General features: G+C 38.3%; 2 protein-coding genes across 3 annotated transcripts in view; one reads left to right on the top strand and one right to left on the bottom strand.

Moving 5' to 3' along the window:
* Window positions 1-15,759, bottom strand: part of LOC108279578 (putative leucine-rich repeat-containing protein DDB_G0290503) — a 16,352-nt gene extending 593 nt beyond the window's left edge. The window contains exons 1-20 of the mRNA XM_053688483.1: window positions 15,481-15,759; window positions 15,061-15,170; window positions 14,609-14,758; window positions 13,892-13,951; window positions 12,250-12,333; window positions 11,995-12,054; window positions 8,735-8,818; window positions 8,374-8,544; window positions 8,029-8,112; window positions 7,756-7,815; window positions 7,411-7,581; window positions 6,169-6,318; window positions 5,456-5,515; window positions 4,332-4,415; window positions 3,971-4,141; window positions 3,626-3,709; window positions 3,353-3,412; window positions 3,008-3,178; window positions 2,686-2,778; window positions 1,917-2,064 (exon numbers count right to left, since the gene is read on the bottom strand). Of these exons, the coding sequence (XP_053544458.1) occupies window positions 1,930-2,064; window positions 2,686-2,778; window positions 3,008-3,178; window positions 3,353-3,412; window positions 3,626-3,709; window positions 3,971-4,141; window positions 4,332-4,415; window positions 5,456-5,515; window positions 6,169-6,318; window positions 7,411-7,581; window positions 7,756-7,815; window positions 8,029-8,112; window positions 8,374-8,544; window positions 8,735-8,818; window positions 11,995-12,054; window positions 12,250-12,333; window positions 13,892-13,951; window positions 14,609-14,758; window positions 15,061-15,170; window positions 15,481-15,640 (2,202 nt within the window). The 5' untranslated portion in view covers window positions 15,641-15,759 and the 3' untranslated portion in view covers window positions 1,917-1,929. The remainder of the gene's footprint in view (window positions 1-1,916; window positions 2,065-2,685; window positions 2,779-3,007; window positions 3,179-3,352; window positions 3,413-3,625; window positions 3,710-3,970; window positions 4,142-4,331; window positions 4,416-5,455; window positions 5,516-6,168; window positions 6,319-7,410; window positions 7,582-7,755; window positions 7,816-8,028; window positions 8,113-8,373; window positions 8,545-8,734; window positions 8,819-11,994; window positions 12,055-12,249; window positions 12,334-13,891; window positions 13,952-14,608; window positions 14,759-15,060; window positions 15,171-15,480) is intronic.
* Window positions 15,760-34,774: 19,015 nt separating this feature from the next.
* cntn1b (contactin 1b) lies at window positions 34,775-68,364 on the top strand. Of its 2 annotated transcripts, none has more exons than XM_017493837.3 (24): window positions 34,775-35,132; window positions 43,911-43,990; window positions 44,147-44,188; window positions 44,344-44,470; window positions 44,979-45,160; window positions 48,305-48,400; window positions 48,675-48,881; window positions 49,015-49,114; window positions 49,564-49,745; window positions 54,473-54,597; window positions 54,804-54,921; window positions 55,034-55,184; window positions 55,834-55,961; window positions 57,601-57,773; window positions 59,931-60,054; window positions 62,358-62,525; window positions 62,845-62,994; window positions 63,127-63,197; window positions 63,310-63,541; window positions 64,402-64,514; window positions 65,049-65,238; window positions 65,479-65,594; window positions 66,253-66,409; window positions 66,680-68,364. In XM_017493837.3, exons 1-24 carry the CDS (start codon window positions 34,981-34,983, stop codon window positions 66,760-66,762), a joined length of 3,267 nt encoding a protein of 1,088 aa, XP_017349326.1. In that variant the 5' UTR covers window positions 34,775-34,980; the 3' UTR covers window positions 66,763-68,364. The 2 variants fall into 2 exon arrangements, with proteins under 2 accessions (XP_017349326.1, XP_017349328.1); XM_017493839.3 differs by lacking the exon at window positions 34,775-35,132 and adding an exon at window positions 41,444-41,723.
* The last annotated feature ends 3,725 nt before the right edge of the window (window positions 68,365-72,089 follow it).

Below are 72,089 nucleotides of genomic sequence, written 5' to 3'. Positions count from 1 at the left end.
TTTAGTGACAGACCACTGCATTGTTCTGAATTAGACAGGGGGGCTGAGGGATGTGCTGTCCCGAGGGGAGCATGTATGGCCAGTGCTATACATCAGCTGGAAATACTTATACTATGCTATACATATACATATAGATGCTATACATCTCACTGCAGGAGCAATTATTTATTTATTGTTCTTTTAATGCCATGCCAGCATCAGTGGCTATTTTCATGCCAAGATCAAAGCAGATCAAAGATCAAAGCAGGACATTACAATAATTCTTACAGCATTACAAGAATAAAATCTTACAGCATTTCAGTAGTGTCAACAACAGCAGCTATATGAGGTCCTTCACTTTAATATTCAAAATGAACTCCAGGATTTTTCCTGGTGAGACATTTTGGAAAACTTCTAAATGTGTTTTCTGAGTAAAAGCTTTGTCTAGTATTCTTAAGAGCAGGACAGTCCATTAGTATATGTTTAACAGTCATTCTTTTTGACAGGAATCACATGTTGGAGGTTCTTCAGTATGTGTAAGTCTTGAGCATCCAATATGGCATCTTGCATATATGGTCTGATCATTCAAAGGGGAAATTAAGGAATTGTCTTTAATTTATAACAGGGCTGATTTCGTGTAGTTTGTTATGAATGCACAAGTCCCATTCCATTTGCCACTTTTTTGAGATGTGCAAGTTTTATTATTCCTTTAAGATCTGATAGAGGGATTCGACTGTAATTCTCAATTTGAGGGCTCCCTTAGCAATGTCTGCTTGTTCACTGCCAGAGAGCCTCATCCAGCAAAAAAAGGATGTTGAAATTTTGTCTCTGTAAAGAATCCACTTTAGCTAGGATGCTGGCAAGTATGTTCAGTCTATAAGGATTTGAGTGTTGGAGGGAAGATTTTGAGTCTGTACAAATTAAAATCTGCCGTTTTTGTGTGCTCTCTGGACAGGGACTCTCTATGGACTCTAGGGACAGGAGCAAAGCATAGGCCTCAGCTGTGAAAATTGAGCTTTGTCCAGGAATTTGAATACCGTGTCACTGTTGTCCAAACGCTACTGCTGCAGACACACTATTGTCCCTCCTAGATCTGTCTGTATGTAGGGTTTATGAAGTGGGAGACAGCATCTTATGTATAAGAACTGTTGTTTATATTCATTTGGGTGGGTCACTGTCTTCTTTTGTTGGGTCAGATTCATTATAATGTTTGGTTCCTTGATATTCCAACTTGGTACAGGGTATGTATGTGTCTGTGCTAGGATGGCCAAGTTAATATCCCTGTTCTCTAGATGGGGTTTTATGCGAATCCCGAAAGGAGTAATGTATGTAGATCTGGCTTCATACAGTCGTAGATTTTGAGGGTGGAAAATTGGAGAATGAGCTGGATAATTTTGGTCTGTCTTTAGCTTGACTGCATAGTGTAGGTCCAGTTTCAGTAGCGCACAGCATGTGTATGGACATGGGTGTGTGAATTTTGGACGTTTACAATATTTTTTGTTAGTTTACTAGGATGCCATAGAGAAATGCATGGAGATGAAAAATCACCAAAATAAATATAACTCTGCTCTCTCTAATGTCTGTCTCCCAAGACCTCAATCTCCTCACGCCAAACAGGGTGCAAGTGGCTCTGATGTCTCAATTGATTTTCAAAGATATTTTATGTATTTTGCACTGTGAACATGGCCTTTTTAAGGAGGTTTGTGGGTGTCACCAAATGCAAGTCAGCGGTGGTGTCCACGCGTCTGGTAATTTAAGTGCGTCTGCCATTCATCAACATATGCAAGAAAATCAGCGTGTATGAAACTTTTGTAAATCCGGCATAAATATTTTGCTTGGTTAGGCTTATAGAAACATTTACACGCAACTTTAAAGATTGATAGATGAGGCTCATTATTTCTAAAGGAAATGCTTAATTCAAAAATTTTCTTACTAACCTGCTTTTTCGTACTATGTTTGCTCCAGCAGCTGCACTGAGCCTCCCATTGTGTGTAGTTGGTTCATCAGGAATGATTTTTCTTTCTCTAGCTGAGCAATAGATTCCATTGACTGCTCATATTTCTTCTCTGCTTCAGCCAGAGTGACCTGAAATATCAACAACCAAAAGACTGTCAGCTTTATTTACTTCTATATACACATTCAGAAACATCTGAGGTCTCAACTCATCACTGAAATGGTTTGTGGACTAAGGACAAAATGTTCCCAAAAAGAAGAATTAGTATACACACACACACACACACACACACACACACACACACACACATACACACATACACACACACACACACACACACACATACACACACACACACACACAAACATATACAATCACACACATACACACACACACATACACACATAAAAAAATACAGTGTTCCACATGGTTACATGTATTAATGAGTTCTTTGAACTGTACCATCATTCACAGTTTAATACATGTTTATCTTTAATTCTCTGTTCTTTTTACCATCATCCTGCACTTTTTTCTTGTCAGTTGATGGGAATGTAGCTTTAGGGTACTTACTTAAAGCTATTCGCTTGGATTGTCTCACCTTATTGAGTTAAGCTTCAGGCAAATAAAGACATTTAGAAGTGGTATAGATGTAATGTATTAAGTTTTGCTACTATTTAGTGTTCTGGGTCACAATAGATTTTTGGTCCACATACACTTCACAGTAGCAGTCGAGGCCACAAGACCAAGCTTACCTTTTGTAACTCCTCATTATGATTTAACAACTTCTTCAACTCATCATTCTGTGACAGCAGCATACGGTAAATCTCCTGCTCTTGTTCACACTCCTAAAACACAGCCATAGAGCAGAAGAGGTTCAACCTTGAGTGTTTAATCTTCACTGCTACAATGAGCAACTAACATTCAATAAAAAAAATATCAAGTTAAATTAAAAACACAATTTTTTATCTTGTTCAAGTACATACAGCCTGTGGTGTATGTACCATCATGCAGCATGAACATCATAGGTCCTCACATTATTTCTAAAGGAAATGTTTAGAACTTTTTTTTACTTACCACTGTTATCATGTCACACTTCCTGTATGTCTGAGAGAGCTCGACCTTGAGCTGCTGCACTGAGCCTTGCAGCGTGTTCACCTGGTACATCAGGTCAGAGTTCTTATTCTCTAGCTGAGCATTACACTCCATCGCCTGCTTGTATTTCTCCACAGCTTCAGCCAGAGAGACCTGGAAATTCATCAACCAAAGCTTCTTAGCTTTATTTACACCTACCCACATGTTCAGACACTTTTGATGACTTGATTCATCACTTGTCAGAACAGCTTAAACTGTTTTGTGGACAAAGGACAAAACATACACATGAAACAGACAAAGGACGAAACATAGATGACAGAAACTTACCTTCATTTGATTACACTCTGACCTCAGGATATTGTGAGCGTTCCTCTCTCGCTCACGCTCCTACAACACAGAGATGCAGCAGCAGAGGTTTAAACTTTGGGCTGCTTCACATTAATGAAAAAGGAGGAACTTCAATATAGAGTGAATTTTGGTCAAGTAGAAATTGAGGACTTGGAATCACATGAACGTAAGTGTTTATTTGTTATGCATCTTAAATAAAAGTTGCCATAGCAGTAGTATTGGATTCATGGGTTATTAATAGTAAAAGCTTACCATTAGAGACTCATCATGCCATTTTAACTCCTCTTCGTACTGTGACTTTAGGATGTTGTAAGCCTCCTTCATTCGCTCATGATCCTAAACAACAGGCGTCGAAAAAAATTCATACACATCTAGCCTTTTTTCCCCAAATTGAAAATGTGTATTAAACAATACACTTCATTCAAATAGCATAGTTCTCTGTTTTTTTTTTTTTTTTTTTTAAACTTTGCATGGAAATTTAATATAAAATAATAATAATAATAATATTAATAACAACAACTCATCATGAAGCAGAATATCATGAGTCCTCACATTATTTTTAAAGTAACCGCTCAATGCAGTGATTTTCACACTAACCTGCTTTATTGCACCACAAGTCATGTCTGCATCATATAGCATTTCCTCCAGTTTCCCCACTTTGCGTCCCAGTTTGTGTACACGGTACATCAGTTCCGACTTCTCTTTCTCCAGCTGAGCGTTGAACTCAAACACCTGCTCACATTTCCTCTCAGCTACAGCCAGAGAAACCTTAAAGTTCAACAATGAAAGAATGTTGGCTTTATTTACTTCTGCATACACATTCAGACACTTCTGAGAACTCGACTCAGCAGAACAGATTAAATGTTTTGTGGAGAATGAAAAAAAAGTGTCCCCCAAAATAATGAACACACAGACACTTCACAGTAGCAGTTGTGGTTATATGAGAAGAAGGCCGGACCTTTAGTGACTCTTTGGTGTGTGTTAAAATCATCTCATGTTGTGACTTCAGGACACTGTGGGCTTCCTGCTGTCCCTCACACTCCTAAAACACAGCCAAAACACACGGCATGTTTACAGATGTGGCCATTAAAAATGCACGTCAAAGATAACGGAAACCTACAATTTCATGTGGTATCACACACAGGAAATACATGAACAGTAGGGGGCAGTCATGTTTCATTTGAATAAACAAGGCTTGCTAGTAGATACAGTAGTTCTGCCTGGACATTTACTGTATCTACATTGTTTTACCAACCAAACTGTGCTGTTTATTGTACTGAAGCCCGTGATCTGCTTGTGCTTGGTCAACGTATCTGTGAACCTCTCTCAGAACCGTTTTGCAACAAGCAGCAGAGCACATTAAAGGTTGTCGAGCCTGAAAAAATGGAGTGTGTGTTGTCGGTTAGATTTAAGAAATCAAATCGTATGATACTGTAGCAGATTCAGTGTTATTGTCAAATATCAAACTGTTACTTGAAGAACAGTAATCATATTGTATCATATGAAAGCCTGAGGTTTAGACCCCTGAACACATCACATAATGCCATTAGCAGAACTTGGAAAAAATATTATCTGAAATATTATCTGAATGAAGAATCTCATTTTAATAATCTATTAAATAGAAGAATAATCAACATGCAAACTTTGGATTGGATTACATGTAAAGTTCATGTAAATAAAAAACTATCCAGTTTAAAATACAAATAAACGGTTCACTGGGAGTCTAAAATCGAACGAATTCAGTCAGACTGGTGAAAATCTTGGCATGTGAACATAGCAAATGAAACATAAGTGTCTCTCTCGCAGTAATTTCAGCACAGCACAGTTCCTTTTTAGTGTTACAGTACACTATATTCATTATAATTATTATTTTTATCTCTCGAACAACATCCTTGTTCATCCTGATTATTTGTCAGTTTACAGCAGTGGTGACGGTGCCAGTGCAACTCAGGCAAGCCAAAATCGTATCACTCGTCAGTACAGTTTATAAAGTTTTTTGGACAAAGAACAAAATGTCCCCAAAATGCGACAAAAAAGAATGAACACAGACACACACACACACACACACTTAGAAAAACTTACCTTCATATTATTACACTGCGACGTCAGGACACTGTGAGCCTCCTCTTCCCGCTTACACTCCTAAAACACAACCATGTAGAAAATAAAAAGATTCAGACAATGTCCACTCCTCCAGTGGGCCACTTCCATATCTTCACTGGTTAAAAATACTGTATGTATTAAACAGATTTTGTGTAGGACTGTAAGATTTGGAGATGAATTTTCTTATTTTTCTAAGTCACCTTTGCTGCTTGAGCCCTAATAAAAACAGGGAGTCTTAGCTATGGCCATGATAATCTGGCTTGGAGAGCACGTTATTGCACAGCCTGCTACACAACGCCAGCGAAATTTTATTTCAATCATCTCAACGTGACAACTAATAATCTTAAAAGACTGCTAAAATCACACAGTGTAAAATCAGTTTAACGTCAACATCTGTTTGTTTGTGCTGCAAGAAGCACACACTTGTTTCGACACCTGTTGTTGCAGGATTGATTTAAAATACAGTTCCCGACTACAACAAGATAAATGTGTACATTTACCAGTGGTGTAACCAAGAATGAACTCACCTACAGTGTACAGTCAATTCATCCTGCTGGTTTATATGGGAAGACAAGCTTACCTTCAGTATCTCCTCATTGTTTTTAAACATTACTTCATCTTATTATTCATCATATTGCTTGTTACTCATATTATTAAAAAAAAAAAAGTACTGTGAGGCTTTTCTTTCTCACCTTGTTTTTTCTCTCGCACTCTCTGTGTGCCTCACAGAGCAGTTCCTCCAGCTCCCTCAATCTGTCCTCCAGGTTGGACCTCTTGCTGTCTACCGGAGCACTGGACACCTCCACCTTCTGATTCTTCTCCTCAGCCTCACTCAGAGACTCCTGAAAGCACACCATCCAAATGTTGTTGGCTTTGTTTACTTTATTTACTTTGTCAGTTTACATAAGCGGCGACGGTGCCAGTGCATCTCAGCCAAGCCAAAATCGTATCACTCGTCAGTACAATTTATAAAGTTCTACAGCACCTGGATGTCCATCATGTGTATGTGCAGGTCGAGTGTTTATATCAACAAAGTGACCTGTGACCTGAGTGACGGGTGTCTTTTGCCCCGGTACTAAAGGCATGTTCACCCCAGAAACGACCTCTTGTTATCTTCTCTTGTTGGTAAGCAGGTTTCAGGAGTGCAGGCACTGCTGGTAGTTTTGTAACCCGAAGTAGGGTTGGAGGTACGAACTTCCGTCCTCCAAAGACTGCGGTTAGCCTTTTTTGTGATTATTTAACTTCAGATAGTACACGATCCAGCAAGAGGTAAGTGACTCAACTATCAAAGCTGTGTAGGAGTGGGCACGCTCTAATTCGGCAATCGGCAGTTTACAGTCCGTGATAAGTTTGGTGTTTCTCACCTTAACGCTGATACAAAGCTAAAATATTTGAGGTCGGGTTGGAATACCATCCCACAATTTTCTGTTTATATGTATCGTGGAGTTATTCTCCACAATTTTTGGTTGTTTCATTTTTTGAAAGCGCGCTGTCGGTAAGCAATGCACCTCGATTGGGCTTCAATTAATTGTTTTTCATCCCCATGATTTAGTTAGAATTTATTTAATTATTGGCTATAGTGTGAGTGTGGTCGCTCTTAACTGCACCATATTGCATCGCAGTGCATAGTTATCATAGAGGGATCATTCCCCAATATTGTTAGTGTTTAATTCTCATAATTGACTCGTTGTGGTAGGAAAGGCTACACAACGCCCCTGATTGGGGTTGATTGAAACAGGTGATTGTTTTTTGTCCCCATGATGAGCAACTACCATTCAATAAAAAAAAAAAAAAAAAATCAAGTTAAATTAAAAACACAATTTTTTATCTTGTTCAAGTACATACAGCCTGTGGTGTAACTCATCATGCAGCATGAACATCACAGGTCCTCACATTATTTCTAAAGGAAATGTTTAGGACTTTTTTTTACTTACCACTGTTATCATGTCACACTTCCTGTATGTCTGAGAGAGCTCGACCTTGAGCTGCTGCACTGAGCCTTGCAGCGTGTTCACCTGGTACATCAGGTCAGAGTTCTTATTCTCTAGCTGAGCATTACACTCCATCGCCTGCTTGTATTTCTCCACAGCTTCAGCCAGAGAGACCTGGAAATTCATCAACCAAAGCTTCTTAGCTTTATTTACACCTACCCACATGTTCAGACACTTTTGATGACTTGATTCATCACTTGTCAGAACAGCTTAAACTGTTTTGTGGACAAAGGACAAAACATACACATGAAACAGACAAAGGACGAAACATAGATGACAGAAACTTACCTTCATTTGATTACACTCTGACCTCAGGATATTGTGAGCGTTCCTCTCTCGCTCACGCTCCTACAACACAGAGATGCAGCAGCAGAGGTTTAAACTTTGGGCTGCTTCACATTAATGAAAAAGGAGGAACTTCAATGTAGAGTGAATTTTGGTCAAGTAGAAATTGAGGACTTGGAATCACATGAACGTAAGTGTTTATTTGTTATGCATCTTAAATAAAAGTTGTCATAGCAGTAGTATTGGATTCATGGGTTATTAATAGTAAAAGCTTACCATTAGAGACTCATCATGCCATTTTAACTCCTCTTCGTACTGTGACTTTAGGATGTTGTAAGCCTCCTTCATTCGCTCATGATCCTAAACAACAGGCGTCGAAAAAATTCATACACATCTAGCCTTTTTTCCCCAAATTGAAAATGTGTATTAAACAATACACTTCATTCAAATAGCATAGTTCTCTGCTTTTTAAAAATTTTTTTTTAAAACTTTGTATAGAAATTTAATATAAAATAATAATAATAATAATATTAATAACAACAACTCATCATGAAGCAGAATATCATGAGTCCTCACATTATTTTTAAAGTAACCGCTCAATGCAGTGATTTTCGCACTAACCTGCTTTATTGCACCACAAGTCATGTCTGCATCATATAGCATTTCCTCCAGTTTCCCCACTTTGCGTCCCAGTTTGTGTACACGGTACATCAGTTCCGACTTCTCTTTCTCCAGCTGAGCGTTGAACTCAAACACCTGCTCACATTTCCTCTCAGCTACAGCCAGAGAAACCTTAAAGTTCAACAATGAAAGAATGTTGGCTTTATTTACTTCTGCATACACATTCAGACACTTCTGAGAACTCGACTCAGCAGAACAGATTAAATGTTTTGTGGAGAATGAAAAAAAAGTGTCCCCCAAAATAATGAACACACAGACACTTCACAGTAGCAGTTGTGGTTATATGAGAAGAAAGACGGACCTTTAGTGACTCTTTGGTGTGTGTTAAAATCATCTCATGTTGTGACTTCAGGACACTGTGGGCTTCCTGCTGTCCCTCACACTCCTAAAACACAGCCAAAACACACGGCATGTTTACAGATGTGGCCATTAAAAATGCACGTCAAAGATAACGGGATCCTACCATTTCATGTGGTATCACGCACAGGAAATACATGAACAGTAGGGGGCAGTCATGTTTCATTTGAATAAACAAGGCTTGCTAGTAGATACAGTAGTTCTGCCTGGACACTTACTGTATATACATTATTTTACCAACCAAACTGTGCTGTTTATTGTACTGAAGCCCGTGATCTGCTTGTGCTTGGTCAACGTATCTGTGAACCTCTCTCAGAACTGTTTTGCAACAAGCAGCAGAGCACATTAAAGGTTGTCGAGCCTGAAAAAATGGAGTGTGTGTGGTCGGTTAGATTTAAGAAATCAAATCGTATGATACTGTAGCACAGGGGTGTCAATCACATTTTAGGTCGCGGGCCGAACAGGATAAACATTTATTGAACAGACTAAAACTTAACGTTTTTTTGAACATAAATATGAATCGAAACAGACAGGATACAATATTATTCCAAAATAAATAAACTTTAAATAACTTAAAAAATACTGCTCTCCATAAAAATATCTACTGTCAAAATTATACAAATTCAAAATATGAACATGCTGCAAAAAACCCTGAAAATATAAATAAAAATTGTGCTTTTAAGTAAAAGTTAAAATAATAACAAATCAAAACATTTCATTTTCTTTGCACTTATGCCATTTTGTCAGAGCTGGATGCTTGGCATCTTTTCTTGGCAACAAGTTCGTTTATGTTTGGGGTAAGGTTCTGTGTTGTGGAGATTCACAGCATGGACTGCAGGTGTTCATCAGTGAAACGACTCCTGTGTGATGTTTTGTTAGTCTTCATCACAGAGAACAGCTTCTCACACAGATATGTGCTACCAAACATGCACAAGGTTCGAGCCGCATGTAGACGGAGCTGGGGCATTGCATCAGGAATGAAGCGAGTGAGCTGTGCGGGCACCACAGTGTCGTACTCTGTCTTTAGTGTCCCATTACACTGCAGCTCTACCAGTTCCATCTAAATCTGTACAGGTGCAGTTTCCACGTCAACGGCAAATGGGTTGTGAAGCAGCTCGAAATTACTTTTCTGTGCTTCAAAGTCACCAAAGCGTCGTGCGAACTCAGTGCGAAGTGCGCTCAGCTTATCAGCAAAGTGTGCATTTGGGAACACCGTGGTGCTGACTTGGTTCAACATTACTTGGCAACAGGGAAAGTGAGACAAATTGCATTGGCGCATTTGTGTCTCCCATAAGCGCAGCTTCACTTGAAATGCCTTCACTGCATCATACATATCAGTGATCATGCGGTCCCGTCCCTGGAGCTGAAGGTTTAAGACGCTGAGATGACTAGTTATGTCAGCCAGAAACGCGAACTCACATTTCCACTTTTCATCCCCCAGAAGTGTGGAGTCTTTTCCTTTACTGTCCAAGAACTGACAGATTTCCTTGCCCAACTCAAAAACTCTATTGAGAACTTTTCCCCGACTTAGCCACCACACCTCTGTGTGATAAGGCAAATCGCCAAACTCAGAATCTATTTCCCTCATAAAAGACTGAAATTGGCCGTGATTTAACCCTTTGGCTCTGATCAAGTTTACGGCTTGCATTACAGTGCTCATTACATGCTCCATTTTTAGGACTTTACCGCAAAGCGATTCCTGGTGTATGATACAATGATATGCTGTCAACTCACCAGTACAGTTCTCCTCCTGCATTTTTAACCGCATCCTTCCCACTAGTCCACTTTTTTCACCGCACATCGCTGGTGCTCCATCTGTTGTAAGTCCAACAAGTCTGTCCCAAGGCAGTTTCATATCGGTGACACTTTGACATATGTTTTCAAAAATGTCTTTTCCTGTCGTTGTCCCGTGCATTGATTTAATGTCCAATATTTCCTCTGTAACGCACAAACTGGAGTCCACTCCATGAATGAAGATGGCCAGCTGTGCAGTATCAGTCATGTCAGTACTTTCATCCACAACAAGGGAGTAAGCAACAAAGTCTTTGCCTCTTTCAATCAACTGTGTTTTCAAGTCAGTGGCCATCTCACAAACCCGATCAGCAACCGTATTTCTGCTAAGGCTTACATTTGCAAACACCTGCTTTTTGTCTGGACACAAGACGTCACGCACTTTCATCATGCAGCTCTTCAGAAACTCTCCCTCGGTACATGGCCGGGCTGATTTGGCTATCTCCTCTGCCACAATAAAACTTGCTTTCACAGCAGCTTCACTTTGTGATTTTTGCCTTGGTGGAAAACGTCTGCTGTGATGTCAAATTCTTCTTCAACTCTTCGACCTTCTGTAGCTTCTGCTCTGCATTCAGGTTTTTCAACTTGTCCTGATGTTTTGTCTCATAGTGCCGTTTTACATCATATTCCTTAATTACAGCCACATTAGCTCCACAAAGAAGACACACAAGTTTACCGGCAATGTCAGTAAACATGTACCCAGCCTCCCACCGGTTTTGAAAGGCTCTGTTTTCAGAATCAACTTTTCCCTTGGCCATTGTTAGGGGCTAGCTTAACTTGAAATTAGGGTTTTATACATCAACAGACGCTTGATCGATCTGGACAGTTATTTATTTAAATGAACTTTACATGTAATCCAATCCAAAGTTTGCATGTTGATTGTTCTTCTATTTAATAGATTATTAAAATGAGATTCTTCATTCAGATAATATTTCAGATAATATTTTTCCAAGTTCTGCTAATGGCATTATGTGATGTGTACAGGGGTCTAAACCCCAGGCTTTCATATGATACAATATGATTTCTGTTCTTCAAGCAACAATTTGATATTCAGTCAGACTGGTGAAAATCTTGGCATGTGAACATAGCAAATGAAACATAAGTGTCTCTCTCGCAGTAATTTCAGCACAGCACAGTTCCTTTTTAGTGTTACAGTACACTATATTCATTATAATTATTATTTTTATCTCTCGAACAACATCCTTGTTCATCCTGCTGTAATCCAGTGCAACTTAGCCAAGTCGAAATCGTATCACTCGTCAGTACAGTTTATAAAGTTTTGTGGACAAAGAACAAAACGTCCCCAAAATGTGACAAAAAAGAATGAACACACACACACACAAACACACACACAAACACACACACAAACACACACACAAACACACACACACACACACACATAGAAAATCTTACCTTCATATTATTACACTGCGACATCAGGACACTGTGAGCCTCCTCTTCCCGCTTACACTCCTAAAACACAACCAGAGGTTTAAACTTTGGGCTGCTTCACATTAATGAAAAAGGAGGAACTTCAATATAGAGTGAATTTTGGTCAAGTAGAAATTGAGGACTTGGAATCACATGAACGTAAGTGTTTATTTGTTATGCTTCTTAAATAAAAGTTGCCATAGCAGTAGTATTAGGTTATTAATAGTAAAAGCTTACCATTAGAGACTCATCATGCCATTTTAACTCCTCTTCATACTGTGACTTTAGGATGTTGTAAGCCTCCCTCATTCGCTCATGATCCTAAAACACAGACGTTGAAAAAATTCATACACATCTAGACGCTCCAGCCCATGAGGGAGGTGTCTGTCATTACCGTCTTGCGCTAAGGAGACACCCCTAGAGTGTGACCCAAGGCTAGAAACCGGGGACACTCAAATTCTCAGAGCATGCAGGCATCGCCGCGTGACACTGATTATTCTCAGAGGTTTCGTCCTTGGACAAAACCCCCAACTTCTCAGCCACCACTAAACGGTCTCCTGTGCAATAGACCCATAAGTGCCAATAGTCTCCCAAGATCCAGCTTTATCTTGCTCAGTGTTGATAGGATTGACCCTATGCATGTTGGCGATAAAAACACCCTCATCATAGTAGAATCTTTATAACCCCTAGAAAAGTTGTCTACTACACTGGGGAAAGCATACTTTTCTGAGGTTCAACCTGAACCCCAAGCTCTTCATGTGGGTGAGAACAACATCTCGATGTTGAACTGCCAGTTCCCTGGATCGTGCTAGAATTAACCAGTCGTCCAGGTAGTTTAGTACACGGATGCCCTGGAGTCACAACGGAGCCAGAGTGACATCCATGAATTTTGTGAAGGTGTGAGGGGATAAAGCTAGCGATATTTCTATATGGAAATATGCACCTTTTAGATCTATCGCCACAAACCAGTCCTCGAACTGAATCTGTGGAACGATAACTTTGGGCATCAGCATCTTGAACCTGTATGTCTGAAGAGTACAGTTCCGATGATGCAGGTCTAAAATTGGCCGCATACTCCTATTTTTTGGGGACCAGGAAATAACGGCTGTAAAAACCTCCATCCCTCATGGAACGGGGTACATGTTCTATGGCCCCTTTGTCCAAGAGGGATCTTACTTCCTGTGCTAATGTTGGGCTCTGCTCTGTGGTGACTACTGTGGTGAGCACACCTCTGAACCGGGGGGGGTCGAGCTATAAACTGGACCCGGTAACCCTTTTCTACGGTAGACAGAATCCATAGAGACACATTTGGCAGTAGTTTTCACACTGGAAATTCATTCCAGAAATTTCATTCCAGATGGACTTTAGTGATGTTAACTATTCCACATTCTATTGGAGGGAAAGCATAAAATTTTCGTTGCCCTGTGACAGCTCGCTGACCAGAGAACACTGAAAATTTGGGACCGCCTTGGCTAGGGGAGGCCTTACAGTAGCACTGGGGGCTAACTGCCCTAACAACCTCATGTCCCCTGATACGTCCCTCCACGGCCCCTCAGGACCGCTCTTCTTTGCCTGCTTGGCTTTTATGACCATTCTCAGATCAGGCCTAGTAGCAGGCCGCGACTGTGGCCGCCCGGTTCCGCTGGCTATCTCTCGAACAACATCCTTGTTCATCCTGCTTATTTGTCAGATTACAGCAGCGGTGACGGTGCCAGTGCAACTCACGGTGACGTGCAGCGGTGACGGTGCCAGGCAAGCCGACATCGTATCACTCGTATCACTCGTCAGTACAGTTTATAAAGTTTTGTGGACAAAGAAAACGTCCCCAAAATGTGACAAAAAAGAATGAACACACACAAACACAATTAGAAAAACTTACCTTCATATTATTACACTGTGACGTCAGGACACTGTAAGCCTCCTGTTCCCTCTTACACTCCTAAAACACAACCATGTAGAAAATAAAAAGATTCAGACAATGTCCACTCCTCCAGTGGGCCACTTCCATATCTTCACTGGTTAAAAATACTGTATGTATTAAACAGATTTTGTGCAGGACTGTAAAATTTGGAGATGAATTTTCTTATTTTTCTGTTACCTTTGCTGCTTGAGCCCTAATAAAAACAGTGAGTCTTAGCTATGGCCATGATAATCTGGCTTGGAGAGCACGTTATTGCACAGCCTGCTACACAACACCAGCGAAATTTTATTTCAATCATCTCAACGTGACAACTAATAATCTTAAAAGACTGCTAAAATCACACAGTGTAAAATCAGTTTAACGTCAACATCTGTTTGTTTGTGCTGCAAGAAGCACACACTTGTTTCGACACCTGTTGTTGCAGGATTGATTTAAAATACAGTTCCCGACTACAACAAGATAAATGTGTACATTTACCAGTGGTGTAGCCAAGAATGAACTCACCTACAGTGTACAGTCAATTCATCCTGCTGGTTTATATGGGAAGACAAGCTTACCTTCAGTATCTCCTCATTGTTTTTAAACATTACTTCATCTTATTATTCATCATATTGCTTGTTACTCATATTATTTAAAAAAAAGAGTACTGTTTAATGTGAGGCTTTTCTTTCTCACCTTGTTTTTTCTCTCACACTCTCTGTGTGCCTCACAGAGCAGTTCCTCCAGCTCCCTCAATCTGTCCTCCAGGTTGGACCTCTTGCTGTCTACCGGAGCACTGGACACCTCCACCTTCTGATTCTTCTCCTCAGCCTCACTCAGAGACTCCTGAAAGCACACCATCCAAATGTTGTTTGGCTTTATTTACTTAAGTAATGTTACGGAAACTAATTTTCTGCAGTGTTGTGAAAATATTAGTTTTTGGAGTGTTGTAGCCACTTTTCTGGAGTGCTGTAGACACATAAACATTTATAAACCCTAATCCAGGACAATGACTTACAGCTGAGCTACTGTATCTATCTAGCTAATACCTAGCTCCTGCTGGAGTCACCAAAGTGTCCATAGATTGTTTTACTCAGAGTGATGAGATATAGACGTGCAGATGGATGTGATTGTAGTTTGGTGATTACCTGAGGGACATCGCTGTCATTCTGTGTGACACTGACTCCATCCACATCAGACATCAAGCCTGGATCCAGCAAAGAAACATCTACTGCAGAGAGCTGGGTCTGTACTGGGTCTAAATACAAACCAGAACCAAAACATCACCCTGCAGTCAGCAGTCTCTATTTCACACACACACTCCTTACTTCTGCTACACTTTTCATTTCACACCATCACAAGTTTCTCGCTCTGATCCTGCTGGAGCTCTTTTTTTTTCTTTTTTTTTTACACAGAAAATCAAACTTTGGTGAAACGTACTCGGCTCATTAAGGACTGAAAAAACTCTTCTAAAGTCAAACATGGGTTATGTAAAAACGGAGAGAACTAAACTGGAGAGAGGGAGAGGGAGAGAGGGAGAGGGAGAGAGGGAGAGAGATATGGTTTACCCTCGGTGAGAGTTGTGTCTGCACACTCCGCTGTTCTCTCCCCATCGCCAAACTTCTTAAAATAATAATATATTCCTGCGACCGTGACTGCCGCATACAGCAGGGGGCGCAGTCGTCGACCTGCTGTCGGAGAGCGAGCTAATATCATTAAACGCTGCATTGTAGCACTGAACTCTGTTAATCAGCCTGTCAATTAGAAAGTTCAGGTCAACACTTTCACTGTCACTCAACTCTGTGAATCTATTTCGGATCTTCACCTTTATTTATTTATTTATTTATAGCGGCTTCTTATGTTACCATGGTGACAGCGTCACTCACTCAGTGTTCCAAGTTTCGTGTCGTCATCCATTCTTCAGAACTGGAATGTGTTGAAATGTCCAGCAGACACCTTCACCATGGAAATGATGGAAATCTGGAAATTAAATTATGGAAATCTGCTATAAACCCAGACTTCATTATTCTGCTCTAGTACTGTCTCTATCTGACTATTGTGAGTAATATATCTAACACATAAATCACATCCAGAGTTACTGATTTAAAATTATGAACTTATTCACATAACATAGGCTAAGTAAAGAACCCGTTTGATATTATTGTTGCAAGAAATAAATTACAATAAGAGCATATTTTATTTCCCTAACAAAAAACAAACAAAAAATAAAACCAACAGTATAATCAGATCCTAACAAATCTAAATATATTTGTGTATAATCATATAATGTTCCCTAAATGCACATGAAAACAAAACCTGAGAATTATTTTTTATTTTTTATTAATAACTGAATAATACACAGTGGGTATGTAAATTATTTACCTACACTGTACGACTGAACAGTAAATGTTTGATAAAGAAAATGGTTTGTAATCACTCAAATTTTTTAAAAAGTTCATTTTCTGCGTCATGTGTACAATGTGTGTTTTTTAGTTTACAGAGCTCAACCACTTTAATTTATTGATGTCATGGCACTCAAATAGTTGAACAGTAATCCCGGCTGACATCACGCACGTGCGTGTGTGCTCCTTCTTCACCAGGTTTGTGGACAAGTTCTGCATGTTTCTGCTCGCCTCGGATCAGATATCTGGAGAAAAGTTTGCTTTGTACAATTTGGTTATATTTGAAGTTATTGCATAACATTAGGCATTTGTTCCTCTCGGAAATTGTGAGGACATTTAAAGTGAAACGCGCTGTGACATGCAGCTCTTTTCTGAAGCTGTTATATTGGTTTTCTCTTTGGACTAATCTGCTGGGTTATCTGTTTAATTAGCACCATATTTCACTGTTGTGTTACATTATTTTCTGCATCCAATGTATTTAGTGTCTTAACAGTTAATGTCTTTTATGAATTTATGAATTTGAAAACCCAATGTGATTAGAGCCAAATTTGTCTACCTCACTAAATGAATAGTTGAAGCTAAAGTGTATTATTATTATTATTATTATTATTTTTTTTTTTATTTTTTTTTTTCTTCACAAAAACTCAGTTTGCCTTGTTGCATTAGTTGTGCATACATTATAAAGGTTTTCGGGTAACTTACATTTTTATGACCTCAAAATGATGGACTGTGACTCATATTTAATTGGCATGCGTGTTTGGGCATGATGCAATATCGTTGTGCCACGTGTTGTACGGTTTTTGTAAACTCCTTAATCTATAAAATGTAGGCTTGTAATCTTTGTGGAAAATATATCTGTCAGTCCCATATCTATCCATAGTAACCTCCCAAGCAGAGTATGTGTTAGTAGAAAAACAAAGATTAAAACAAACAGCTTTTCTCATGTTATTTTGTTCTAAACCTGGGAGTATAGCAGTAGCCTTGTGTTTATATTTTTTTTAAGTGATTTTGTTGCTATCCCTTTTCTGCCACAGAGGCAAAATGCAGTAATTAGTCTGTTTTAAATAATTTGCTGACTGAATAAATCCAACCTGAATAAATACAATCCAAAGTTTGTGTTTTTCAGCTGATGTTTCTGTGTTACTCCTCACCTTTGAACATTTCAAATAGCAACTGTTCAATATAAAGAAATAAATATTGACACGTTTTAAAGATCCCTAAAGCAAAATTGTTTAAGGTGGGTTTGTATTACGGGGTCAGAGAGGGCACCATATATTTCATAATGCCTGTTAAGTTAGGTAAATGGTTAGTGTCAAATTGGTATGTTAATGGTCAACAATTAAATTTAATAGACATGTATTGCATATAGTGACTAAAATGTGAATGAATACCGAGTGCGCAACACACACTATCTATCTATCTAGCTATATATATATATATATCTAGCTATATATATATATATATATATATATAAAATATATAAAATTTTATATATATATATATATAAAATCTTGGGGCGCACGGTGGCTTAGTGGTTAGCACGTTCGCCTCCAGAGTCCAGGGCTCGATTCCTGCCAGGGCCATGTGTGTGCGGAGTTTGCATGTTCTCCCCGTGCTGCGGGGGTTTCCTCCGGGTGCTCCGGTTTCCTCCCCCAGTGCAACGACATGTATGGTAGGCTGATTGGCGTGTCTAAAGTGTCCATAGTGTATGATTGAGTGTGTATGTGATTGTGCCCTGCAATGGACTGGCACCCTGTCCAGGGTGTATCCCGCCTTGTGCCCGATGCTTCCTGGGATAGGCTCTGGGTTCCCCCGTCCTCCTGAAGAAGGAGTAAGCGTAAGGATGGATATATAAAATTTTAAATCAATTTTAAATCAATGACTTGGAAGTGTAAACCTTGTGCTGCTTGAACATTATCATTTGCATCATGACAGTGTTTCCTCAGTCAGTCCATTGCCATGTCTCTATGATGACTGTGTCTGCACATTTCAGTCAGTAAATGCTTTGACAATTCACTTAACATGGTTACATACTCAGACAGTTGTGCATAGTGGACATCAGATTGACTGTGTATCATTCATCTGTTTAACGATCAAACTCTTCCCAGTCATTTAAGGACACATGTAAAACAGCATGAGATGGTGGGTTGTCCCTTTAAAAATTGTCACTACTGTACTAATGTATATTCCTTGTTCAATGCCCACAAAAGTAGAAATGATGTCTAGTATTTTAAGAGCGAGATCATCTTCACAAAAAGTGACAGACCCCCAATGCAGAGTCAAGTTGAATCTGATGAGGCTGGTTCCTCTCAGAATCCTTTTGAGCTAGATACTCCTGACTGTAATCCTCTTGAGTCTAGGTATGACACTGGTGAATTGCAAGTTTAGTTGAGAAAGAACTTGGCTTCTTTGTTCTTGAAAATGCACAGTGTTCTTCATGTATCTGAGATGGGTATACAAGACATACTCGACAATTTGGTACTGCTATTGTCTCTTGTGAGAGACTCAGTCATCATGGTTCTGCGAGAGCATGATCAGTCCATCAGTGATGACCTCCTTAATTAATTAGTGGAAGCTTTCATGAAAAGTAATGTCTTTGTCAGTGCTACTGCAGATGGTGCAGAGCTGTCCGCTGCTAAGCGGAGGAAAACCTTAGTGAAATAATAACCCTCTGGTAATTCCAGTGCAATGTATTGTGGATTCCAGTACACACACAGTAGTGTAATACTACGGATGCTTCAAACAATGTTTAACAATAGTAATGTTCTTGATAAAATTCAAGAAGCCAAACCATCACCACCTGGAATGTACATGTCCCATGAAGGTGGAACATGTTTTTAAAAAATCAGTTATTGTCAGCAGCAGGTGAGATGAAATTTCACTGATTGTATATGTGGATGACATACAGCTAGATAGATCCACAAGCTTTGTGCAGTATATTGCTTGCTTGCTAATGTATTGCTCCAGCTTACACATCACACTGCTAGTTCTGCTAAGCAAAGTACCTGACTTGCAGAAAAGTGGTTAGGAATGTGTTCTGTCACCTTTGTTGAAAGACTTGCACACTCTTGAGCAGGATGGCATTTTCATTGAAACTCTTGGTCATTGTATCGGGGCACTGTGTTGTGTGTGGCGGCAGATAATTTGGCTGCTCATGGTCTTGCAGGCTTTGTGCAGTCTTTCTGAGGACACTATGTCTGCAGATTCTGTTGCTGCACTACAGCCCAAATACAGGACAGTGAATTGTCTGAAGGAGAGTTTAGCATGAGAACAAAGGCCTGCCATGATCTTCATGTGCAAAATGTTTTGCACTGAGAAAATATAACCCATTTCGGTGTTGGGGTGAATGTGCTCTCAGCAAGGCATTGCAGCATTTTCATCCTATTACTGGTTTCCCGCCTGATATACTGCATGATCTGTTTGAGGGTATTGTGCCTGTTTAGTTGGCCTTGTGCATCCATGAAATGAGTCGACTGAAGTATTTCACTCTTGAATATCTAAACATAAAGATTTGCACATTTCCATATCAGAACTCTGATAGGCTTGATAAACCACAACTAATTCCAAAGAATTTTGCAGCCAAAGTAAGCATTGGTGGGAATGGCCATGAAAATTCCACTTTGCTGAGTTTACTACCACTTAGGTAGGAAGTAAAGTCCCTGAAGGAGATGAAGCATGGGCAGTATTGATGGACCTTTAAAGAAATTGTACAGCTAGTGTTGTCTCCGTCTCTCACAGAGGAATCCATCCAGTACGTGCAGACCAAAATAAGTGATCACAGACAGGGTCTTAAAGCAGTGTTTCCAGACTTTAAACTCCGACCCCATCATTATATTGAACATTCATCCAGAACCGACAAAGCGTTCTGGGCCTCTGGTTCACCTATGGACCATGAGGTTTGAGGGAAAACATCGCTTTTTCAAAAGGGTTATACAGGACACACAGAATTTCAAGAACGTCTTGAAAACTCTTGCTACCAGGCATCAGCACATGATGGCGTATCACCTCAATGTGCCATTATTTTTCAGACCCCACATATAAGCCTCAAGTGTCACCTCTACCTCTGTCCAAGTTGCTGCTATGTCTCAAGTGGCAAAAGACTTTTTAGAAACCAAGACAGATAGCTAAAACATGTACACTACATCAAAAGTCTCCATAAATGGCACAGAGTATGCACATGGAATGTTTGTTGTTGCAGCCCAGGGAGGAGGTCTTCCAAAATTCAGCAAGATTGAACATGTACTGCTTGTAAACAACTCTGCTTCCTTTCTTTGCAGCAACTACGAGTGCTGGTACAGTGAGCATTTAAGGTCATTTGAGCTAACATCATCAGACAACTTCTGTGTGCATTAGCTGTCAGAACTAAATGACAGTCAGTCTCACAGCATACACTATTGATGGACATTAGCTGTTAACACAGAAAAGATATATTTTGATCATAGAATTGGAGGATTAAAATGTGTTTAGAAATGGGGACCTACTATAGTGCTTAAAGTTTGTAAACCCTTTAGAATTTTTTATATTTCTGCATAAATATGACCTAAAACATCATCAGAGTCCTAAAAGTAGATAAAGAGAACCCAATTAAACAAATGAGACAAAAATATTATACTTGGTCATTTATTTGAGGAAAATGATGCAATATTACATATCTGTGAGTGGCAAAAGTATGTGAACCTTTGCTTTCAGTATCTGGTGTGACCTCCTTGTGCAGCAATAACTGGAATTAAACGTTTGGGGTAAGTGTTGATCAGTCCTGCACATCAGCTTGGAGGAATTTTATGCCGTTCCTCAGTACAGAATAGCTTCAACTCTGGGATGTTGGAGGGTTTCCTCACATGAACTGCTTACTTCAGGTTCTTCCACAACATTACTATTGGATTAAGGTCAGGACAGTGACTTGGACATTCCAAAATTAACTTTATTCTTCTTTAACCATTCTTTGGTAGAATGACTTGTGTGTTTAGGATCGTTGTCTTGCTGCTTGACCGACTTTCTCTTGAGATTCAGTTCACGGACAGATGTGCTGACGTTTTCCTTTAGACATTGCTGGTATAATTCAAAATTCAGCCATCAATGACTGCAAGCCATCCTGGTCCAGATGCAGCAAAACAGGCCCAAATCATGATACTACCACCACCATGGTTCACAGAAGGGATACGGTTCTTATGCTGGAATGCAGTGTTTTCCTTTTTGCAAACATAACACTTCTCATTTAAACCAAAAAGTTCTATTTTGGTTTCATCTGTCCACAAAACATTTTTCCAATAGCCTTCTGGCTTGTCCACATGATCTTTACCAAACTGCAGAAGGCCAGCAGTGTTCTTTTTGGAGAGAAGTGGCTTTCTCCTTGCAACCCTTCCATGTACACCATTGTTCAGTGTTCTCCTGATGGTGGACTCATGAACATTAACATTAGCCAATGTCAGAGAGCCCTTTAGTTGCTTAGAAGTTACCCTGGTTTCCTTTGTGACCTAGTGGACTATTACACGTCTTGCTCTTGGAGTGATCTTTGTTGGTCGACCACTCCTGGGGAGGGTAACAATGGGCTTGAATTTTTTTTTCTTTCATTTTTACATAATCTGTCATTGTCATCCCATTGATTGAAAACATCTGACTCTAATTTCACCTTCAAATTAAACTGCTAATCCTAGAGGTTCACATATTTTTACCACTCACAGAGATGTAATATTGGATAATTTTCCTCAATAAATAAAAGACCAAGTATAATATTTTTGTCTCATTTGTTTAATTGGTTCTCTTTATCTACTTTTAGGATTGATGCCTGATATTTTAGGTCATATTTATATGGAAATATAGAAAATTCTAAAGGGTTCAAAAACTTTCAAGCACAACTGTATACAATCTCTTGGAGCAGTGTGGAGAAAATTCATATTCATACAAATTAACATCAACTCATTAATGCATTCTCTCTTTTCTTTTTTAACAATAGCAGATGGCAGCTCAAAAGTTCCTACTTCAGGTGCATACCTCCACAGACATTGTGAGGAAGATGACTTTATCTGCACATCCAGAATCTGTGGATGAGCTAAAAACAATGATAAAAGAAAAGTTTAAGTTAGAGTTTGACTTTAGCCTAGCATACCAAGATCCAGACTTTGACAGGCAACTGTGTGCACTTGAAGACATTGATGAACTTCCTCAGAAGGCTGTACTAAAAGCTATACGATCCGAGTGTGATGCCAGTTCTGAAGCATCAGATGACACAATAATATTGCCCCATGCTCCAGACAGACAGGGCCGAGATGGCCTCATGTTTCTCCAGTGCCCACTTTTTCCTACGAGGTAGAACTCATACTTGGTGATGAAAATGTTACATATGAGAGAACAAGGAAGACTCTCAAGTTATCTAATGGACAAAACCATGACATCCTTGAGACCCTTGCAGTGAAAATGCATAGCTTCAAAGCATACCCCAATGATAAGGAAGTTTCAGTGGTAGCAGAAACACTTGTTGCTAAGCATCCTTGTCTAAAAGAGCCAGGATCTCAGACAAGGTGGTATGGTTGGAAAAAATAGTCTGAAGTTTATGATGGGAAACTACCGCACTAAGTTAGGTCAGGCTGGATTTCATGAGGTAGCTGTAAATTCTGGGAAGAGGAGTAGAAACAATCCAGACAAACAAGCTCTTCACACTAACATCAAAAGACCCAAGAGGGCAGAAGTGGATTTCCTCCCTAATTTCCCAAGAGGTAAAGATGCTGCAAGGCTTGAACAATTAAGACAGCAAATTGTAGATGAAATTAAGATGAGTGAAACAAAACATGTCCTGTGTTTCAGTCTTAAAAATTAAATTTTAGCAGTGGAGTAATCTCAGACTTTTCATTTGAATTTGCCCTTCTGTCACTTTTGGGGCATACCATAGGGCAAGCAAAGGATGTTTTTTGAAAGTATTATTGTTCAACATAGTTTAAATGTGTTACTGTTCAAGTTGAATGATGGCATGTTTGCACTGTATAGATTTGTCAAACAGTATAACAGACACATTGACATACTGTTTACACTGTAGTAGCCATATCTTTGATATCTGTATGTTTATAAGGTCATTATTGATAGTGTGGTATATCATTGAGCAGAACTGTTCATAGCAATATTGGATTTTTACATGATTTTAGCATCAGTTTGAAACCTTGACTTGGTAAGGTATTTAATTTTCTGAATTAGCCAATCAAGTCTTTTCCCTCGGGGTGGGCATGGTGGCTTAGTGGTTAGCACATATGCCTTGGGTTGGGTGTTTGAATCCCCCCTCCGCCCTGTGTGTATGGAGCTTACATGTTCTTAGGTGGCTTCCAAATTTTCACATTTCCAAATTGTCCGTAGTGTGTGAATGGGTGTGTGTTTGAGCCCTACTATGGGTTGGCAACTTGTTCAGGGTGTCCTCTGCCTTGTGCCTTTGACCAGGGAGCCCAGGACTTATTTAACTATGACTTAGAGACTATGTGTACACTACTAACGCCTGGGTTTAAACTAAATAGGTGTGCGGATCATAATGCAAGGCGAAAGGGATTTGTGCTGTTTGGGCAAAAGTACAAGAAAAAGAAGGGGGCGCTCCTAATAAAACCCAGTTCTTAAATTATCTGAATCATGTGGAATTGATTTTTTTTTCTTTTCAGTATTAAACAGCATTTAATCATGTCATTTCTTAGTAATTATCAGAAATGATCATGTTCATCAGCTGTTATTTTATAGCATTTATGGTCCTTTAGCATTGTTTACCATCGTTTATTGTGCACTGTCAGTCATTAGCAGTGTTTATCAGTGTTTACTGTTGTTCGTTAGGCATTATCAGAATTTACCGGTGATTATCGTTCGTTAACTTTGTCAATGTCTACCAGTGTTTAGCAGCCATTATGAGCCATTATCATCAGTGTTTTCTGGCCATTATCAGCACATCATCGGCGTTTACCAGTGACATTAATACCATTTAGAAGCATTTGCCAACCATGAACAGGATTTATCAGCACTTACCAATGATGATCAGTGTTTGTCACTGTAATCAGCATTCACCAGCTGAAATTAGTATTTAACAGTGTTAACCAGCGTTTATCAGCTTTAGACAGCGTTTAACAGCCATTATCAGTGTTTGTGAACCATTATATGCATCTTACTTGCTGTTATCCCATATATCAGTATTTATCAGCAATTACTGACATTTGCCAGCCATAATCAGTGTTCAAGAGCGTTTATTGACATATGTTGTCTTTTGTCAGCCATTATGGGCATTTGCCAGCAATAATCAGTGTTTGCCAGCCGTTATAAGCGTTTACCGGCCATTAGCACTGTTGACTAGCCGTTATTGCAGTTTACCTGCCATAATGAGTGTTTATTGTTTGTTTATTATTTATCAGCATTTGCCAGCCGTTACTGCATTTATCATCAATTATTGGCATTTGATTGTCAGTGTTTGCTGACCTAGGATACGAAATTATGGAGCGTGCAGGCTGTAGCCAGGAGACTTGAAGAATATGAGAGATTGTTGTCACATGTAGAGAGTAATCAGTACTTGTCAGATATTCCTGCAGCTCCTTTAATGTTGCTGTTGGTCTCTTGGCAGCCTCCCTGGTAAGTTGTCATCTTGTCCTTTTATTTTTGGAGGGATGTCCTGTTCTTGGTGATGTCACTGTGGTGCTCCATCTTCTCTATTTCTTGATGATGTTCCCTTTTTTATCTAATGTTTTGGAGGTTCTTTAATAACCCTGTGATGGTCGATATCTTTCAAAAAGTGAGATCCCGTACAGGCTTTTTAAGCTCTTTGAGGACCACGGCTTCAACAGTCAGATGAAACCAAGAAGATGTAAAGAAAATCCTACAGAAACAGCTGGTCTTTATTTGTGGTTAATCAGGATAATTTCATTGGTGACAGCTGTATGATAATTACTTTTAAACATGAGATTGAATGTGATTGGTTAATTTTGAACACAGTCACACCCCCAGTTGTAAAATGGTGTGCACACTAATGTAATCAAGTTATTGCAACCATTTTGTATAGGAACAGACAGTCTTTATGTAAATAACACTTAATATTTGGTTGCATATCCCTTGCTTTCAATAACTGCAACAGACCGGTGAGCCACTGACATCACCAAACTGTTGATTTCTTCTTTTGTTCTTCTTTTATTTCTTTTGTTTGCTTCTTTTGTTTCTCCAAAACATTTTGGTATTCATAAACACTATGGTCGTTACACACCAAGCAATCCTTGTTGAGTGGAGCTGGGTTTACTCGAACAGTTTGGAACTCAGGAATGGTTGAATGGATACAGATGAAAATTGAAAGCTGGGTTTAAGATTTCTGAGGAAGATTGCAAAGACTGGAGCATGGTCACCTACTGAGGGAGGGTTTAAACTCAAATAACTGTTTCTCTTAAGTCAGATTTAGCTGAAATTTGGTAAACAGTCTCCTTGTTCTAATCTCTAAATGCACTTTTAATGATGACTGTGATACTCAACAAAAATTGCCACCATAAGCCATCAGCTTATAGAAGCCATTTTACAGGGTTAGAAAAATAGCGTTTGAGGTTTTATTTTCAAACATATTTTACTGTAATTTGCTGTTCTTTCTGTAAGCCAAATACATGCAATATTGCAGTATTACACCACAAGATGGTAACATGAACCTATGATTAATTATCACCATCAGAAGACATGTCAGTAAAATGGCATTGCAGTCTATGGATTTAATACAATGAATGCTTATGTAATGCCAGTTTTGATGATTTTCACCAACAGGCAGCCCAGTAACATAAACAGTTTATAGGCCAAAATGATTTGTGTTATTTTCAAATCCATACAATTATACTGCACCATAAGATGCATAAGTCCAGTCAGCATGTTCAGCATTTTAATTTCACTTAAATGCTTTTTAAATGTTCTATCCTATCTCTTTAAAGTAATCTAAGTGTGATTATTAAATGCAGAGTGAAGAGAAGTTTGCAACCACAGTGAAGTTAATAAGCATTTAATTCCTGAATTCATATTTGCCCAACATTCAGGTGTTCATATTCATATTCAACATTAATATTTTAATTCATATTTGTCCAACATTAAGGTGTACATAGAATATTATTATTATTATTATTATTATTATTATTATTATTATTATTATTATTATTATTATTATTCAGGAAAATAGTACAAAATGCAAGTCAATAAAATACATTTAAAAAACCCTTCCAAACAGACAGTTATCCATGTATTCTTTGTGAATGGAGGAAGGAGTCCAGGAGAAGCAGTGAATAATTCCAGGACCAAGTGTCCACCTGTGGAGAGAGAGAGAGAAAAAGGATAAGATTGGATAGAAAAAGGGAAAGGAGAGATTGGGGAGGGAACAGTTGGGATCGGATCCCAGGCCTGAGGAGAAGGTTTAGGAGGGACAATCCTTTGCTTTTGGGGAGTAGGAATGGGTTGAGAATGGGGTGGAGAGGAAGATTCAGAGAGAGGAGCCACCTGCCCTCAGATATGCCACCAAGTGATCCTCCACCAGTTGGACTGCCTCCTCCAGCGACACCAGCTGGTGGAACTAGACCCTTTCCACTGTCCCTTCCAGCAGTCAAGTGATGAACTGCTCAAGTGACGCACTTCTCTGCCAGGACCCACTTGGCTAGGACTTCATACAAGTCCACATTGTGGATAAGAGTAAAATTATCCATTTTCAAATACACTCAGTTAAAGTATAAATACCCTGAAATAATACTTAAGAATAGTAACAATTATTTTACTCAAGTATTTCGATGCTAATTTCCTGCTACACAGGCACACACAGGTCACAATAATTGAAGAAATACCTTGATGCATTAAATTTAATAGAAATGATGCTTCCCCCGGCCCACCCCAGAGAAAACACTGGATTCCTCTCCCCTGTCCTTTTATATTCATTCTGTGTTGTTTTTTTTTTCAGATCTTGATGAATATCCTGCCATCCTCTGCCACTGGATCCTGGACTTTATGACCGGGCCACCTCAGTCCATTAGAATCAGCAACTTCATCTCCAGCACCAACGCACTGACCACTGGTGCCCTCCAGGGCTGCATGCTCAGTCTACTGTTGTTCACACTGCTGACTCATGACTGTGCTGCAGAGTACAGTCAAGTTTGTTGTGGGCCTCATCAGCAGCAATGATGAGTCAGCATAGAGAAAGGAGGTGAACCAGCTCGCAGAATGGTTTAGAGACAACAATCTATCTCTTAATGTTAAGACTAAAGAGATGATTGTCGACTCCAGGAGGACAACTCTATATTCTAATATTTTGAGATACTGGATTTTTGATTTCCATGAGTTGTAAGTCATAATCATCAAGATTAAAACAAAAAAAGGCTTGAAATATTTCACTTTGTGTGTAATGAATCTAGAATATATGAAAGTTCCACTTTTTTAATTAAATTACAGGAAAAAATTAACTACATTTTTTAGATGCACCTGTAATTTTAATTACATGCAAGGTTTCACTTATTTTGACAGTACCACAGTCTTAGTGTATACTTACCAATGTAGTCATTGTGGACTGTACAGATAGGGATGAGATAGGGATGAGCGTGTCAGTGTAATTGCCCTATGCAGATACTTTTTGGGGTAAGGGCTTCCTGGCTACTGGTTCAAGGAACAGCAAGCCCAGACCGCAAAAAGACCCAAAAAGGACTAAGAGGGACATAGATTTCATCCATCTGGAAAAAGAAATTAAAGAAGAAAGACAGAGAGAGAGAGACAGAGAGAGGGACAGAGAGAGCAGAGAAAGTTAAACACCAGTAAATTTTTAAATGATATATAAATCACTTTCAAAATGCACACATGTCACACATTGTTGGTATAGTGAAAAAAAAACAAGACATGCATGTGTAAATACTTTACCATGTGACCTCAATGGCCGTCTGTTTTTTCACGTTTTTCCGTAACACTAGAATTACAAAAATGTTGGTCTCTACATTTAAAAGCTACTTTGACTTATCCCTCTGGGCCTGAGGTGTCAACCTCAGTCACTTAATGGGCCATGTTAAAAAAAACAACCAATAAATCTTTGGGTCAGACTGTAAACACCTGTACACCTGCACTTTCATGCCTTATCTAGCCAATCATGTGGCAGCAGTGCAATGCATAAAATCATGCAGATAACAGACTTGAATTTCTGTGAAAGTCTGGAAATCACTAAGCAATCTCTTAAACTGTGTTTAAACTTTCAACTTACTTTTCCAGCAAAGTCTGAACTTGGGAAAGCAGTGCTATAAGGTGAATTGTGATAATTTGGCTGGAAGGAAAGTGATCTAAGTTTTGCTGACAGAGTTGTTTATGTCAGTGATAACAATCATGTCCCAACAGTTGGCGGTCCAGTGTTTCATAATGAAAAAAAAAATTCTATGTCACACAGCCACATTTCATAATGAAGCTTTGTGATGCCATTAACCTTGACTTACATGAAGCTAACATTTCCTTGTTCAACCCAAAACTTTTCCCAAGACCTAGCCAGGAGGACAACTCTGCATGGTGGAGCAAATCTGCAAAGTCGGAATCCCTCTTGTCAAAGTATGCCTGAAATTGTTTAGCACTTATACATTTTTATTACAGTGCACATCCACTTTCAGTCCTTTACCACAATGAGCCATTTGGTGTACAACAGACTGGTAGGCCATAAATCCTCTCTGTGCATCTTTGCTCACATTTTCTCCACCAATCTGCTGCTATCACTGAGCAGCTCTTGAAGATTTATGGTTAATTCCTCCACCTGACTGGTCAGTGTATTTAGCAAGTACTTCTCATTTTTCTTTGCAAACTTTAACATGTGTTGCTGATTGATTTCTTCTGCCATGATGAAGCTGTTTACTTCATTAATCTCTCTATTAATTTTGCCTTCTAAAACATAGCTTGCCCTTCTTCAGCTCTTTTTGTAGCCTTTGCTGTGTATCCAGCAAATGCTGAGTTAGACTGAGCTGCTGCGAAATCTGTTTGCTGGTGCTGTCAGATGGTTGTTGGAAGATGGGTGGGAAAAGAGGGTACATGGATGTTTAGAGCACATCACATTGCAGTGTATACAGAGTATACTGCTTGCTGGGCTTGCTATGTGCTTTAAAAATACAGTTAAACTTGACACAGAGTGCCTGTGCAGGTTTATGCGACCCAGCAGGTATTTTTTCTGTTTTACTGCAGCTACTGTATAGTTTTGACTAAAATAAAGATCCTATTGCTCTATATAATGAAAACCCAAAAGGTGATAATAAAAACAGAAACATAGGGTACAGTGTTCAATTCTTTTATTTCGGGGTTTGATTTAGTTGGTTTTGGGATTTGACTGTTTCCTCAGCACTCGCAGCTTCTTAGCAGGCTCAATCTGTAGACAAATCGGTTAAGCATACTCAACTACACATGTCATATCAAACACTTCTTCTCTGTGCCTTTTTAAAACATGTTTATTATTATCCATTATTATTTGAAAAAAATCATCCCTGTCTTGTGTTTTCTTTTCATTCTGTACCAACCTCCACAACAGGGTTTTTAGACTGATGATGGTCCTCTTACTCTCTGACCTAGTGAACTAGCATGAGGATGTGCTTTTGATAGAGACTCCAAAGCTCTTCTGTAAATCAATCTCCATAAGGATGTCTGCTGTCAATGGAAATATGAATTATTATATTTCTTCTTATAATTTTTCAATAAAACCTTGATCAATGTTTTTCATGCTACAGAAGGTAAAGGTGTACTGATCACCTGAGAAATCTGCCCATTGTTGAAGGTGCAAGACAAAATTTCCTTCCATTAGATCTGAATGAAATAATAAGGGAAGGTAAAAAAGCAAACTCCGCATCTGTCTATAAAATTTATGATTGATTTGTGCAGATTATTACAAATTTAAAGTAGATTCAGCAAAGTGTTGATTTTTTTTTCTATTCTGGAACTGTCCTTGGTGCTAAATGGGCTCACACTGCAGCCCAGAGAATTCACTTTTATTTAGTGCTTTTTAACAATGGATTGTAACAGATATCCAGTTATGGTTTTAAATTTATCCATAATGAACAAGCCAGAGACAGCGGCAGTGAGGAAAAACTCCCTAAAACGACATGAGGAAGAATTCTTGAGAGGAACCAGACTCAAAAGGGAACCCATCCTTGTCTGGGTGATAGTACCACTGTGAGTCATTACTCTTCCACAACTGTATACTATAAAGTTAAACAGCACACAGTGTGTTGAAAGCATTACGGGTGGTTTTGATTTCATTAGAGTCTGTAGCTTTAAGTCTGTAATATCCAAATGAAGTATAATTGTAGTATCCACTGACTAATGAATGAGAGTTTGGTATAAACTGTATATAAATTGCAAGTGCGCTGTCCTCAGCGAGGTGGATGGAAGAGCCATAGAAGTGGTGCTGTCATATAATGTAATGAGCAAGAAGAAATGGACAGGCCTGGTAAAGCTTCCTCATTCCTCACTTATGTTTGAATATGAGTGCAAGCGCTAATAAACTTGTTCTGATTTACAGAATGCGTGTTTCCTTATACCTTGTCCACACTAGAATATATAGTCCTCACCAATGTTGAAAACATGAGACCCCAGATAAAATGCCAAATTACAGAACCGAACACTGCACATTTTCAGGTTACGTTCCTGAATCAGAGGTCCAACCAGCGATCTAGATTTGTGGCACCTGGGCTCTTATGAAATTTCTCATGAACAAACATGATTTCAGATCACTATAAATATACTGTAGCATACGTCAGTGCAGCTCAGTGGTCCCTGGGTATCCATGCTCTGTCAAGGTTACATTTTCACATCAGAAAGTCAGTGTGCACTCTCTTAAATCTGACTGTCCGTATATTTACTATACTTTTTATCCTCCACAGTATGCTTATGTATCTAATACTTATTACTGTAAGAAGAGATTTTGTACATGGATTGAGAGTCACACATTTCACAGAGCCTGATGAGTGTAAATTCACTTTCTCTGTGAACTTTGCCAGTGTAGAGAATACAACTGTTTTTTTTTCTTTTCTTTCTTTCTTTTTTTTTTTTACTGCTCATTCTTGCACTAACATTTGTCTTATCCATCATATGGGTGTGCAAAATATATGTAAAAATACTGGGGTTTCCCCAGGAATATTTCAGATATGTCTTCACAATCATACTGCTGTTGTAGCACAATAATTAAAACAGAAACCCAAATTCCTAACAAGAAAAAAAACATTGAATAATTTCTTCCATAAAACCATTTTCATGTTTGCTCATTTCTCTTTTCAAACTCATTTCAGTTCCCACTGGATGGAGGGGTACATGACAAATGTGTGTGTGTGTGTGTGTGTGTGTGCTTGCACATGCTCTATTGTCTACCATGATTCATGATTCTACACACACACACACACACACACACACACACACACACACACACACACATCTCTAATAATATTTGTTGCTGATGCTGTGTAATGTTCATCCTGAGATGCTGGTTGTGGTGCATATGGTGCATCAACAGAAATAAGGATATGTTTATTCTTGTCATGGTAAATGCGCTTTAAGCAAAACTTACAGGTGGAGCTTTTTTCCATGAAAGGGTAACATACCTGAAGGGGTTGTGCGCATGGAGTCTGCTCCACACTGCCAAGTTCAAGCCAGCACTTCAGTCAGTCACGAATCAGTATTTGGAAGTGCATTTTGATTGAGAAACGACATCAGGTAATCTGACCAGCAGCGCAGAGGATCCCAGTCTGTTTCAGAGTGTTGCACGACCCGCGCGCGTTATAACTCCTCTATAATGCCTTATAACGTCTGCTCGCGTAGCCGCCCCGTGGAGAAAAGATGAACATGGAGTTTCCTTTTCCATCTTAAATCGGCGACGTCGACTTATCACCCGCCAAGGCGGCCACTCACGCGCCATCCCGCAAAAAAAAAAAAAAAAAAAAAAAAAAAATTTCCAGCAGTTATGAAACAGCGTGAAACCGCCTTCAGAAGCACGAGCCAGCGCATGTCTTCTCAGAAAAATAAAATAAAACATCCCACTGCTTTATAAACATTTCAGTCTTGCTGTGTGTGTGTGTGTGTGTGTGTGTGTGTATGGTAATTCCGTGCTCTTCGGTGAGCGCGTGCGCTTTCTCCGGTCACACGGACTGACGGACGCCTGCACACGCGATGCACATGCATGCCTCTGTTTTAAACAATCCCGTTGCGGTGTCCTCCTGCGTTACTGAACAATCTTACCGGCCGCATTCAATTACTCCAGTCTGCCACTGACCCGCATTGACGTCATTGCGTCATTAGGTTTCCCCTGGAAACACTGGCGAGCCAAAAATAGCAGCCTGGCGCGAGCCCTATTTCTATCAAGCCGTAATGTGCTGATGCGATGCCCGCCTTTCCTTTGACTTTCCCCCTCTTTAGAGGGTATGATCAGGCTATTCAGGGACTCAAAGTGCTTATGAAATCGGGGGAGTGTGTTTAGAAGCTGCTGGGTAAGAGGAGCAGAGTTGTATTCGTTTATAAAGCATGCACGTGTGCGAGCGGAAATACAGCACGGGGACGGTAATGAAAGTTGAGGCATTCAGCAGGTCTGTCCAGTTCTCATACTGACTGTATTTTGTCATTTGCAAACTGGAACAATGGCGTGTGGCTGATATTTAGACATCATTTAGTTCCAGTGGATTTTATACATTACTTTGTGTATTGGATTGGCTTTTAAACTGGGACTGGAATATAAACAACACATATTACACCCTATTCACTCCTGTCATGACTGAAGTCTTTTGCAAATAGTTGACATGACAAGATAGTCATTGTTTTTTTTTTTTTTTTTTGTGCATAGTGAATTTATTTCACCTCTGCTAAACACCAGTTGCTTTACAAGTCATATGGATATCCCTGGATTTAGTGTGAAGTGGGGGGCTGTATGAGGTCCATACAAAAAAAAACAAACAACAACCTTCTTTTCCATTTGAGCAAACTTTAGGCAGAGTAATTAATTATTCATTGAAATTATTGAGTTAAATAATTATTGATTCAAATATTTTGTCCATACTAGTTAAACTTTAATTCAATTCAGTTTTATTTGTATAGTGCTTTTTACAATGGACATTGTCTCAAAGCAGCTTTACAGAAACATATAAACACAGGATACAGATTTTAAAGGTGTGATTTTATCCCTATTGAGTGAGCCGGTGGCAAAGGTAGCAAGGAAAACCTCCATAAGATGTTAAGAGGAAGAAACCAGACTCAAAAGGAAACCCTCCCTCACCTGGGTAACAACGGATAGTGTGAAAGTAAAAGAAAGTTCATTATGGTTTTTATATGAAGTCTGTTTTGTTGAACTAATCCACCGTTCACTAAAGGAGACCTGAATGCAAAATTGAATGTGGTAATTGCAGTCCTAAGGCCATAGCAGCAAAGTTCCAGCACTACAGCGCAACTGTTCATGTGAAATTGAGGTCCAAAACCATTTCCATGGTACTTCAAATGGCAACATCCTCAGTGATCTCCAGGCTGCACTGCTTGGGGTCGTCCTCAGTCTACAGAACGTAGCTTCCAGTTCATGAGAGCTCCATCCAGAGCTAGGGCATCAGGATGGATCAGGCAGGTCCGGAGAGCAGCAAAGGGTTAGGATCACTGGCATCTCCATAAAATCACGTGTAGCTCGACAGAAGGAGAGAGGAAGAGGGAGATAAAGAGAGGGAGAGATTGTTAGGTATGCTTATTGTCCCGTAATGGATAAGACTGTGTAATTTGCATAAAAGAAAGTCTGTTCACGGTAAGCTTGACTAAACAAATATGTTTTAAGCTTAGACTTTAACACTGAGACTGTGTCTGATTCCTGAACACTAATTGGAAGGCTGTTCAATAACTGTGGGGCTTTGTAAGAGAAAGCTCTTTCCCCTGCTGTAGCCTTCACTATTCCAGGTACCAACAAATAGCCTGCACCTTTTGATCAAAGTAGGCGTGGTGCAAGAAGCAGTGTCGCAGGAAGCAATGTCGCAGGAAGCAGTGTCCCTCTAGCTGACGCTATCTTTTCTAAATTTCTATACATTAAAACTATAATAGTTTACTTTTATAACGTTTGCATTTATGACCGATACTATTTTAGATAAAAACAATTATAACGTTGTGCTGTTGTTAAGTTTTCATTAGATCTTACAAACATCCTCGACTAGCTTGTAGCCCACTAGCATCTTACTGCTAGCCTTGTTTACATTTCACATTTATCTCATTTACTGCTATTTTATAGGTGAATATGTCGGTTGTTTCTCCACCTTTAAGTGCAGATGAGGACTCGGTTGAGCTGCACATGGTGCTATTGGAACTGGAGCCCATGGAGAAACAGATCCGCGACCTACTCGACAAGCATGCCCAGCTGCACGAGCGAAGAACCGTGCTGGAAACATCTTGTGCTATCGCCTACAAATCTAAGGTAAACACGCAGCGTGGTACTACCACTCCCAGCCCCTCTATGCCATGTGTTTCTCTGTGCAGGGACCGTGCACCCAGGACATATCCAGCCCATGGGGGCAAACGACATCAGGCTGTGGCAGATGGAGGTTCTGAAGAGGGACTTCGGCAGTCTGACGGAGACGGTACGAGGCAGATCACCCACTACGAAGATCATCGTCTCTGGACCTCTGCCCACATACAGACGTCGAGTTGAAAGGTTCAGTAGACTTTTCACCTTAAATGAGTGGTTAATATCTTGGTGCAATGAACAAAATCTGCTCTTTGTTAATAAATGGAATTTGTTCTGGGAGCGTCCTAGGTTGTTCCGTGCTGTTGGCCTGCACCCCAGCAGCCTTGGAGTGGAACTCCTGTCAGACAACATCTCCAAGACGCTGCACACCATGTGACTACCTGCCGTAAGTACAACTTCCAACACCAACAACGTTTATCATGATCAATGTTCAATTAATAATTCAGCACTTGCAGTACATTCCATAGAGACTGTCTGTTTCCCGAGCTAAACAAATACATAGAAAATTTGAGAAATTTGTTTAAGTAACCTAATTAACATAAAATTAGATCATACCGAATGCACATCCAGAACCTTTGATCTGAAGCTAGGACTATTAAACATTAGATCTCTTACATCTAAGGCTCTTATTTTTAACAAAATCATTACTGATCAGGAATTTAATACAGTATAATGTGTTTAACGGAAAACTTTTTTGGCATTAAGGGAACGGTCCTCTCCTGGCTCAGGTCTTATTTGACCGATCGAATTCCACAGGGTTCTGTTTTAGGCCCACTGCTTTTTACTTTATATATGCTACCTCTGGGTCAAATTATACATAAACATGGAATTAGCTTCCACTGTTATGCTGATGATACACAGTTGTATGTTTCAGCGAAGCCAGAGGACAGACAGCAGCTTAGTAAAGTTGAGGAATGTGTAAAGGACATTAGACGTTGGATGCTTATTAACTTCCTCTTAATTAATTAAAGTACTTTTACTAGGAACACGTGTAGCTAGAAGTAAGCTTTCTGATCACATAGTAACTCTACATGGTCTTTCTGTTTGATCATGTGCAGCAGTAAAAGACATTGGAGTGATTATTGACTCCAGTCTATCATTTGAAGCTCATGTAGATAATATTACTAGGATAGCCTTCTTTCATCTCAGAAATATTTCTAAGATAAGAAATATATTGTCACTACATGATGCAGAAATATTAATTCATGCTTTCGTCACCTCTAGACTAGATTACTATAATGTCTTACTGTCTGGATGTTCCAGTAGGAGCATAAACAAGCTCCAGTTAGTCCAGAATGCAGCTGCTAGAATCTTAACAAGAACCAGAAGATACAACCACATCACCCCGATCTTATCCACACTGCATTGGCTCCCAGTGAAATAATGCATTCATTATAAAATACTATTATTGACCTATAAAGCACTGAATGAATGGTTGCTGCGATGGCCTTGGGACTGCAATTACCACATGCAGTTTTGCACTCGGGTCTCCTTTGAACAGTGGACTAGTTCAACAAACAGACATCATATAAAACCATAATGAACTTTCCTTTACTTTTACACTATCCGTTGTTACCCAGGTGAGGATGGGTTCCCTTCTGACTCTGGTTCCTCTCAATGTGTCTTCCTCATATCATCTTAGGGAGTTTTTCCTAGCTACTGTCGCCACCGGCTCACTCAATAGGGATAAATTCACACACTTTGCTTTGAGACAATTACCGTTGTAAAAAGCGCTATACAAATAAAATTGAACTGAATTGCATCATGAAAGACCAAAAGTTTGCTCAGGTACTGTGGCACAAGACCATTCAGTGCTTTATAAGTCAATAGTAGTATTTTATAATCAATGCGAAAATTTATTGGGGTGATGTGGTCGTTTTTTCTGGTTCTAGCAGCTGGTTCTGACTCTAGCAGCTGCATTCTGGACTAACTGGAGCTTGCTTATGCTGCTACTGGAACATCCAGACAGTAAGGCATTACAATAATTTAGTCTAGATGTGATGAAAGCATGAACTAATTTTTCTGAATTGTGTAGTGACAATATATTTCTTAGCAATATTTCTGAGATGAAAGAAGGCTATCCTAGTAATATTATCTACATGAGTGTCAAATGAAAGACTGGAGTCAATAATCACACCAAGGTCTTTTACTTCTGCACATAATGAAAGAGAAAGGTCATCCAGAGTTACTGTGAGATCAGAAAACTTACTTCTAGCTTTATGTGGTCCTAGTAGAAGTACTTCTGTCTTGTCAGAATTTAATAAAAGGAAGTTAATAAGCATCCAATGTCTAATGTCCTTTATACATTCCTCAACTTTACTAACCTGCTGTCTGTCGTCTGGCTTTGCTTAAACATACAGCTGTGTATCATCAGCATAACAGTGGAAGCTAATTCCATGTTTATAAATAATTTGACCCAGGGTAGCATATATAAAGTAAAAAGTAGTGGGCCTAAAACAGAACCTTGTGGGACATCAAATTTAACCTTGGTATGCGTGGAGAAGTCACCATTTACAATAACTCACAAAAGTGAGTACACCCCTCACATTTTTGTAAATATTTGATTATATCTTTTCATGTGACAACACTGAAGAAATGACACTTTCAGCTCTGGTGAACTCTATGCCCAAGAGGGTTAAGGCAGTGCTGGAAAATAATGGTGGCCACACAAAATATTGACACTTTGGGCCCAATTTGGACATTTTCACTTAGGGGTGTACTCACTTTTGTTGCCAGCGGTTTAGACAATAATGGCTGTGTGTTGAGTTATTTTGAGGGGACAGCAAATTTACACTGTTACACAAGCTGTACACTCACTACTTTACATTGTAGCAAAGTGTCATTTCTTCAGTGTGTCACATTAAAAGATATAATCAAATATTTACAAAAGTGTGAGGGGTGTACTCACTTTTGTGAGATACTGTATATCTACGAACTATATAGTAATCGGTCAAATAAGACCTGAGCCAGGAGAGGACTGTTCCCTTAATGCCAACAACATTTTATAGTCTATCAAGAATAGTATGATCTATAGTATCAAAAGCTGCACTAAGGTCAAGTAACACAAGCAATTAGACATAACCCTGATCAGAGGCCAGTAGTAGGTTGTTTACTACATAAACCAGCGCTGTCTCTGTGCTGTGACGGCGCCTAAATCCTGACTGTTACATTTCATGAATGTTATTCCTATGTAAGTACGAGCATAGTTGCTGTGCTACAGCCTTTTCTAATATCTTGGAGATAAACGGGAGATTTGATATTGGCCTATAGCTGGAAAGTTGACAAGAGTCGAGGTCAGGTTTTTTAATCAGGTGTTTAATAACTGCTAGTTTAAATGATTTAGGTATATAACCAGTGCTAAGGGAATAATTGATTACTTTAGAAGGGGTTTGATTACTCCCAGAATAATCTGTTTGAAGAAACATGTAGGTAAGGGATCTAGTAGAAACTTTAATGATTTGGAGTACAGTTGTTGTAGTCTTGTAGAATACTTCATTGGTTGCCAACCAGCAAGTAGACAGCACTGCAATCAACAATGTCTTTGGTGAGAATCCGTATGGTGAGGACAACTTGGAAACAATGTTGGCACAGCATGGTGTGCAGCAAGAGCAGTTAGAAGCTAAAGAGGAGGTCATTGAACAGGCAGTGATGGTGAAGCAACCACACATCAACCTTAACCAAAAAATAACACCACATGCTTCATGATATCCTCACAAGAATGACAGACTTGAAAGCCAAATATGTAATATGTACTATGTAATATGATTTCACCATAATGCTCTGCTGTCTGACTATGATTGTATTCAGTATGTTTAGATTTTTTTAGGATGCAAACAAGAAGCTGGCTGATCATTTCTAATTAAGCATGCTCGTCACTGAATCTTCAGACAACACTGGGAAAACATTTCGTGAAACTAGATATGGAAATGTCAGAGACTCTGTCTTACTAACATGCTGCAGCTGACTCGAGATATGTCCTAAACATTCCCAAATCCTAAAGACCCGAGCGTAGCTTCAGTCATCAGATCAAGTAGCTCGTTTTCTTTCTTTACACCACGAGGGAGGAACAGTGTGACCGAGCAAGTTGAGGTGTAAGGAAAATTATTGCCCCTTAACTCATACAACTGTATTTGATGTCGCTGTGGAAAGACAAGAGGTGGTGTGTATATTTAAATACATATACAGTATTAAATTAGACTGAAGTATGTGATTTATGCATTAGTATTTATTAATTGCGTCAACAGTAAAATTATCCATTTATATATTGGATATGTATATTACATTTAGTTCCACATGCCATGGTCAGAAATTTCCAAGACCAGTTTTATTTTAGACGTTTTGAGAATAATGGTGCATAAATGATATTAGAGAGCTTCATGGCGCCATCTACAGGTGCGAGTTGTTACCTGTTAGATAATCAGAATAAGAAGATGGCTTCAGCCTCATTATGTACATAAATAAATAAACACACTGTCAATTTATTACACACTGAAATTTATTAGGTTTAATTCTGAATATTTTGCTTATTTCTTATTTCCCGCCTCTATCTGACATGCTGGCTGATTCGGAGTGAAAACAGCGACTCTGGCAACCCCGTGTCCGAGCCTTCCTCCATCTTAGCTTTTCCTACCGCTTGTCGGTTTTCGTCACGAGCCTTTTTAATATGCATGAATTACGATTTCCATACGAAATATAAATCTATAAAAAGCTATTCTTATTAGTTGGTAACCAGTGGAGGAGCTGAGAGAAGGTGAAATGAGTCATATTTTGCCTGCTGTTTATGGCTGAAAAGTATGCAGTAAGACTTACTGAAGTTGCTTACTACACATGCTGTTGTATTTTGGCTCTTTTGCGATTTTGTTTGTTTGTTTATTTATTTATTTATTTATTTATTTATTTATTTATTTTTAAATATTTCACCAACTTCTTGGTCTGATCTCAACTTTATTCTTCTTTAACCATTCTTTGGTAGACTGACTCTAGTGCTTAGGGTCATTGTCTTGCTTCATGACCCACTTTCTCCTGAGATTCAGTTCATAAACAGATGTCCTGACATTTTCCTTTAGAAATCGCTGGTGTAATTCAGAGTTCATTGTTCCATCAGTGATGACAGTGATCCAGGCCCAGATGCAGCAAAACAGCCCCAAATCATGATACTACCACCACCATGTTTCATAGATCAGATAAGGTTCTTATGCTGGAATTCATTGTTTTCCTTTCTCAAAACATAACCCTTCTTATTTAAACCAAAAAATTATGTTTTGGTCACATTCACCACAAAATATTTTTCCAATAGCCCTCTGGCTTGTCCACATGATCTTTAGCAAACTGCAAAAGGGCAGCAATGTTCTTTTTGAAGAGCAGTGGCTTTCTCCTTGCAACCCTTCCATGCACAACATTGTTGTTCATTGTTCTCCTGATGGTGGACTCATGAACATTAACATTGTCAAAACAATGAAATGAAAAGATTCAGTAGTGTTATGATTTGATATGTCTAAAATGTTGCCTAGCAACCTCTTTACAGCTGAGGGAGACAAAATTCTGTGTTAAAACTGAATAGCATTCACCCAAGTCTCTTTTTAACCTAATATTTTATTTGTACCTGTTTATGTCATCATTATTGGTGTGAACTTTTACTCAAACGTTAAAGTGGGTGAATTTGGATAGTTGTTATCCATTGTGCATATGTGTAAATGAAAACATCATAATGCTCGCGCTCTACATACGAGCTCATAATGTAACTCATAAAGTAACTTCATTTGCATGGTGGCTTTATCACACACGCATCGCAGGCACAGCTTAGAGCTCATGTACTCACTGTATGAAAAATACCCTCTATTCTTGTGACATCAAGTAATTCAAGTCGTCTTATGACCTATATTGATTGTTTTTATTAGGATCTTTTATACTATTGTGATATTGTGATACGCGCGCATTTACACTTTTCATCCGGATCAACTCTTTAGGTGGGTAACAATTTTCTACAAACACAGGAGGTGAATTATTATTGTGATTTGGCCCAAAAGCTACTTGCACTGGCGCGCCTGTTGTTTTTATGGTCCTTTTATACAACTACTTTTAGTGTATTTGCACAGTATTCAACTGTAATATTTGTATTAATATATTTAATGTGCTATTGTGATGGTAAGTTTTGTCTATGAACAATATTTGTACGTTAGTGTAATTGTACTTTAGGCTAGACCATTAAGCTACATGGTATTAAAGGAGAACTAAGTTTAAATGTGAATTAATATGTAAACCAGGTGTGTCCTTGCTAAACAGACATCTGATAAACAGATTCAGTATGGGTTTTATGTATGTACGTTCATACTCATTGAGACTGTAGGTCGTATTTCAGGTGCATATCTGTGGTATTAAATACCTTATGGAAAACATCTGAAATGCTGCAGCTGGATGTCATTTTATCATCTGATTCAGTGTTCAATCAGCCTCCCTTTGCTCTCTGGGATCATTTCCATACCAGAAACCAGACACAGCCAGCAGAAGATCTAGGAATCTGGTGTAATCATTATTACACTGATGCACCTCTGATACTGTAAAGTAAACCAGCAAGATATTTTTACATAGATTATAATTAATCATAATTTAGTTTATCAAAATATGGTAATACCTGTGCAGTATATAATCTCAGAATAGCACTTTAAACAAGGCAGTGAGCTCTTTCACATTGCTGGGCTGTCCCGTCCCGATCACCTCGCTCTTCTATAGGAGCGCATTTCGACGACGTCACCAAAGTGCGGGTATGGAAGAGGACTGCGGTGTTTAGGGCGCATTTGGGACAAGGCCGCTGTGTTATTGTTCCAGGATAATCCTCTTCGCTCTCTCACAACTAATAGCGCTTTTACATCATCGTCTTTCAGTCTGCTGGGCTGTGGAGACATGTAGCAGCATCCCTCCTGACACAGCTAGGTTTATGAGACCTGTTTCTGCGGCGTTTTTAAAGCGTGCCGTGCTGGTAGGGTTTTTTCTTTCTTTTGTTGTTACGATTATACATGTTTCACATAGCATGATGTCGACTAATTTGAAATTATTTTATCAGCAAAGTGAGAACGCTTGAGATATCAGTAGTCAAAGTGCCGCAATGCAGGAAAGCACGTAGTGATCCGGGCTGATGCTGGTGCTGATGCTGAACTCTCAGGAAGGATGGGTTGGGCTGGGTGCGGGCTCTTTGCGTTTATTAAATAATCTAATTCTATCTTAATACTGCATAATTTATTGCCTTTCCGACGTAACATCATGAAGTGTCTGCTGAAGTGTTCAAGTTTGTTGGGCAGTTTGACGTCCGTATGAAAACAAAGCTACTAAATGCACAGTTTTAATTCATTCGCGTTGTAATTCTTAAATATCATGATGACAGTCACAAAGCGTTGAACTTGTGTTACAGTGCTACATTTTTTTTTTTTTAGCCAGTTATGGGTGGAAATAGGAGAAAGGGAGGTTATGCGAAGCAGAGCTATGTCTATGGAAAGCCAAAGGGCTCAGATAGAAGCAAAACGCAGTTTTGTATAGAGTTCATGGTTAAGCCTAGAGGTGTGCTTTTTAAAAATCTCACACCTGCCCACTCCTGAAAGAATTCTGACCAATTCAGTTATATTTGGTGACACGTGACACTATTTCCACACGTACATGCACACATGTTATGCAAGTGTCATTGTTTGCCACATTTAATCTTCTAGATGTACATAAGATATGTAAGTGAGTATCAGTTACATATCTTATGTACATCTAGAAGATTAAATGTGGCATCTATAAATGGCACGTCAGAGGCAAAACATGTCTGTCCATCTGGTTTCCAAGTCGAACTTTAATGTTTAGTGATTTCATGCACAGCTTTGTAAGACAGACGAATGAGCTCAGTTTTTCTTTGTTGTTATTGGGCAGCCCAATTCAAAAACTCTGACCTAGTGTATTCTGGGATAACCAGTGCTGTGCCAAACAGAGCATTCAGTGGCATGCCATGGGTGGCATGTCACTATCCAGTCTCACTCTGCGCACTTTGGATGGTTTAGAGCTTGTTAATGTGGCATGTCAGTGGACAAATGCTGACTGAGACTCAGAGGTCAGAGTTGAACATGGAGGTTCAACTCTCAGGTCATTATCAGCCTGGAAAAACCTTCCAGACCCTGCTGTAGACTGAGAATCCTCCATCCAGAAAAGGCTGTTCACTGAATTATAATAAGAGCTCTGTTGATGGACATGAACTTCTGCACTGACCGGTCACACTTCCAGGACCAGTGTTACATTTGGCATAACACTGTATGTGATACATTGCACACCGTACCCAGGTGATCAACAACACAGAGCACATCACACAGGGAAACTGCTATTTTAAACTGTTTTAAGTATCTCACCTGACACACTGGAAGTGTTGCACAGCTTTAAAAGAAGATGCCGGGTCAAACAGAATTGATTTATACATCAGCTTTCATTCTCTCCTCCATAAGCATGACCTTAATCTTACCCCAGCTGAGACATTTGTTCATGGCTGATGGCTACATCCAGACAGACAGCCAAATAATATAGACATATGAGTGTGGGCTTCCCTCATTGCTGTTATAATAAGCTCCACTCTTCTGGGAAGGCTTTCCACTAGATGTCGGGCGTGGCTGTGGGGATTTGTGTTCATTCAGCTACAAGAGCTTTAGTGAGGTTGAGGTCAGGCATTGATGTTGGGGGAAGAGGCTCCAGCTTCAGTTCATCCCAAAGGTGTTCAGTGGGGTTAACAGTAATTAATGCCAGCTTGTTAACTGTCTAGTCAACACGAGCAAGCAAAAACCACAACGGTGGCAGTTTACATACTGGCCCTTACAGACTCTGTCCATCGAATATACTGATCTCCACTGATTTGTTTGTCTGCTCTTCTATTCATTCCTAAACAAACACGTCATATCTAAGAAAACTCTCTTTTTTCATACAAGTATGTTTGAGGAGAAAAAGGAAAACTATTTACAATGATGTCCTTTAATCTCCGTTTGTGGGTAGTGCAGTAGTGGGAGACTTCAAGAATTTAAAAAGATTTTAATAAAAGTTGATATCAGACTGAAATATTGTAGCTCATGGGACATCAGTTGTGTCATCTTTGTATATTGTAACAAATAATAAAATTTGCTATATTTATAGGATTTATTCTACTTTTTCTCAGCCTCAGGACTGACAGTTGTGGAATCACAATGGGAGCCCCACTTGTGTTGTTGAGTTTTTTCTCTTTGCTCTTATCAGCAGGTGTGTATATGCAACTATACACATGTGTGTGTGTGTGCACTGTGTATGCATTTATTTTAAATGTTCACTTTGAAACGTAATCCTCAGCAAACACTAAAATGTCATCATGACTGAAAACATGATGAAAACAAATTGTTTGTTACTTTCCTTATGTAGATGCCATCAAACCTAGGTTCTTTGAGCCCAGAATCTTTGACAGTAAGTCACATCTGTTTCTGCTTCCAAAAACAGTGTAATACAAATATATGCATACAATCAGCCTTTGTTTCAGAAGGCAGCATCAGTGTAAATGCAACGCATTTCTCATTTCTATTGGTTGTATGATTTTACTATAAAGTTAATTTGTGTTTCAGAGGAGGCCACAGGTTTTGGACCCATATTTGAGGAGGAGCCCTTAGATACAGTATATGCTGAGGATTCTCCTGAGTCCAAAATCTCCATGAACTGCAGAGTGCGAGCCAACCCCCCAGCCACTGTCAAGTAATAGCTGCTTTTTACCAAGTTTCCACACTGTAAAACTGGATAGTTCATTTAACTCAAAAAATTTAAGGAAACTTAATTATCTAAAAATTTTCAAGTAGATAAAGCAATTTCTTTAAGCCAAATACACTTAAATATAACAAAAATTTAACACAAACTTTTTCAACTAAAATTCATTTTTGTTATATTTAAGTGTATTTGGCTTAAAGAAATTGCTTTATCTACTTAAAAATTTTGAGATAATTAGTTTCCTCAAATTTTTTGAGTTAAATGAACTTATCCGGTTTTACAGTGCACTTATTTCTTGGTTTTGCCTTCCATTGTGTCATTGAATCAAGCTTTTTGTTGAATCTAATCAATATCTTAAATAAATATCCATTTATTTTGCCAATAATGTATGTACAAGCAAGTATTTAGAAAAAAAACTGTACATCGGATATTAAAGAATATGCAAAAATATAGGTCTTCTTTTACCATATGTAGGTTTATGTTTACTAATTCTTTGCAGATGGTGGCATAATAACTGGGAGATTAAGCTGATGGAGCAGCCGGATGAACACTACAGTTTAGTGGGCGGAAACCTGGTAATCACCAATCCAGACAAGAATAAACATGCTGGAAAATATGTGTGTGTGGCCAAGAATGTTTATGGCACAGTCATCAGCAAAGAGGCCACTGTGAGGTTTGGATGTAAGTGATGCCTTTAAAAAAATGTTTCCACTTTAATTTAGTTTTTGCCAATCCAAAACTACCTAAAAGTTACTTATCAAATCCTGCTCTGCACCACGTTCCCTTTTCCCATCAAGCATGGCTTAACTTAACTCACGGATCTCTCAAGATACAAGGAAGACATGCGTAAAGACTCTTTTCTGTACAGGCACCCAGGTCGAGTGTGCTAGAATATTAAGTGATAAGAGATCACTAATCAAGTGCTATTTAACTGTTGATACTGCTGTAGCTTCACAGCCCTAATGTACACTCTCCCTCCTCTTATGCCCTCGTTAAGCGATATACTAGTAGAGGCATTAAACTCCAGGGTTACCAAAGGTATAGATACTGTTGCACGACAAAAAGCCAAGGTCCTTTCAGGCAAAAATAAAAGCCCCTTTGAGAAATACTCCCTCCATCTTAAAAATAAAACAGGTCTACAGAAGAGCTGAGAGGCAATGGAGAAACACAAAGCTGGCAGTTTGTCTTGCTGTGTATAAAACACAACTGAAAAACCTCAATAGTGAAATGAAGTCTTATTTCTTAAACTTGAATTATACTCAGGAAAATAATACAAAGTTCTTCTTTGCAACTATAGACCGGCTGGTTGAATCCCACCCCACATCCCATTAGAATTTCTCTTGGCTGCCAAATTTGACATGTTTGCAATTTTTTTAGTGACAAGATAGTTGGAATAAGGAAAAACATAGCTAGCACTCACACCATTGGACTGACTACCCTGCCACCATTCAGCTACACTAATAGCAATATCTCCTGTTTTAAAGCGATTGGTTTGGAACATTGAACATTGACTATAAACACTGGAACATAGCCTTAAAACCCTTGTCAAGTCCTGATTCTTCTGTGCTTATTACTTACAGACCTACTATATCTCCACCCTTCCATTTCTTGGCAAAGTTATTGAAAAAGTAGTGTACAGTTGAATGATTATCTTAATGCAAACCATCTTAATGGAACAGTTCCTTCCAGCCAGGCCAGTCACAGCACTAAAACAGCATCTCTCAATGTCTTAAATGATCTGAGAGTTAACTGAGACACAGGTAACCTATCTGTTGTGGTTCTGCTAGATCTAAGTGCTGCTTTTGATACACTCGAAATGAAATTCTACTTGATCAACTGGAAAACTGGGTGGGCTTAGATTGGTTTAGAAATTAGATTGGTTTAGATTATATATAAGTGGGTCAGATAGGAATCATATCTAATGATATGTAATAGATCATATCTATTCCTGTTATGTTGTTAGGTTCCAGGGCCTTTGCTTTTCAACATTTACATGCTTCCACTTCCTGGCATAATACAGATACCTAACACTGGTTATCACCAGTATGCAGATGATTCCATGCTTTATATATTTTATCCTTAGCACCAAACCTTACAAGTCTTACAATTATGTACACTTAAATAAAGTTCTCATTATTGGAAGCAAAGAAAAGAGGAAAGACATTCAGGCTTATCTAGATCCCATGAATTTGGAGGCCAAATAATGTGTCAAGAATTCAGGAGTGTGCATTCATTTATGACACAGCCTGTTTAGGGCCAGGACTGTGTGCTGATTTAGGAGGCAGCCTGCTTAAATGAAGCAAGCGCATTAGGCTTTCGCACCAGGGGTGTGTGCTCATCTAAAAGTTCTGTGAGTTTGTCAATGGAGAGGTCCCCCTGATTGCCCCCTAGTCACATTACTGCAATTTACCTGGAAGTGTATCTACTGCCAAGGCCTCGATAACCACGCACTTCTTTTTGTGTTTTGTTATTAGGGTCCACCCAGTCCTAAATCAGCAGATTTACTGGGTGGGGAAAGTGGGTAGGAACCACCACCTTTATTCTATGCGTTTGGCTCTTTTTTGAGCAGAGCCTGAAGTTTCTGTGTCTGATAACTGGTCCTGAAAACTGGATAGTGACTGTTGAGCCTGGGCAAGAGGACTCTGCTCCATGACCAGGATATGACTCAATGACCAGTGTAACCAAGTATTACAGTCTAGGAGGTTAAAGCTGTATCTTTTGCTAACTTAGAGGTTAATTTCTAAAATTACAAAGCAACAAATTCACTATTATATAAAATTAAATAGCCAAAAGAAATCAGAAAAAGCTCTGCAACCAGACGGCGTATATTCGTAATATTTATGTCCATAGATAGATAACACATAAAACTCATCATCAAAATTCCACCTAAAGATTACCACAGAGATTCAGTACACAAACTTGACTGAATATGAACTCTGCCTCCAGTGAATGATTACACCCCAAACTTTCCCTATGACATCTTGTCCTGTATATGCTTTTCCATCTTGTGTGAATGTCTGTAAGTAGTAAACATGCTGTTTAACTAAATTAGGCTCCATCTCACTAGAATTGACTATCAACATATATTTGGGAGAGGTGATAATTATTGGGAGATGGGAAGAGCTAAATGGTTCTTAAGGCTTTTTTTGTTTGGGAGAACCCATGGAATTATTTGGCTTCTGGTTCACAAGATTTGGACCAAAATATAAAACCCTGTGCTTTAGTGTCACCAATAGGCCAGTTGGGCCTATCTTGCTTGACTCAGTAGCGCGAGGGAGTAATATCTATTCACCAAATTTCTCATATCTATAACTTATGGTTTGGTCTGAAGAAGAAGAAGAAGAAGAAGAGGAAGAGGAAGAAGAAGAAGAAGAAGAAGAAGAAGAAGAAGTAAATTAAGAAAATAATAAAAAATTATAGGGTTCCAAGACTTTGTGCTTGGACCTCTGATAATAAGACAAACCCAAAGAAAAACATTAGGGTATTACCATGAGGTCTTCCAGCACATTTGGTGTTTGAATCAATAATAATAATAATAATAATAATAATAATAATAATAATAATAATAATCGAAATAAAAACAAGAACGCTTGGCCTCCTAATAAGAAGAATTCCTACAGACTCAATAGGGTGCCTATGCACCTTGGCCTAGTAAACTGAGATTAAAATATAATGAAGATAAAAAAGCATATTATGAATATACATAATTTTGAGTCTAGGCTTTATTCCAGGCTTTATTACAGGCTTTAGTACTAAGTACTACAGTGTACTTAGTGACTTATACTTCTGATGCTGTATTTAATATTTGTGCTCTTTTATTCCAAGTTCTGAACCAATTTCCTACTGATGAGAGAGAGACTGTGTATGTTAAAGAAGGACAGGGGGCTGTCCTCCTGTGTGATCCACCCTCTCGCTACCCAAGTAAGAGGTTCTCTTTACAACTATACTTACCCAGGGTTCAATGTAAATACTTAAATAAATGTTCAGTGCATGTGTAGATATTAATCTAGTATCAATAGCCAGATACAATACAAAGTAGGCATAGGAGCAATAATGTGTTCATAAGAGGTCTATAGTTTGTTATATCATCATTATATATTGTATACAATCCAATGAAATCCATCAAAAAGTCCATGATTATTATCATAATGTGATCCTAATGGGTCTTTTGCTCCTTGTTCATTTTTTTTTTTAGATGAGGTGATGTACCGATGGATCTACAATGATTTCCCCAACTTTATTATCCCTGATCAGAGGCGCTTTGTGAGTCAGACAACAGGCAACCTCTACATTGCTAAAGTAGAGGCCTCTGACATTGGCAACTACTCATGTTTTGTGTCCAGCCCTACCATTGGCAAAAGTGTCTTCAGCACACCCATCGCTCTGGTGCCAGAGATAGAAAGTGAGTCTGTGTATGCACACAATTAAAAGCCAACAACAGTATAAGCTGATAAATAAGTCCCCTAATTTAAATAGAATAGTAAGATTACCATGATTATTAATACATAATTAACCTCTTCCCGATATCTTTTCAGAGGAAGTTCATCGATATCCAGCAGACATTCGAGTCAGATTTCCAAAGACATATGCCCTGGTTGGGCAAAACATCACATTGGAGTGTTTTGCCCTGGGAAAGTAAGTCACCAAATCAGATGTAGTGTGACTTTTCCGATTTATTTGCATTTTTTTTTTTTTTTTTTTTTTTGCTGCTTTCCTCTGGCCACTTTGAGTTGGGTGGGACTCTATTGGGAGTAGGTGACATCAGGTAGTTCTACCTTACATGTTATAAAAGTAAGAAGAATTAGCAGACTGACTGGAGCATAAGAACATTGCAATATATACTTTATATACCAAACCAAGCATGCGCAAACCATAAGCCATAAGCTTTCCACAAGTGCCATGTCAACATATGTACTAAATACTAAATGTCATGTTTTTGATTAATGACTTTTAATCAAATCAGCATTGTGAAGACATTGCACATCATCAGTATATTTACTTACAGTTAAATCTTTCTACTAACAAAAAAACAAAAAAAACAGACAGGCCTCTGTGTCATGGGTGGGTTTTTGTGTGCTTCTCAGCCCTCTTCCACACATCCGCTGGAGGAAGCTGGATGCTGATCTGCCACCCAACTATGAGGTAAGCATGAATGGTGCTCTGCTACACCTCATCAACGTGCAGTATGAGGACGAGGGTAGCTATGAATGTGAGGCCCTCAACGTCAAGGGCATGGACTGGTACCGCCAGTGGCTTTATGTGGAGGGTAAGAAATAAAAACCTTTTATTTAACTTGTTCTGGCCTTGCTGTCCTCATGCACTGTATTTATTAAAGCTTTTACATGAGAGTGAGAGGCAGGACAAAAGTTTGTAAACTCAGTGTTGTTGCAATATTCATCATAAAAATTAATATTTACACATGAATTATATGAATATTTGGTAACACTTTCTATGAAGCCCATGCTTATAATGAAATATAAGCCCTATTTCTAATGATTTATAAGCTAGTATTACTGCTGTATAAACACATTTATAATGGCACATAAAGACCTATACTTCGTTATAACAACAGTTATAGCTACATTTATATTATTATACACTTGCTTTTTCAGTGCACATGCTCATAATGCATTATACACCAATTTATAAGTATTAATTAGTCAGTTTTATGATTCCATGCAGTCTGCATTTTTATAATGTTATTATATTAGGTATAATGATTAATTAGTAATGCAGATATATTTCAAGGTCCAATAAGTGAAGTATTTTATATTGATGTTGATAGTTGTGTTGTGCTGCCTTAGTAATACTTATTGTGAGTTATAATATAATTACTAACCTTTATAAATGCATCATTGATGGCTTTAAGTAAAGTGAAAGCACAGTTTCCATAATGTAAATGTTAAGAATCATGAAGATGTGCTTATTATGCATTATTAATGCCTTTAAAATTATTTATTTGTAAATGTACCTACAGAACAACAATGGTTTAATAAAGTAATGAAAAAACAGAAATCATATTAGTGCAAACAGTTGCAAACTTTTTTTTTAATGTGACATAAAATCAAAACATTGCAACATTCATTTTAAGTATAGTAGTCAAATATAAAGTATAATGTCAAATCGGAATATGCATTTCCATACATATGGCTGAGGAGCTAGAGCTTTTAACAAGTCAAACTTTCTAATCAAACAAATACTTCACAAAGAAATTCCTGACATCAAGATGAGATGAACAAGTACATTAAGAACAAGTGGCTGACACACTGTCTCAGAAGGTGCTGGCTAGTGGCAAAAGTTCTCCATCAGTTTTCATCTGGGAGATCGTCTCTTTGATGGCACTGCTGATTGCAGCAGGACATCTATCTGTAAATGAGGAGAGCTTCTCCACACGCTCATTCCATGGTGTCAAAGACTTCAGGAGCAGCTCATTTCACTTCATTAATATGATTTGTTGCATTAATATTAAAAAAAACATTATTGTTGATGATTAAAACCATTATTGTTCAGTAGTAGCATTTACAAATAAACAATTTTAACCCTTTTTTACCAGTACACTGGCATTCCGTTCAACCGACAGAACGGAAACCGACTTATCAGACATTTTCAATCAGTGATGTTAACGAATGAGTGATTTTTACACCGGACATGAGCAGCAGTGAAATGGGAGTTTCAGCGTCGAGACTAATTCTTTTTTTTTGCCACGCTGCTTCAGCTGCTCGCGCTCAATTAAAGCGCCAGTACACGGCTGAAAGATTTAAAATGAAGATGAGTTGACAAAAAAGGTAGATATTGCACAGAATGATAGATTTGTAGAGTAGTATGTTTCATATCCAGTTAATGTTAATATGAGTTAATAGATATAAAAAAAAGTGGATATTATATATGACCAGTTTGATGTTCAGTGATGAAGTAGAAATGCTTTTGTTTGTGGTGAGTAAATGTGAGACTAACAGGAGGTTTTTTAAAATTCAGTCAATGTCAATATGAATTAATAACATTCAATAAGTTAAGAAATCTTAGTTTAATCGTCAGTTTAATCGCCTTAGTTTGTGTGAATGTTAATTAGAGTAATGTGTTTTCTGTGTATGAGACCAGTTACTGTGAAACAACTTGTTGAAATGGAGAGAATAAAGTTTTTATTTGCGTTTCCTTCAGAATTGTGGAATTAATTATTATTCATTTAAAAGAAGGTATAAAAGGCAGAACCACTAAACTATCGGTATCGGCATCAGCCGATATCACTCTGAATAATCGGCATCGGCTGAGAAATTTAGTATCGGTTCATCTCTAGTATAAACAAATTAATTATTGAAGTCTGTTATAAGATTGGCTTTCTGTGTGTGCAATGTCATGACGCTCACTCTAGGCTAAGCATGCGTATTTTTGTCGGCCACGCTATGGGCAGGAACAGGATATGACGTCATACATCAAACCAGGCAGATTCTCTTTTTAAGTTGTTTTTATAAATCTTTCAAAGCTTTGTTGTAAAGTACAGGATAGTGCGATACTGCTAAAATTAGCACTTAAAGGTCATGCAGTGACGTCACTATCATCTACGGGCCACACGTCTTCACTTGCTAGGCTTACACAGGTCAAAGCTCACCAAATTTGAACTTTCATCACGCAGCGAGCTTGTGTTTCCGGTCTGCCGTTTTCAGATACGTTTGCGTGTTAAAGCATAGTGTGACCGCCCCATGACTCTGGCAAGGAATTGGATTTTTTTTTTGTTGAGGAAGACAGCATGGATTGAGCTGAGGAGCATTCCAGCATGGAGTGGACACGGTCCTTGAAAAGTACGTAAATTATGTTGCTTTCTATTTTTAATTTTTGCTTGTAGTGTGGAATTGTCTTTTTTGCAGGTAGTATGGAACTATATTTTTCTACATGTAGCATGGCAGTAATGTTTTTTTCACACTGCATTAAAAAAAAATATATATAAAATTAAACAACATCACATGCACCAGTATGGGTTCTTTGATAGCTAAGTAGAAATATAGAATTATTATTGTTATTATATAAATATAAAATCCATTTTAGTATTTACTATGGGCCATTTTGGGTACTTATTGTATTTTGTTTTCATGATTATTTATTGTTACAGAGAACAAGAAAATGCTCCTGATCCTCCTCACACTTCTTCTGAAGCCTTTTCCCCCAAGACCCACATGGAGGTTTCCACTGCAAAACTGACAGCTCCATCTTCCCCCCAGAGAAGTCAGAGAAGAGGGGTCACTCGTGTGTCACTCATTTGAGCCATTAGGAGAGCCAGTGCTGCTGCACCTACAACATAACCTGAACAGGACAGGTGTCACAATATTTATGAGGATGATGTGCCACAGTCTTTGCAACAACACAAACCTATATGCAGATTAAAAGCAGAAGGGCATGTAGACACCATGGAGTCCTGTAACTAGCCTGAACATATGCAAATTCCTGGGCCTGGTAATTCATTGTGGTCTAATAAAGCCATCAAGAGTTTGAGATTTGTGGAGAAAGAATAAGCTACATAATTTTAGATGCCCAACCTCTGTCCTGGGATTCTATAGATTTGAGGGAATATTCTGGATCCTGTACAAGAGCAACGCCAAAGATGATGAGCAGAGTGACCGGCTAAAAGGCACCACTGGCTCCGATTAGCTCTTTTATGTGAAGCCCACCAGGAAGCAGCTCTTATTGACATGTAGGGTATACTACCAGCTTCATCAGAACCTGGCCATCGATGAAAGAATGGTAGCCACAAGGTCTATAATTGTGGGTTTTGGGAGTGATGAAGCCACAAGTTCAGCATGTCACAGGTGGCAAAGAAGAGGCCATGCTATCCAGTGACAATTGTAAACATCTCAACCTCTGCCAAGAGAGACAAAGCCTCAGCTGGGAGAAAACACTGTGTACTGCCTTCAAAGGAAGAAGTATAACAAGACTATGTACAAATACATGTGTACTATAGTAGAGTTGGGATGATGTCAAGGACAGCCAAGCTCAATGATGTGCACTAGACCCTGACTCTTATTTTTTTTTTTATTCATGTTTTTTTTTTTTGCACTTTTGTTCATGTTTTGCATGTACTAGTTTATATTTTGCACTTTCATATTTGTTGTAAATAGTTATTTTTGCCTCCTAAAATCCAATCCCACGTCCCTGTCATAGGAGGTGGAAACAGCACCTTCTGCATGCCTGTATTACATATGTGATAGTGCTAACAGGGCTCTGGTGCTGATTTCAGTAAAGGCTAAATGAGATGAGTTTTAAAAAGTTTCACACTTTTTATTTGTGAAATTACACATTTTGTAGCTAAGAGTTTCATGCTTTTCCAATGTGTTATTTCATTTTGTGCCATTTGGATATATTTTTTGTGAATTTTTTTGGTGGTTTGTGCCATATGGACATGTTCTATTTGTGTAATAAGCACATCTTCATGATTTCTTAACATTTATATTATGGAAACAGCATCCTATGCTTTGACTTTACTTAAAGCCACCAATGATGCATTTATAAAGGTTAGTAATTGTATTATAACTCACAATAAGTATTAATAAGGCAGCACAACACAACTATCAACATCAATATAAAATAATTCACTTATAGGACATAGAAATAAATCTGCATTACCAATAAGTCATTATAACTATAAATATAATAACATTATAAAAATGCAGACTACATTTTTATGAATACATTAATAGAACAATAAGACTGACTAATTAATACTTATAAATTGGTGTATAATGCATTATGAGCATGGGCACTGAAAAAGCAAGTGGATCACTTATAATTAATTCTAACTATAATATAAATGTAGCTATAACTGTTATTATAACAAAGTATAGGTCTTTATGTGTCATTATAAATGTGTTTATAGAGCAGTAATACTTGCTTATAAATCATTATAAATGGGGCTATAATTCATTGTAAGCATGAGCTTCAAAGAAAGTGTCACAGAATATTTTTATGAATATTGTAATTCTTGTTTTAACATGATTTCCTGACCAGGTGCTCCAGAGTGGGCAGAGCATATCAATGACACAGAGAAAGATGTTGGCAGTGAGCTTACTCTTTCTTGCATGGCTGTGGGCAAGCCATTACCATGGATCCGGTGGTTGAAGGATGGCTATTCAGTTAGTTCTGTTTCTGTTCTTTATTCATTTTATTGGAAGGGCCTATGTAACACATTCAAAAGAAATGCATCAATCTTTCATAAGGCAATTATAGAATGTATACATAGTGCACCATATCAGTGTTATCAATGCAGACTTGATGTGTTGTGAAGGTCCAGAGTTGGTACACTTCAAACAGTTATTGTTATATTCCTTCTTTGCGTAAGTATGGCAAAGGGCAGCTGAAGTTCTCCAGTCTCACTTTTGAAGATTCAGGAATGTATCAGTGCGTCGCTGAGAACAACTGGGGAACCATCTACGCTAATGCAGAGCTGCGTGTGGTCTGTGAGTTGCACTGCACACATCTACACAAATTTGTATTAGCAACAGCGAGTGTTTTCTTTATAACTTTTAAAGAATTATCCATTTGAATGATGTTTCGATACTCTCTTCCTAGCTTGTGCACCTACATTCATTTACAACCCAGTAAAAAAGATTTTGTTGGGGGCTGAAAATGGGCGTGTGGTGATTGAGTGCAAACCACGAGCTGCTCCAAAGCCAAAGTTTATTTGGAAACGTGGCTCTGAAACACTCTCCAACTCATCCCGGTAAGTTAATTTAAGATTCCCCTCTATACCTAAGCAAGAGCATAACCTTTGCTGCAATGTTTCTACTCAATTTGCCTACTTAATCTCCAAAGCACAGACCACTGCCTAGATATTATTCTAAATGTACTCTTGTCTTAGTATCAAGTATATTGTAAGAAATACAGCTATTTAAATGAATACATTATAAAATTATATTGTTTTTGCTATTTAATACTTCCAGTGCATATGTCCACTTCAAATTTACACACACAGTCTTTTGACTTCGCTTTGTACTTGTACTTTGTACTTTGAAAATATTTTATATATAATAACGATTTTTTAATAGAATCTGATTGTGTGTCCAGTAAGCATTCCTGAACTTTCTGATAAAAATATTTCTAGATAGCTAATGTTGTATAGAGACCATGCCCATTTCTGGTTTAAATCAGAATATGAAAAAGATATGAGCATTTTGAGCACTAAACAGATACAAATACAGGTAATGGTATTGTGTTACACGTCTAATGCACTGGTATATTAAATAACAAAAATAAAGGTATCTGAAAGCTCCCCTCACTGTATTACACTGCTATATCATATATAATGCTCTTAATATAATATAATATAATATAATATAATATAATATAACTGTCTCCTCTGATTTATATAGTATATTTGTTTGGGATGATGGAAGTCTGGAGATTCTGAATGTGACTAAGACTGATGATGGTTTATACACATGTTACGCTGAGAATGACCGTGGAAGGGCCAACAGCACAGGGAGCCTTAGTATCAAAGGTTTGTGATTGTGTTTTGATAATTGTTGCATCTTTTATGTCTTTAGATTACAAAATTACATGAAGAAATTTAAGGCAGCTTCTAATGAAATGAACTTTCTAAATTACATTCCCATTTAATATCAATTTTTAAACAAAATTAAACAGCAAGTTTAACAACGAGTTGGATGCCTAAGACACTGGCTTAAATTTAACACGACAATGTAAGTTTACAGCAGGTATTAGGAAACTCCACTATTTACCACAGAACATGTCTGTACATATTTTAAGGTTTCATGAGATACTGGCATTGAAATCAGTGAGGTACTAAAGAAGTAACAAGATGTGTTCCTGAAAAAGGATTTTTCCTGTACTGTTAACTATTAAGTCAATGGAAAATCTAATTAGGCGGCAATTGATATCACAGGGTGAATTGTCTTCCGTAAGTATATCCAGGGATACCTGCTTTTAAATTTTGGACACAAACGTTATGACCGTAAATGCACTTCCAAAATTGACCAGACGGTGCCGCTAGAGTGTTGGCAGCACTTGGCCCAAATTTGGTCAGAATGTTCCCTAGACCCTCCCCAGTCAGTGTGCCAAATTTTACAACTATTTACCAGGCAGTTCTATGGGCTGTCATAGACATGCTAGCCAGAAGAAAACGAAAAAGAATAATAATAAGAGGAAAACATAGAATAACAATAGGGTTGTTGGCCCCCTAGTTATGGTTTGTAGTGCAACACAGTAAGATTTAATGGTGCATTATCTGTACACTGAAAAAGCTAAATTAGTTAATTTCTTAATTTTTTAATTAAGCCTCGTTTTACCACAGCGTTGTTTAATTCTCAGTTCTGATTGGTGTAGTTGATTAATTTGATATAGTAGTACAACTCTGATAGTAGTGCCTGTAGTAAGGTGAATCACAGGTTTTTATTAATATGCATGTTCAATTCAAGTCAGTTTTATTTAAATTCTGCTTTTAACAATGGACATTGTCTCAAAGCAGCTTTATAGAAATATCTATATAGAGTTTTTTAAATTTATCCCTAATGAGCAAGCCAGATGATGGCAAGGAAAATCACTCTGAGATGACATGAAGGAGCCGTTCCTTGAGAGGAACCAGACTCGAAAGGGTACACAACCTCTTCTAAGTGACATTGGATAGTGCGATTATAAATAATTTATCTTCTACAATGACAGTATATTTATTAATATTATTATTGATATTTTTAATGTTATTGATGTATATGTATAATAAATATATTTATTATGTATATTTATAGTTCACATAAGTGCTTTGCATTATGCCGTTTCTTTATGTTCTCCATCATGGGGAAGTTGGGTTAGTTTATCAGTTATATAACTAGCTGGATTTTTTTTTTTAGTTTTATTAATTCAAAAATTAATTTTAAAAAAAGAGAGGCTGGTGAGGATGTTCAACAACATTTAATGTAACTATGCATGAAAAAATTATACTATACATAAAATGTATGCCATATGTTATAAAGATTGTAATTGTTGCCAAACTACTGTGGTAAAAGAGGGATGAAACCTTAATTATTGATTATTTTCTTATATTATTCCTTACTTAAATTCTCACACAAATTTTTGGTATGCCATAACATTGCTTAACTTGTCTATGTATGTCCCTTTCTCAGAGGCAACTAAGATCACTTTAGCTCCATTAGATGTGGAGGTGACTGTGGGTGAGAATACAGTCCTTCAGTGCTCTGCCTCATATGACCCTAGCTTTGATATCACCTTCATCTGGTCAGTGGACTCATACATTATCAACTTTGCCACTGACTATGAGCACTATGAGCAGCTGGTGGTAAGAATGAAAGAATGAAAAATTTTGTCCAGGATCATAATGTTTCAAGCTGAAAATATTTTTTTATGAAAGCTATTATTTAGTTAAAACCCCAATTCCAAAAAATTGGGACACTGTGTAAAATGTAAATAAAAACAGTAGGCAGTGCGTTGTAAATGTCATAAACCCATGTTATTCACAATAGAACATAGAAAACATAAAATGTTTAAACTGAGGAAATGTACCATTTTAATTTTGAATTTGATGGCAACACATCTCAAAAAAGTTGGGACAGGGCCATGTTTACCATTGTGTAGCATCCCCTCTTCTTTTCACAACAGTCCGTATAAGTCTGGGAACTGAGGAGACCAGTTGTTGGAGTTTTGGGAGAGGAATGTTGTCCCATTCATGTCTGATACAGGATTCTAGCTGCTCAACAGTCCTGTGTCTTCTTTGTCATATTTTTCATTTCATGATGCGCCAAATGTTTTCAATTGGTGAAAGGTCTGGACCGCAGGCAGGCAGTTTACATTTACATTTATTCATTTGGCAGACGCTTTTATCCAAAGCGACTCACAAATGAGGAAATACAAGCAAAGCGATATATCAAGCAGAGAACAATACAAGTAGTGCTACCATACAAGATTTTTTAATTGAGTTCTCGAAAAGCAAAGTGCACAGAGTTAAGGTGAAAGAGCCAGAGTAAGGTTGTTTTTTTTTTGTTGTTGTTTTTTTAAAGGATAATGTGGGGTTGGCGATTATGGGTTAATTACGTGCTCACGGAAGAGGTGGGTCTTTAGCTGTTTTTTGAAGATAGTGACAGATTCTGCTGTCTGGATTGAGGTTGGAAGTTCATTCCACCACTGAGGGTCAGTTAGTGTGAAAGTTCTGGAAAGGGACCTTGAGCCATGCTGAGTAGGCACTACTAAGGGTCGGTCGCTAATCGATCACAGATTGCATGAGGGAACGTAAGCCTCAAGGACAATGTTGAGGTAGGGGGGTGCTTATCCAGACAAGGTCTTGTACGTGAGCATCAAGGCCTTGAATTTGATGCGGGCAGCTACAGGAAGCCAGTGGAGGGAGATGAAGAGGGGTGTGACATGGGTCCTTTTGGGCTGGTTGAAGAAGAGGCGTGCTGCTGCATTCTGAATCATCTGAAGGGGTTTACTGGAGCTGGCTGGGAGGCCCGAAAGTAGTGCATTGCAGTAGTCCAGTTTTGAGATAACAAGAGACTGGACTCGTAGCTGTATAGCCTGTTCGTTGAGGTAGGGTCTGATTGTCTTGATGTCATACAGAATGAACCTACAGGACTGTGCAGTTGTTGAAATGTGGTCTGTAAAGGTCAAGCTGTCATCAAAAGTCACCCCAAGGTTCCTGGCTGTCCTGGATGGCTTGAGTGTGGTTGAGTCGAGCTGTACAGTGAGGCTGTGTTTAACTGAGGTGCAGGCTGGGATGACAAGAAGCTCAGATTTTGCCAAGTTGAGCTAAAGGTGGTGTTCCCTCATCCACACCAAGATGTCTGGCAGGCAAGCAGAGATTCGTGCAGAGACAGATGGATCATCAAGCTGGAAGGACAAATAGAGCTGGGTGTTATCAGCATAGCAATGGTATGAGACGCCATGAAACTCATTCATCTGTGCCAGAGATGTAGTATAAATAGAAAAGAGCAGTGGACCAGAATTGACCCCTGAGGATCCCCAGTTCTGAGTTGCTGAGTTTCAAAAATATTAGAATTTTTTCAGAAATACCTGAAAAGCTGAAAAACCTGAAGCACCTGGACTCTTCTACAATGAAGCCATGCTGTTGTAATAGATGCAGCATGTGGTTTAGCATTATCTTGCTGAAATATGCAGGGCCTTCCCTGAAAAAGATGTCGTCTGGATGGAAGCATATGTTGCTCTAAAACCTGTATATGCCTTTCAGCATTGATGGGGCCTTTCCAGATGTAAAATATATTTTACACAGCATCCCAACTTTTTTGAAGTTGGGGTTGTACAATTTAAGTCTATTTATTATTATTTTGAATTATTTATTGAGATTAAACTAAATTGTTGACTAGACACTGATGCATGGATATCAATACAGAGTCTAATATGTTTGACATAATAATAGGACATTTTATATCTAAGTGTAATGACTTATTGTTATGAATTCACATATTTATGGATTTGTGTATAGAATCATGAGTCCAGTGGACACCTGCTGATTAAAAACATTCAAGTTGGACACGCAGGCCACTACACCTGCACAGCACAGACCATTGTTGACAATGCAACAGCTTCTGCTAACCTCTATGTCAAAGGTTGGTCTAAAATGATGATCCTGTTCAAGAATCATGCCATACCACAAAGCTTACAATATTCAATAAACATTATAAACTTAGACTACTTCATTTAGGTACATTTTTAAGGATTCTTTTGTTTTTGTTTTGAGTGGTGAAAATTCAACTTAAAGAATTTTTCAATTCAAATTTTTTTTAATATGAATTCTTTGCATAAAGAGACTTCAAAACGTATTGTTCTGTTAGGAGGGTTTTTTTTTAGGGGTCCTAAGTTTGTGACTTTAGTAGGGTTATTGAAGTACTTACAGTGATTACCTATTACTTACAGACTATTTCAAAAGTATTGGAACAGCAAGGCCAATATTTTCCCTATATACTGAAGACATTTGGATTTTAGATCAACAGATGTCTATGTCATCTTTAATTTCCTGATATTTACATAAACAACTTAGAATGTGCACCTTTTGTTTGAATGCATCCATTTTTCAAGTGATCAAAAATATTGTAACATGTGCCTGACAGGTGTTTCTTGTTACCCAGGTGTGTCCTTTTAGATTGACTGTTTAAAAGTTTAATAGCTCTGAGCATCTGCTCTTGGTTTGGGACCTGGGTTTCACCTGTGAAGATTGCATTTGTTGTTAAAAAAAAGGATAAACCAACATGAAGATCAGAGAGCTGTCTATGGGAGAAAGCAAGCCAATTTGAAGCTGAGAAAAGAGGGAAAATCTATCAGAACCGTTGCACAAACATTGGGTATAGCCAATGCAACAATCTGGAATGTCCTGAAAAAGAAAGAAACCACTGGTGTACTGAGCAACAGACACCAAATGGGTCGGCAAAGGAAAACAACAGCAGCTGACTTCACAGTGTGAGAACTGTGAAGAAAAACAATGACATCACCAAAAACCTCCACAGGGAATGGGTGAAGGTATCACAACCCACCATTTGAAGAAGACTTTGAGAGCAGAAATATAGAGGCCATACCACAAGATGCCAACTACTCATCAGCAGTAAGAATCAGAAAGCCAGATTGGAATTCATAAAGAAATACAGAGATGATCCACAAAAGTTCTGGAACCAAGATTAACCTCTACCAAAGTGATGGAAAGCCAAAGTGTGTAGAAAGAAAGGATATATTTATGATCCAAAACAAACAACTTAATCAGTGAAGTATGGTGGAGGTAGTTTTATGGCTGGGGCTTGCATGGCTGCTTCTGGAACAGGCTCACTAATCTTTATTGATGGTGGAACTCATGATGGTAGCAACAGAATAAATTCAAAAGTTTACAGGAACATTCTGTCTGCCAATTTACAGAGAAATGCCTCCAAATAAATTGGGAGCAACTTCATCATACAGCAAGACAATGATCCAAAACACACTGCCACCACAACAAAGGACTTTATCAGTGTGAAAAGTGGAACATTTTAGACTGGCCAAGTCAATCACCAGACCTTAACCCAGTTGAGCAGCATTTCACTTTCCGAAGAGGCAACTCATGGGAGAAACCCCCCAAAACAAACAACAACTGAAATAAGTTGCACTACAAGCATGGAAAAACAACACAAAAGAAGAATGTAACAGTTTGGTGATGTCAGTGGGTCAGCGGCTTGATGCAGTTATTGCAAGCAAGGGATACGCAACCAAAGTGTTATTTACTTTAATTTACTTTTTTTTTCTTCTCTTGAATGAGATGTGCAGACTAAATCATAGGTCATACAAAAGTGAAATCTGGTCAGTAGTTAGTACTTTTGAGATTGACATGTCTTTCTACTGATTCCTTGGCTAATTGTGAATCAATTTGCAGTGTAGGCCATTAGGCTCTCCCTGCTTAGATTTTTACCTAATTCGATTTAATACCTAACTAGTCCTAGGAATTGCAGCATATCTTCACATAATTGGTCTCAAAATACTGAGGAGAGTCTTGTAAACTTCAGAGATTTTTAAACAATATGGTCACCACATCTCAATCAGTTCTCATGTGGCTGAGCTTTATTTACTCAAACATTTATTATTATTATTATTATTATTATTATCACCATTATTGGTGCAGTGGTTAGCATGGCTGTTTCAAAGCTCCAGGGTCCAATCCAGAGTTGCTATCTGTGCAGAGTGCCCATGTACTTTTGGGCTTACTGCAGGTACTCTGGTTTTCTCCCACATTCCAAAAACAGACCAGTAGGTGGATTGACTACTCCAGATTGCCTTTAGGTGGGAATGAGTATATGAATGTGTATGCAATACTCTGCAATGGACTGGCGATATTCTAACACAAAATTATACGTTCTTTGATACTTGAGTGAGAATATATCTTTTCATGTATCAGCTAGGCCTGGTCCTCCTGGAGGGGTGCGTGTGGAGGAGATCAGAGACACATCAGTGAAGTTGGTTTGGAGTCTGGGCTCAGATCATAGTAGTCCACTCATCCAGCACATTATTGAAACCAGAGACTTCTACTCCCTAGACCCAGAGGACTGGAAAACTGCAGTGACATGTGAGTCCACTAGAGGAAGACAAAAGTTTATAGGCCAGTTCGCATTTAAAGCATGACTGTATGCGCACACGCAGCGACAACGTGAATGTCATTGTTCGCATATTGTATTCGCATGTGTATCATATATAGATCTGCAGGACTAAAAGTGACATCCACTAGATGGCATGTCAGAGCGAAAACATCCCTGGTCATCCGGTTTTCAAGTTGAACTGTAGTATTTATTAATTTCATGCACAGGGTTGTTAAATACACTGTCGAGCTCTGTTCAGTTTAGTATTAACTCAGATGAAATTACTGATATAAGGTCTGCCTTGTTTAGCTCCTGTGTTCCTGGATGGGAAAGCTGATACAGCCAAGGTCACTGACCTGTATCCTTGGATGGAGTATGAATTTCGGGTATATGCCATCAATGATCTGGGAGCAGGAGAGTGCAGTGTGCCCTCGATCAAAATTAAAACCTGGGATGCCAGTGAGTTCACGTGCTGATTTATGCTACTTAATAAAGCATTACTAATTTATGCATTATTGTTTTGACAATATTTATAAAGAACTACAAAAATCTGCTAATGAAATAAGGTTAACCAGCTTCCAATAATTTCAGTTCCCACCATGGCTCCCACTGATGTAAATGGTTATGTAGGCTTGAACGGAGAGCTCATAGTGACTTGGACAGTAAGTCTAATTATTCTTATGTGTCTTTAATATTCCATGACATAGTAATAATACTCAGCAGTCTTTCCTGAATAATATTTCCTGAACATCATGTTCTCATACCTTTCCCCAGCCCATGAAGCCCCAGTACTTTTTTGGTAAGAAGTTTGGCTATATAGTAGGTTTCAAGCCCCATGAGGACTACGAATGGAAGTGGTCAACGGTGGCTGATCCAGAGTCGAGACGCTACGTCTACAAGGACGGCATTATACCCAACACTGAGATACAAGTCAAAGTGAAAGGTTACAACAACAAAGGAGAGGGACCATACAGCCTGACCAAAGTGGTGTTCTCATCTGAGAGCGGTAAGACACCACTCCATGGCTCTGACTAGGAACATGATAACCAAACAAGGGAACTTTCAGGACTCAGGCCAAATCATAGTAATACCTGAATAAAAAATGAAGTTTATTTCAAGGAAGTCCAGTACATTAACTTAACTAAAATTAATTATTTTATTTATTATTATTTAATTTTAGGCATCAGGACCTTACAGATATGAAGAGTCCATAAGATGTACAAACTGAATATAGTTTCAAAATTAAACATAAATAAATGTAGCATTTATTTTGTGTGTGAAAATGAGTAGTGACAGTAATAAATATTTTTATTTTTTGATGTGCTAAACATGTTAACATACTGTATGTAGTGACAAATGGCCATCTTGTCACTTAGAGGTGTTGTAGGGTTGTTTCCGATGTGTGAGTTCCGAACAAGACATGCTTCTAGTCTAGTACTGCTTTTATCCACTTTATTTATCACAAAGCTCGTTGATGTCCTTTTAAACTCGCAGTTCCAATGCACAAACATATAGTAATCCCACCAGATTGCTTCCACTTGTCCTGACACTATTAAAATTGTTGTGCTTCCCTCCATTACACACCTGGCTTTTCTTACTCTCTGGCTACCTATATTCTAATTAGACCCATACTACACCCAGTGTTAAACAATGAAATTACAACAGACATTGACTACAACATAATGGCTCTTACACTGTATATTCAATATCCACTGCTGGCACATAGTGATAGCCCATTTACTGTATGCATAGTTGTCAGATGATGGTGGAAAAAAGTACCCGTTACCACTAATACTTTGTTTTATAAATGCTGCTTTATAGTAATTGTCAGATAAATATTTGATTAGCCGTGTAACATTTGTGCAGCCCCCTCGGAGGCACCACTGGATGTTTATGCCCGCCAGGTTACCTCCACTGAGGCTCTAGTGTGGTGGCTACAAGTTTTTCAAGTTCCTCCTCACTGGGTAGATGGCTACCAGGTAAGTCCTCAAAAACACAACAAATAATTACTCATAATAAAGCTTATGATCTGCATAAATAAAGTGTGATTATGCTGTAGTTGTATGGGTCAGTGATTTAAGATTGCTATAGCAGCAATCACCCAAAGAAAAATTTTATGTCAATGCAGAACTTGGTTTTTGGCTGAAAGTGAAGAACAATAATAAACAATAATAAAATTATTATTGTTTTGTTTTGTTTTGCTTTTCTTTAACGAAAAATTTAAAACAGCAATGTAATTTGCCTGCCTTCTGGTGCCCTTGAATTCAGAAGCATCATTGGTTATGTGCTATCTCTCTTTGTTCTGTGAACTTCATTTCTGTCTGCTCCTTACTGCCCACCTAAGAGCCTATATGTGCAACTTGTTTGAGATCTCACAGGATCCCAGTCTTGATGCACACTTTAAAATGGGGGTTAAATCAACCCTATGTACAGTTAACATTCTTATCCTTCAAGTACCCCATTGCCGAACCCTATAAATGTAGTTCTAATGGCTGTGTTTGATTCCTGTTCAGATACGCTACTGGAGGAAATATGATGACAATGAGGCAGCAGCCTCTCGTGTTCTGGTCCACAGCTCAGTTAACCAGACTCGTTTGGAGAACATGCGGCCTGACTCGCACTACCTTATTGAGGTGCGTGCTTACAATGGAGCTGGACTTGGACCACCCAGTGAGCACTGTGAAATGTTTACCAGGAGACCACGTAAGCATATAACCGAATCCTTGGGAATTTATGCACAATGTAAATGCAATGTATTCATTAATCTACAAATATACATACTGCTAGTCACTCGTGAAGTTTTCATCACCAATATTATGTAATTTCTATGAGAAAACCAGCCCTGTTATATCTAAACAAGTCTTACAAATATGTGTTGTGTGCTTGGATTTAACTGCACATAAAACAAATGACTGTGTCTTTACAATCTATTGATTTTTTCAGCTCCAAATCGACATCTAAGAGTATACAAATATGTCAGCTTTACACGGAAATGGCTGTATATCTACTGGGATCACATCTACAACTATTGGAATGAGTCCTATGTGGAGGGATACAAGGTGTGTCTTCTTTTTTAGTATCAGAGATAAACCAGTTGCCAGTCATTCACACCTATTAGAAACACAATTGTGTTAAACATGCACTAGTTACATTAGTTTTGGAGACCACTATGTATTGTTTATATATATATACTTCCACTGCATATATCCACTTCAAACCTATACACATAATGTGATTTGAATTTCTTATTATAAATATGATGAAAAATTAAATATTTATAAATAATAATAAAAAAGATGTTAAAAGGTATTCAAACACTATAAAAATTGGATTGGTCATTTGATTGATAAAGTTGATTTCATGTGTTGCATTAGCATTTAGAATCTGTTGCTGTTAACTCTCGACTTCAAGTTCAAATAGCTGACACTGCCAGTGAAGCAAACCATCCTTAGACTGAAAAAAAAAAAAAAAAAAAAAAAAAAAAATTATATATATATATATATATATATATATATATATATATATATATATATATATATATATATATATATATATATACATATATATATATACATATATATATATATATATATTTCCAAATACAAATTTACTTACCAATAATTGAGAATTAAATACATTTTTTTAAATTAATTCCATTATGCTAGGTTTTTTTTTTTTTTGGTGTTATGTTCACACTTTATCTTCCTGGCTTTTTAGATTTTGTTTAGAAAAGAAGGGGAGCGCTACGGGAAACTGTACACCACCGGCAGGCACTACATCGACTTTCCCATGCCTGAAACAGGGGATTATGTAATAGAGATACGGGCTCGCTGTGAAGGAGGAGATGGCCCTATATCACAGATACAAGTGCAAGGTGTGCTGAGAATTCTCTTTTAACATGATGTGTTTTCTTTTCTTTTCACTCTCGCTTACTTGTAGCCAAATGATTGTGTTCAGCAAAGGATTGTGTTATAACCAAATGTGTTCAATTACTGCCAACATGACCTTGAATTTTGAATGTTAAGTTTCTTTTAATGTTCTCTGACATGAGCTTATTCATACAGATTGCTTTTTAAACTGACCTCTGGAATGATCCCTTCCTGTACCTTTCACTTTTTCTGTCTTTTGTGTCCTGTGTACATAGGTGCAGCCATCCTGAACTCTCAGTCTCTCTGTGCTGTAGCTCTACTGCTGATGGTGATGGCATGCACGAACCTGGGCCTTTAGGAGTCTATACTTTCCCTAGTTGAGTCAGAAAGAGTGTAGGAAAAGCCAAATCCTACTCCCAGTCTTCTACAAATGTGTAATTTGTTCATTTCATTATGCAATTATTTGTATGTTGCATAACATTCCTAATGTATAGATCAAATTAAAACCATACTGGTGTTAGAGATGAGTCCACATGGTAATATGAAAACATCACAGTAGACATGCGAGTTTTGCAATATTTATAATTGGATTATTTAGTTAGTCCAAAACAAAAAACAACAACCTCTAATTGTTTGTAAAAACAGTAAAATTATTATTTTAATTTACTGTTTCATGTGTTTGTTTAAAATTGTGTTCATGTTGATATTTTCTATAATGCTGTATGTATTTAAACGTAAATAATATTTGTTTCTTTAAAAAAAAAAAAAAAAACTTTTAATAATTTTTAAATATTGTTTTCCCCCTATGATCTGTGTGAAGCAGCTGTTTGTTTACTAAATATTGTGATACACTTGTGAAAGATCTGGAAAGAAATATATGTGGGTAAAAATAATTTCTTCCTGTTACTTGTTTTAGTTAATGATCACTTTAAACTCCTATCACATTTTCTTACACTAGCTTTTTGAAGTGCAATCTTCCAAAGACAAAATAAAAGATCAGAAGTAAATTTGATCTTTCCCTGCTCACAATACCAAAAAGGACCATGTTCAGAATTGCCAATTTATGTCTGCAGTTCAAAAGATACATGAAAATCTTTAAACTACCTTTAAATTAAGCTTTGCCATCATTCCTGTTGACTGTTAGTTGCAAGACAATGTCACATAAAAGCAAGAGATTTGTGTTAAGTAATCTTAATTTATTTGTCTATCAGCGAATAACTTAATTTGTGTGTTATTTCATGTAATAAGCAATATTAGTAAATCATTGGTAAAGAGGACAGATAATGTACACTCACCATCCACTTTTTTAGGAACACCTGTACACCTGCTCATGTATGCAGTTATCCAAACAGCTAATCATGTGGCAGCAGCACAATGCATAAAATCATGCCGATACAGGTCAAAAGCTTCAGTTAATGTTCATATAAAACATCAGAATATGGAAAAAGTGTGATCTCTGACTTTAACTGTGACAAGGTTTTTGTACCAGAAGGACTGGTTTGAGTATTTCAGAATCTTCTGATCTCCTGGGATTTTCACACTCAGCAGTCTCTATAGTTTACACAGAATAGTGTGAAAAACAACAGCAACAAAAAAAACCTCTTACTTACTTGACCACTTTCCAAGTTATGATTTCTTTCTTGTAAAGCTTGACACCACTGGACATGTTCCATGGTCTTTGTTTGAGTCTGTTATATAAAAGTATGTTTGCATGTTGCATTATTATTTTGAATATAGGTATATCATGCTGAACCATTTAATAAATCTCTTTGGATGTATAATCATTATTTAGTAAGTTTTTAGGGGTACTGTATAATGGCACAGTAATTTAATTTTTTTTTTTTTTAAGTATTACATAATCAGAATACACTTCACAAGTGTGTAATGTAAGTATTACCTGAACTTAGTCATTACTCAATTCTCATGGAAATGCTTAATAAACATTAACTTAATGACATAAGTAATGATGATTGATTATTCCTATTTGTGAACCTGAATGTGAAGCAGAAACATACTGTGTATCCCTATGGTAACACTTCATAAAGGCACAAGCGTGGGTAATGAGGGCTGATTAAATTGGTGTTAGGCTCACTCATGCCACGAACTCCATTTCCTATCCAGCACTGTGGGCTACAAACATGGCTGCCATGGACTGCAATTCCCAGATCATGCACACCTGCATCCAATTCACACCAAAATCACAGTGACAGTATAAAGGGACTTTAAATTCATTCACAGATTGCAAAGTATATGTTCCATTCCTCAGGTTTGTGACTAGAATAAGCCTGTTTATCTCTCTGCTCATGGTTTTTATTGACCTCTTTTTATTTATTTATTTATTTATTTTTATTATTATTATTTTTTTACCCTTTGTCTAACTGATGGGTTTTTATCTCTTCTTGCTCTTAATTAGTTTAATATGCAATTTATGATTCTGTACTTACATGTTATGTTGTATATTGCACTGTATTATTTAAATATTGCAAATTATGTTTTGTGTAAATTGTATTGCATATAAATAGCACACAGTATATAATATACACTTGTATATGTATATAATATACTTGTATATAATATACACAGTATATAATATACTTGTAACTACACTACTTTATTCTATTCTATTGAACAGTCCACAGTTCAGAAAAGAAATAAGTCACTCAAACCACACTGTTGCAAAAAGACTAAACCAACAAACATCTCACTGTAAGGAGACCTTATATTAGTACAATAACATCTTATATCAACAGTAAAAGAAACCATTATGTGACATGCAATGCTGCCTGATCCAGACATATGTAATCCATGCAAATCCAAATTCAGCATTAATGATTCACCATCTTCTAATGTGAAGGATTCAGGTAACAAATCTGTAATTAAAATACAAGACGTTACAAAAGAGTTTGAAAATAAGTGCATTTGTATGGGCTGTGGGTAGGCTAATATTAACATAAAATTTCGATAATTATTCATCAATGGAAAAAGGCAGTGTTTAAAAAGAAATATGAAGCAAATTATTCATAATTGTGCAACATGAATACCACAGAGAGCCCTGCATTGGCTTTATTTGACCCTGCTCTGCCCATGATTGTTACAACATATGCTTCGGACTATGGCATAGGTGGTATTCTGACTCAGCTACATCCGGATATGTCAGAAAGAACTGTAGATTTTGCTTCCAGAACCTGCAGAGTGGAATATTCTATAGGCAAAAAAGAAGCCCTTACTTGTGTCTGGGCCATTGAGCATTGGAGAACATATCTGTGGGGCATACAATTCAAATTAAGATCAGACCACCAAGCTTTGACTATGTTTTGACTACTAAGAGCATGGGACGTGCTGGACTGAGGGTAGCTTGATGGTCTGCAAGACTATGACATGGAGTACAACCGTGGAGCTGACAACCGGGTAACATATTGTCTACCATGTCTACCACTGCCGAATGAATTTAACTCTGAACCAGAAACTGTAGCTGCCGTTACCACCCTGCTGTCAGCTGTTCCTGTCACTGAGTTTGCTGCTGAAAGCTCCTCATGTCCTGAGCTCACCAAATTGCGTCAATATATTGAGAATGGCTGGCCTACAGCATCTAAAGCATTGCCTGCTGATGTGCTTCCTTACTTCTCAGTAAGAGAGGAACTATCTATCCATGACTCTTATGTGCTAAAAGGAACTCACAGACTGATTGTGCCACTTAGCTTATGTTCACGTTTGGTCACTCTAGCACATGAAGGCCATCAAGGAACTGTGAGGACTAAACAACAACTTAGAGACTTATATTGGTGGCCTAAGATGGATTCACATATACAGTCCAAAATTGCAACCTGTACCACCTGCCAGCTTGATGATAAGACAGCTAGAACCATAAATACACCACTGATCCCAGTTCAATACCCAGCCGGTTTGTGGCAGAAACTGGGCATTGACGTGGTAGGTCCTTTTGAGATAGGCCCTATTGGCTGCAGATATGCCGTTACACTAATTGACTACCACTCAAAATGGCCAGAGGTCGCATTTGCACCTCACGTGACTGCGTCTACCATTACCAGTTTTCTGAGATCAGTGTTCAGCCATAAAGAGAATCCACTAGAGCTTGTCACAGACAATAGACCTCAGTTCCTGTGCTCAGAGTTCAAACATTTCCTGCAAGAAAGAGATGTCAAGCACATTCGCACCTCCATATACCATCCGGAAGGAAATGGAGCTGTTGAGCATTGGAATAAGGTATTGAAGGATGCCATTCTGACTGCGGAGAGAGAGGGTTCCATGGACATCATTTATTGTAGAATTCTTGCAAACGTACAGAGCTACACCCCATGCTACCACAGGAACGTCTCCTTTCGAGCTCTTGTTTGGAAGAAAAATGAGGACAAATTGTCAGTCCTTCCACAGTGCAATTCAAACCCTGCCATGAAAAAGTTGAGAACAAAAGTGATGCAAAATCAATAAAAGATGAAAGCATACCTGGACACAAAGCGTAAAGCAAGGATTTCAAAGCTCAAGGAAGGTGACCTTGTAAGGGTGAAAAAACCTGCGCATGTTAAGAAAGGGAAATCAAAATTCAGTGACCATATGCAGAGTATTAGGAGAAAAGGGACACACAGTTACCAGCTGAGTGATAGACGATATTGGGACGTGTCTCATCTGGCATCACTACATGCAGATTTCACTCTGGCTGAAAAATCAGCTTCTGCTCCACCACTGGAAAGTGTCGACTTCCAAGCAGAGAGACATCATTGTAGAATGTAACTTAAGGTCTCACAGTAAGCAAGAAGAAAGTAACGGTCAACTAGAAGTGAAAATACAGAGGATCGAAGCAGGGACTTTGGAGCTGTGAGGTGGCGGCAGCACAACCTTCTGCATCACCGAAGAAGAATAGTGGCTGTAGTAAAAATTTGTCATGAGTATCCAGCTGAGCATGTGAGTGAGAAGGCACGTGTGGAGCGAGCATTTTATCTTTTAATTGTGCTTTTCAGGCAACCTGAATCTTTTCTAAGACATTTGGTGCGTTCCTTTTCAATTACTTGGTCTACAATTATAACCAGAAAGGACTTATGGCTTCTGAAAGACTATGGAAACCTAAATCTTCACCGAGCATGACGAGTCATGGCGACAAGCTACCGTTTGACCTGGAAAACCTCCGCACCACTTTGATCACAGAGCTAACATCTACCATCGCAGTACAGATGAAAGCAACTATTGACTCACCTCTGGCCCCAGTTGTTGCGTCTTTTGACAGTTTTAAATCGGGCATTGAATCACAAGGACGGCATATTGACGAGCTTGACCAGCACCTGAACGATTACAGTGACCGCATTGTAGCACTGGAACAGACAGTGCTAAAGCTAAATTCGGCTAACAAACAACTCACCGATAAAGTGGAGGACTTGGAGTCCCGTTCATGGCGCTGCAATCTCCGGGTCGTCGGTATTCCGCAACGAGAAGAAGGGAGCGATCCGGTAACGTTTATGTCCAAATTTTTCCAGGATGTCCTCGGATTGGAAATCTTTCCAACCGCTCCATTGCTGGATAGAGCACACGGTATTGCCCGCGCCCTCAGAGGAGCGAGAGAATCAAAGGCCCAGAGTGATGATTGTGCGGTTTCACTACTTTCACGACAGAGAAAAAGTTGTTTGCGGGAATTGGAATCAACTTTTCCATCAGGGCCGTAAGGTCTTCATCTTT

The sequence above is a fragment of the Ictalurus punctatus genome, chromosome 19 (genome assembly GCF_001660625.3).
Source record: "Ictalurus punctatus breed USDA103 chromosome 19, Coco_2.0, whole genome shotgun sequence".
Lineage (NCBI taxonomy): Eukaryota > Metazoa > Chordata > Actinopteri > Siluriformes > Ictaluridae > Ictalurus > Ictalurus punctatus.
Note: the sequence above shows the minus strand (reverse complement) of the source record. Positions and strands in the feature narration are given on the sequence as shown.

Coding starts and splice junctions, on each gene's coding strand:
- cntn1b (XM_017493837.3), top strand. CDS start 34,981: ATGAACAAAATCTGCTCTTTGTTAATAAATGGAATTTGTTCTGGGAGC. Junction 54,598..54,803: donor GGTTGAAGGATGGCTATTCA/GTTAGTTCTGTT, acceptor TCTTTGCGTAAG/TATGGCAAAGGGCAGCTGAA. Junction 64,515..65,048: donor ACTGGGTAGATGGCTACCAG/GTAAGTCCTCAA, acceptor ATTCCTGTTCAG/ATACGCTACTGGAGGAAATA.